The sequence below is a fragment of the Primulina huaijiensis genome, chromosome 1 (assembly GCF_012295235.1).
Source record: "Primulina huaijiensis isolate GDHJ02 chromosome 1, ASM1229523v2, whole genome shotgun sequence".
NCBI classification, from domain to species: domain Eukaryota; kingdom Viridiplantae; phylum Streptophyta; class Magnoliopsida; order Lamiales; family Gesneriaceae; genus Primulina; species Primulina huaijiensis.
In genome coordinates, this window is record NC_133306.1 from 20,519,869 (window position 1) to 20,591,957 (window position 72,089).

At 32.9% G+C, this 72,089-nt stretch overlaps 6 protein-coding genes and 2 pseudogenes across 7 annotated transcripts; 6 read left to right on the forward strand and 2 right to left on the reverse strand.

Moving 5' to 3' along the window:
* Positions 1-10,500: 10,500 nt before the first annotated feature.
* LOC140983488 (transcription factor bHLH130-like) lies at positions 10,501-13,021 on the forward strand. The gene is made up of 6 exons (XM_073450566.1): positions 10,501-11,388; positions 11,668-11,975; positions 12,098-12,259; positions 12,369-12,434; positions 12,521-12,589; positions 12,711-13,021. Exons 1-6 carry the CDS (start codon positions 10,836-10,838, stop codon positions 12,792-12,794), a joined length of 1,242 nt encoding a protein of 413 aa, XP_073306667.1. The 5' UTR covers positions 10,501-10,835; the 3' UTR covers positions 12,795-13,021.
* A 4,854-nt stretch (positions 13,022-17,875) lies between these two features.
* Positions 17,876-19,321, forward strand: LOC140972372 (3,9-dihydroxypterocarpan 6A-monooxygenase-like; annotated as a pseudogene).
* A 1,785-nt stretch (positions 19,322-21,106) lies between these two features.
* Positions 21,107-24,455, forward strand: LOC140983499 (uncharacterized). Its single transcript, XM_073450579.1, has 5 exons — positions 21,107-22,006; positions 22,596-22,680; positions 22,772-22,941; positions 23,144-23,418; positions 23,988-24,455. The coding sequence occupies exons 1-5, from the start codon at positions 21,631-21,633 to the stop codon at positions 24,162-24,164; spliced, it is 1,083 nt and encodes a 360-aa protein (XP_073306680.1). The 5' UTR covers positions 21,107-21,630; the 3' UTR covers positions 24,165-24,455.
* A 3,639-nt stretch (positions 24,456-28,094) lies between these two features.
* Positions 28,095-29,474, forward strand: LOC140972383 (uncharacterized). The gene has a single exon (XM_073434829.1). The coding sequence runs from the start codon at positions 28,095-28,097 to the stop codon at positions 29,472-29,474; it is 1,380 nt and encodes a 459-aa protein (XP_073290930.1).
* Positions 29,475-31,479: 2,005 nt separating this feature from the next.
* On the forward strand, positions 31,480-32,166 carry LOC140972404 (uncharacterized). The gene has a single exon (XM_073434845.1). The coding sequence runs from the start codon at positions 31,480-31,482 to the stop codon at positions 32,164-32,166; it is 687 nt and encodes a 228-aa protein (XP_073290946.1).
* Positions 32,167-35,973: 3,807 nt separating this feature from the next.
* On the forward strand, positions 35,974-37,164 carry LOC140959255 (polygalacturonase inhibitor-like). Its single transcript, XM_073417149.1, has one exon. The coding sequence runs from the start codon at positions 36,034-36,036 to the stop codon at positions 37,036-37,038; it is 1,005 nt and encodes a 334-aa protein (XP_073273250.1). The 5' UTR covers positions 35,974-36,033; the 3' UTR covers positions 37,039-37,164.
* A 16,935-nt stretch (positions 37,165-54,099) lies between these two features.
* LOC140983506 (bZIP transcription factor TGA10-like) lies at positions 54,100-61,087 on the reverse strand. 2 transcript variants are annotated; one of them, XM_073450599.1, is made up of 11 exons: positions 60,421-61,087; positions 60,104-60,198; positions 59,336-59,421; positions 59,079-59,210; positions 58,791-58,859; positions 58,590-58,649; positions 58,418-58,495; positions 58,215-58,284; positions 57,733-57,995; positions 56,853-57,092; positions 54,100-54,596 (listed from the first exon to the last, which is right to left on the reverse strand). In XM_073450599.1, the coding sequence occupies exons 1-11, from the start codon at positions 60,612-60,614 to the stop codon at positions 54,447-54,449; spliced, it is 1,437 nt and encodes a 478-aa protein (XP_073306700.1). In that variant the 5' UTR covers positions 60,615-61,087; the 3' UTR covers positions 54,100-54,446. The 2 variants fall into 2 exon arrangements, with proteins under 2 accessions (XP_073306700.1, XP_073306691.1); XM_073450590.1 differs by having other exon boundaries at positions 57,733-58,004; positions 60,421-61,086.
* A 6,211-nt stretch (positions 61,088-67,298) lies between these two features.
* Positions 67,299-69,508, reverse strand: LOC140983521 (outer envelope pore protein 16-3, chloroplastic/mitochondrial-like; annotated as a pseudogene).
* Between the last annotated feature and the right edge of the window lie 2,581 nt (positions 69,509-72,089).

Genomic DNA, 72,089 nt, shown 5'->3' on the forward strand with positions numbered 1-72,089 from the left:
GCTATATACTTGATTCGATCAATTTTCAATCGTTAGCACATGTTAGCCGCACTGCAAATATGTCGGATAACTCATGTTTCCCTTTCTAATAGTTCACCATCTTCTTGGATCGAAGGTGTTTTCCCTTGGTGGATTATAGATGTATCATCTGGTGACTTTTAAATATAATATTATATATTTCTTGATTTAAAAAAAATACACAGAGGGGACCATGCATGATTATAAAGGAATTTGGCGGGAGAATTGGACATAAGATAAGTTTGTGACACAAATATATATTTTTGATTGATTAAAATTCAATCGATTAAGATTTGCGATCATCTATATATCTGCATCTGATTCTTGTATAGAGATAAGAATTCTTTCTAATACGCGCTATCAATTATCCGATTCGTGTCGTGTAGAATTATTTTTGATACGTTATATTCTATCAATTATTTTTTAAAAGTAAAATTTCAATGGGTATTAGGTCAATATCGTCTAATCGTTTTTGTCGAGAATAAATGTTCGAGTGTCTAAAAATCCAATGTATATACCCTTAAAATGATTTCGTGTGCATCAGCATGTGAATCGTATTCCTAAAGTCCATCGAACCCTAATCTCTAGCAAGCTTCAACTGCAAGGATAGTGTTAGCCCCATCATCTGGGCATCTTTCAATAATATACTGTTTTCCCCCCCTTATTCCCCTCATATATATACGTGTGTGTGCGTGAGTGTGAATAAACATGAGTAAGTTTCTTATGAGATAGTCTCACTGATTTATTTCTGTGAGACAAGGCACCTCGATTTATGTTTGGAGTGAGTAATACTTTTGATATAAAAATTAATATTTTTTATGGGTAAAGTCGGATAGGAGATCTATAACACAAAATTGATTTGTGAAATAATGTCATGTTAGTTTTTGTGTTTAAACAAGTAATATATCTATGTAATTGATAGATGTAGGTTGAGCCTAATTTTTTTTTCTGGAGCTTATTTTTATGAGTAAGTCTCTTGTGAGATCTCAAGAATATTTATCTGTGAGACGGGTCAACCTTACCAATATTCTCAATAAAAAGTAATACTCTTAGCATAAAAAGTAATATTTTTTCATGAATAATCCAAATAAGATATCTGTCTCACAAAATACGACCCGTGAGACCATCTCACACAAGTTTTTGTCTATATTTATATAGACAAAGTATTGATCAGTAGAGACATCTATCAAATGAAGAAAATACGTGAAAAATCAAACACACACAACCTTTGATACAGACAAATATTCGGATGAGACAAATATCTTTATCACAATTAATTTTCATATAATTATTTTTAGGCGTTTTCAATTACGTTACTAAGATTAATTGTTTCATCTCTCTTTCATAAAAAAGAAACTATGACCTTGTAAATTAGTCACTTTGAGCTTGAATATATATTTGAAGAAACATAGTTTTTGCTGTGTAATGACATAAACCGATCTCAAATTTGAGGAAAGACATGGGTTTAAAGTTGAAGCTCACATACAAACAAAAAAATCGCTTTTGCCCACCATACCCCAATGTTGTAATAAAAACAAACTCCAAATATGTCTCATATTCATCTAAGATTATATTTTCGGTAGAGATGATAGGTCGTACTGTACCGAAAAATGTATGTAATATATCATATCGAAAATTACGGTATTAAAAATATTTATACCGATACAATATATATTCGATATACCGAAATTTTCGATATGTATAATTAACATACCGATTATACTGAAATACTGCAGTATACCAATATTTCGATACTTTATTAGTATATATCGTTTTATACCTAAAAATAAATTATATTTTTTTAAAAAATTAACTTTATTATTTAAAAATATTATATATATAATTTTGATATTTCGTTATATACAGTACCGAATATTTCGGTATCGATTTCATGTCGTACCGAATATTTCAATAAATCCGGTATTTTTACAATAACCTCGGTATACCAAAAATTCGATATTTTTCCACACCCTTAATTTTCACATTATCACTGCAATTAATTTGTAATCAAGATTATCCAATATGCATAAGAAAAAATTTGTATTTAATTCAATTAACTTGGAATCAAGATTATTCATATATGTCAGGTCATAATGGGTCATTAAATAGTAACGTGGATGTTGCATTTATCAGGAGATCCGACCATTTTGGAGTAGGAATAGTTGTTTGTCACATTTATGGTACTGTTTTGGTTAGGAGCGAGCAACCGGATAATTCGATTATCGACCAAACCAAATTAATTGAAATCGTTTTAATCGTTTTTTACCAAATTAATTGAAATCGTTTTAATCGTTTTTTTCAGGCTAATCGAACCATATTTCTAGCTTAAACCAAACCAAACAGAATCAAAATTAGTTATTTCTGTCCATAACCGAATTAATCTTTTTCAAAATAAAAAAATTATATAATTTTTGTCATAATAAAACACATTATGCTAAAAAAATTAAAAATAACAAATTTTTGTTACAATATTAAATACATAAACATTAAAAAATAGTATAAGTTATATGTAAAACATGATAAAAAAAATTTTCAAAATTTAATTATTTAATAATTCGGTTAGCCGGTTTTTTTATTTACAAAAACCGAAAACCAAACCATTTTGACCAATATTTTCAGAAATTAAAACCGATTTTCCAAATTAATCAAACTGAATTTTTGAATTGGTCAGATCGATTAATTCAGTTTAACCGATATAATACTCATCTTAGTTCTCGTGGCTCGGGAAACTAATTTACAAGGTGTTTTATCAGTCCATATGGCGGAATTATTGGCAATTCAAGAAGGCCTCAAGCTTGCATCTCATCATGGCCGTGTTCTAATTTAATCCTGGAATCGGATGCCATCAATGCTTTAAAGTCACATAACAAAAAAACCGGTAATGTAGCGACGATTTTTTCAGTTGGGGTGATTTTAGACTTTTCTATTTTGTTTTTAAATCTTGACAGACTTGAGTGTTAATGAAGGGTAGGTCTCTTGTGAGACGATTTCACGAATCTTTATCTGTGATACGGATCAACCCTAACGATATTCACAATAAAAAGTAATACTCTTAGCATAAAAAATAATATTTTTTCATGGATGACCCAAATAAAATATCCGTATCACAAAATACGACCCGTGAAACCGTATCACACAAGTTTTTTCCGTTAATGAAATCGTTTATTATTATTAAAAAAAATCGATAATGAAACGAATAATATTAGAATAAATTAAGCCATCTTATCCTATGCTGAATCTATATTTAGAATGTATTAAATTGAATCAGAGAATATAAAATCTTTGTTCCTCGATATGATGACGTCTCCTGATATTATTCGAATTTTATCCTTATCAAACTTGAATCTTAAAAATTCTTAACTTGACCATCCACCTTGTGCATTATGCTTCATGTTCTTTAATTTATAATCTTCCTTCTCTTCGTTTCATTTTTCTCCTACGATTTGTTTGGACTAATTTATGATAGGAGAATATTCTTATTCGTGATTTTGATCTTATATTATTTTGTTAAATTTCACCCTTAATCTACTATATTAATAATTTTGGTCGTTTTCCCGACATTACATTGATGTGGTGTCAACATGGCGTTGACGTGTGCAGTCACATCAACTAAATGCTTCCAATGAAAAAAGAGTAAAATTGTCCATCTTTAAATGATATATCTATATGATTGAAATCTGATAACATGTAAAACTAAAATAGATAAAATGTCAATTTTAGTCAGGTATGTATTGTGTTGTGATATTTTTAGTCTTATATTTTTTGTTAAATCAATTATAGTCTTGTAATTATATCTTGATGATAAATTTCGGAGCTTCTCCTCAAAATCATGTAATTAAATTACCAATATATTGTTAAAATTTTACAATTATATGATTAAAAAAATGCTTTGTGACATGCACACAAGTTTAAAAAGGTGGGAAACAATAGTAGGTAGTATTTGGAAATAAAATTCTAAAACTAATACAAGCTAAAGTTTGAGTGTGTGGAGAAAAATTATTTCCAAACTTTTTTTTTGAAAAATTATAACAATATAATTAACCTACATAACATTTGTTTTTTTAATTATCTAAATTTTGATACCAACACAATCAACAGTGTATGTATCTAATTATTATTAAATTTTGAATATTTTGTATCAAAATTAATTTATATTTTTATAAAATAAATCCTTAAAATTTACATAAGATTTAATAAAAACGGTAAAAATTGTATAAATAAAAAAAATATATGTAAAAACAATAAATCTGGAAATGTAAATTATAAAAAAAATTATTTTTAAAATATAAATACTTGTAATAAAATGTGATTTTGATTTTATGAATTTCATTCTAAAATCTTAAAAACTCATATATAAATAAAATTTATTTTTAAAAATCTTCAAAAATATTTTTAAAAATTGAGAATAATTGTGGAATATGATAAAAAAAAATTTTACGAATTCAAATGTCAAATTGTAATTTTAAACTATTAACAAAAAAAACAGAAACATAAAAAAAATATCAATCTTGTTTCTAACCTTTGGTTAAAATTTATAGAAGTTGAAACAGAAGTTGGTTTTCAAAAACATCTCAAAATACTTCCACCCAGCTAAAATATTGGAAGTGCTTCTTGGAAGTTCTCCCAAACATTTTTTTAGACATTTATATATTTTGCTTTGATTTGAAAAGTTATGAGCTTGTTGAGACACAACACACTCACAGAACGGGCAATATGCGAAGTAGTATGGCGGCTCACTTAACAATTGCATTGTACAATCAGCCTAAAGACTGTATATATTAAAAAGTATTTGCTTATTATTTTGATTATTTGAATGATTTAATATGCTAAATAAATAGGGATTAATAAATAATATTATATTTGGTTTGATTGAGTTTTTTTATAATTAATGTAAAAATAAAAAAATTTCAAAAATAATTTTTTAATTTTTTTTTTTGCAAAACTATTTTAATCCGCGCTTACAAAATGCGGACCTCCACGTAGACGAGTACTGTATATTATTATTATTTATTTATTATTATTTTGTGATGGACACTGGTCGTAAGCTTATTACTATTATTATATAATATAATTTTTAATTATTAATTTAATTCGAATGAAAAATATAAAATATAAATATTTATAATATATGTTAATTATTAAATATTTTGTATTATTTAGTTGGGTGATTGAAAAATTAGAGATATGAGATGATTGAAGGGAGAAAATTAAGGAGAATAAAAATAGTAGTCTTTCATCAATACATCAATAAGATGTTTAACTTTAGCATATATTATCTATAAAACTTACACTAAATTACAATATTTTCATTCTATTCGTAAATGTACATTGTTTATTTTCTATTTAAGCTATTATTATTAATTGAATTTCAATCACAACATTAAAATAAAATATTAATCACAACATAAAAATAAAATATTAATATATTATACAAGTAATTATTAATGTTTGCTTGCTTCCTTCACTGTTGGCCTTCTCATTTTTATAGATTTATTTATTTAATAAATCTATTAATAATAATAAACCCATTATATATAATTATATGTTTTACAATTAATTTTTTTTATGAAATATGTGTTTATATAATTTTGAGAGAATTCCAAATGAGTCTTCCTAAATATCCTTTTGACCAATAATTGATTTTATGTACGTTTTCTTGGAATAATAATTTAAAAATAAAAAATATTTTTCAATTCTCTCATATCTCTCATATTTTTAATCATCTCATATTTTTAAAATGGAACAACAAATATTTTTTCAATCCTCTCATATTTTTAAAATGTTGATTTTATGTACGTTTTCTTTCAATCCTCTCATATCTCTATTTTTTCAATCACGCAACTAAATAATACAAAATATTTAATATTAACATATATTATAAATATTTATATTTTATATTTTTCAATCAAATTAAATTAATAATTAAAAATTATAATAAATAATAATAATAATAATAATATATTCGAATTAAATTAATTATTTATTATAATAATAATAATAAATAATCATAATAATAAGCTTACGTGAACGAGTGCCCATCACAAAATAATAAGAGTGTCCATCACAAAATAATAATAAAATAATAAATAATAATAATAATAATAATAATATAACACAGTGCTCGTCCACTCGTCCACGCTTTGTAAGCGCGGACGCTCGTCCACGTAGAGCGTCCGGACTTTGTAAGCGCAGATTAAAGTAGTTTTACAAAAAGTTTTTTTAAAAAATTATTTTTGAATTTTTTTATTTTTACATTAATTATAAAAAAACCCGGTTTGATTGTAAAATTAAAACAATCATTAAAATCCAAATACAATTTTACCATTCCACAGTATAAATAATATTATTTTTATTTTTAGTCTCTCTTCTCTTTTTTTTTCTTTTTCTATTTTATTTCTTTCCTTTTTTCACTTTTGTTTTACTATTTTATTTTTCTTTCTTTCTTTCCTTTATTTTGTTTCACCCCTTCTTCACAGCACTGCGGAGTTTGACTGACGTTTTGGAAGGAAAAAGGAAATTTTTTAGGTGAAAATGAAATGAGTATTTTCATTTTTTTTTCTTATTCCTTATACACATGTTCATCTATTTTTTATGACTAATCTAAAATGTAAATAACACGTGTTTGTTTCCGGATGTTAGAAAGACTTTAGTTACTCTTACATCACAATTTCTTCCTTAAGAATAATTTCAATAAAAGAATTTAACAATTACAACACTTGTAATTGCTAACTTTAGTAGCATTTACAACACAATCTAACAGAAACTCTTAGTAACTCGCTCAACAAAAGTAATAAGTACACTTACTGTCAGATTACATGTATTTCATAAATAGAATACTAAGCACGTAAGATCTTTAATTATCTGATTAAAATCATTTGTGTGTGCTGAAAAATATTGATCAGTTTGGCTCTTGAATACTTGAAAATATTTAAGCTTTTTCAAATATGTGAAAGCAATATTGACTGATGTCTTTCTCTATTTATAGACTTTGATCCAATGATCGATAAAATCAAATCTGATATCCGTTCCAAATAGAGTAGCCATTGGTCACGTCTATTTCCACGTCACTGTACTATCAGAAAATACTACAATGGGAGTAATGCTAATGCTCGTGAAATTTATGTCATTTTATGATAAATACAGAAAACTTTATCCGATAATTCAGCTGATCTCTTAGTAAACTGAAGAATTTCAGGAAGTGTTTGTATAAGAAGTATTCAGTAGGCTTCTGGAATCAGTTATACTCTTAATTTCAGTCAATCTATTAATTTAGTTCGGTAAATTTTGAGAGAGAGTTAATTTTCCTTTGTTAAACTACCAAAACTAAATTGATCTATTATTAATATTATTATAAACAATATTTTCGAGTAGCTATTTTACTTTATTTTTAGTCAAAAAATATTGATTAAAATAATTTTATTTTATTTTTCATTTATTATGTTAGCTATAATTGGAAATAAAATAAACCTATCATTTTATTCTCATTCTTATTACATTCCAAAGTTGACTAGGTTCCTAATTCATCGGAACAAACACAACGTTATAGGGAAAATTGTAATTTTAGTGTTGTAAATTGTCTTGTTTTCAATTTTATTCTTGTAGTTTGTCTAAATTATTCTGTATTCATCCACTGACTTTGATATTTTTTGTTTGAGTATTTTTTTGCTTGAAAACACTAAATTTATCAAATATTTCTTATTTGTTTCAGTGCGCTCCAACGTGGCTCATGTGAGGAAAATAAAACTTATATTACATACAATAAAATCCATATAAGCAAAAATAAAATATTTCAAAATAAGGGAAAAACTTGTCATTGATTTCATTTATTTTTGCTTACGTGGATTTTAATGTATGCAACATATGTTTCATTACATCATATAAGTCATATAAGAGAACATCAATGCCACATGATCCACGTTTTAGGCACAAAGTACGCTCGTCGCTTTACCAAAAACTATAATTGATAGTAACAATGCATTTAAATAATTTAAATCGTACAACATTTCTCCTTTCAATAATTGCACTACTTGCAATAAATGAGAATCGAACATGTGACCTTTACTAGGATAACAATTGTAGGATCAATCATTTGTCTTCTTATCAAAAATTATAGTTTGTGGTAATAATATAATACAATTCAAATCTTTTAAATTGTACAATAACACACTGTAAAAACGTCACGTTTCAATTGTCTTATCCAACACAAACAATTATTACACCCCAACATACGTAAAAAAATATAAATACAAAATAAAACATATTCAATGGATTTAATGTTTGTCCGTCAAAAAATGATTAAAATGACAACAAAAATCCAAGTTAGTAGATGCAAATCAAATTTTGACAAGTTACATGATTAAAATAGAAACAAACTAACTTATAAAATTAAAATTACACTTTTTTCGAACCATATAATAATTATAATTATTGTCCTTAATTAGGGTTTTAGCAAAATTTATTGTGTTGCATTCTCCTATCAGAATTAAATAGAAGATGATGTAGCAAAGCGGGGGTAGCTTCTGATAGGCGCTGTGGGGGACTGACTCCATTTATTCGTGAATCTGATACGCATTTGTGTCGACTACATCAATGCTTTTTCCTCTTTCCACAATTTTATTATTATAATTTTTTTTTTGGCGGTGAATATATACTACAAATTATTTTACCAATTTTTTAGAACACAAATTTGTTGATTTTTTTTAACTTTTCAATTTGCTATATTGTAAATGTTATAATTTATTAACATAAAATTATATAATTTTCTGTTTTTAAATGTTAGATTTTCTCATTCATAATCAATAATTATGCGACACTTGTGATTGCAAAACATATAATATTATTTTGTCTACAGTCCGACCCATTGGTTGTACTTACATTTGATTCCAAACAAATCCATTTCATGCTTGAATGTAATTTTGACTTTTAGGAACGACGTTTCTTCGTAATCATAATTATAAACGCACTTTCTTTCGAAAAAAAATAAAAATATAATATAAACGCACTAGCCAACAAAATTTTATTTACATTTATTAAAAATCAAGCTATCGAATATAAATTAACGAAAAATATTTAAATATATATACACACTAGAAGTATTTAAATATACACACTAGCAGTTGGTTTACTGAAATAAACTTATATATTTGAGTATGTCTTTTGTGATATGGTCTCACGAATCTTTATCTGTGAGATGGGCCAACCCTACCGATATTCACAATAAAAAATAATACTTTTAGTATAAAAAGTAATACTTTTTCATGGATGACCCAAACATGATATCTGTCTCACAAAATACGACTCGTGAGACCATCTCACACAAGTTTTTGTCTATATATTTTTATGAGCTTTCAGGTCTTTTAATATTATTATAAATTCTTATTTTTTTTTTCAAAATTTAAATTTTGAAGGATGAAGAGAAAAATAGAGGGGAAAAAAGTATATATCTAAGATAATTAGGTTATAAGGATAAGTTTGAGGCTGTTTTGAACATATTTATATAATTCTAAAAATAATTCGATATTGTCTTATCAAAAGATCTTATCTGTAATATCTTAATAGTAGCTTATTTATAAATGCTAAAAGATCTTTTCATTTATTTTCTTTGTCGAGCATTTTTAAATTTTTATATGAATAAAGATATATATTAAATAAATTATAAAATAATTAAAAATATAAGTGTTTTTTTTAAATTAAGATGTCATCATGTCAAAACTACCCAACTGTACTAGTCACACTGTTAATAAGATCGAGCTATTGGGTGAATAGGGTTGGGATAAAAACTTGTGTGAGACGGTTTCACGAGTCGTATTTTGTGAGACGGATCTCTTATTTGGGTCATCCATAAAAAAATATTACTTTTTATGCTAAGAGTATTATTTTTTATTGTGAATATCGACGGGGTTGAGCCGTCTCACATATTAGGATCCGTGAGACGGTCTCACATGGGATCCACTCATAGGTTAGACATGTCTTTTTGGGACACTGATTCTACTAAGCCAAGAGGCATGCACTATCTCATAACTAAGTATTCAAATTTTATTTTTGATGTAGTAATTTTGATTTCTTTTCCTGGATTTTAGTTTTTGTTGTTGAATTGGTGAGCGACGTGTTAGCAATTAGATCAAAATAGTCGAAAATAAAAATGGACCACAACCAAAATTTGACGAGTTGTTATAAACTAAAACTCAAAATAAGACAATTTAGTAAACCGACAATTATTTAACCCGAAAGATGTGACAACAGTCTAATTTTTATTAGAACAAGTGCATTTCCTGGAAAATTTATCCGAAAAGATGGACACAATGTGCAATTCATTGGAACAATCCTTGAAATAGTAAACTTTCCTAACATCGTTTGCTGGGCAGTAAAGTAATGTCTGCAACCAACTTTTCTTTCATATTTTTTCCCATATTCGTCATATGTCCCTCTCACTCCTCTACACCACTAAAAAAGTTTGAACCCCCAATCCAACCTTTTTTTGCACCCCCAATCCAACCTTTTTTTTGCAAAGGTTAGCCAAAAATGGAAATTTAAAGTAGATTTGTAGATAAATAAAGCAACCCTGCATCGCCGTTATCTTTTGCTTCACCCCATTTCAATATCTTCACAGCCCAGGAGGGGGAAAAAGAAAAAGAAAAAGAAAAAGAAAAAGAAATTGTTCAGAATCCAAGCTCAAGTACTTCTTGAAAAACCAGATCTCTCTGTTGCTTCTGTTACAAGATTTCATTTACCAGGACTGCTTAAAAAATAAGCAGCTGCTTAATTCTGATAAAGACTACTCCAAGAATTTTGTATGGGGATAAAGTTGTTCTGCGGGAATGTATGGCGATTCCCATGCATTATTCTCTGATTCGAGCCCTATATTATCTCCTAAATCCAAGACTGAAGAACACCTAGCGTTGTCTCCGAAGAACCCCGAGCATTGGTTTCTGTTCATGGAATCTGATACGAATTCAAACTACAGCGAGTATATGCAGCAGTTTGGTAGCTCTAACAGCAGCCAAATAAGTTCTGGGCTGCTGAAGTATAGGTCGGCTCCCAGTTTTTTGCTGGAAAGTTTTACAAATAGTGGAGTTCATGAAAAGGGTACTGGAAGATTGAGTTCTAGATTTTGTTTCGATGATGAAAATAGTAGAATGAATGATATTGGTAATAATAATCGTAGCAGTGGGATTGGTGCGCAGTTGCCACCACAATACCCAAGTCAAAATGTTGGCCAATTGGGGTCTTTGGCTATGGATGGTGCGGTCTTTAGTGCAGCTGTGAGTTCGATGGGGATGGATAATCGAGTGCAGAGAAAAATAGGTTCAAATCTTTCGAGGCAAAACAGTACTCCTGCTGGACTTTTTTCAAATCTCACCCCTCAACACGGTACTCTTTTTTGTATTATTATTGTTATGATAAGTATCCCTTAAATCTAAATTTCTTGGGTTAAATTGAATCTATGATAGTGGATGTGAGCAAGATGAGCTTGAACAAAAAGGGATTGGTATAATTTTGATAGATTTTCCTCTATGTTAGTTATTTGGTGCTTTTGAACTAATCAAGAATACTGGGAGAGTTGTTTTTAGTTTCTATTTTTATTCGTGATTATGTTTGAATGGGTAAAGTGCATCTATTGCTCACAACTTATCAGAACGTAATTTTCAGGGCATGGAAGTATAAGATCAGGGACTGGAAGCTATAAGATATCTGATTGTGGTGATAACAATGGAGACTTAAGTCCATGTTCAAGTAGGTTAAAAAATCGCAACATTTTCTTTTCTGGAACTGTGCCTCGGATCTCGGAGGTCGAAAATGGACCGGGTGGTGCAAACGGGAATGGCAATGACCATGACAGTCTATTTGGATTCCCATTTGGTTCTTGGAGCGATTCTTCGAATTTTGCGGAAAATTTCTGTACTGGAATCAAAAGGGAACTTGATGATGATCCTCACAAGTTATTTGGTAACACTCTGGTAATAAATATATATCGAATGTGTTTTAATTGCTAACATAAATACTTCATAAACTCGGTGATATGTTTCCAATCCAACATGTGCTTTATGTATATGTTTATGTTTGAACTATGTTTGAACAGACTGGGGAGTCTGAAAATAGATCAAATATTTTGTCACGCCACATAAGTTTACAAAAGACTTCATCTGAAATGGAGAAGCTTTTGCAGCTTCAAGATATGGTTCCTTGTAAGATCCGCGCCAAGCGCGGTTGTGCCACTCATCCACGGAGCATAGCCGAGAGGGTATGCATATATACATATGTATATACACATATATCTTTGTACCTATAAAATTTGGAAAAAATAATTGTGTACAACTTGAGATTAAATGAAAGATGATTATTTGGTGCAGTTAAGAAGGACTAGGATCAGCGAAAGAATGAGGAAACTACAGGAGCTGGTTCCAAACATGGATAAGGTACATCTTCTAATGAATAATTTTAATCCATTTTGGAAATCAATTTGCTTTGATGAACATTTCCAATCTTTTTTGGGGACATGCAGCAAACCAACACAGCAGATATGTTGGATTTGGCTGTGGATTACATCAAAAACCTTCAGAAACAATACAAGGTACTATATATGTATCATTGTCTAACAATATTAACTAATTTACTATACAACTTTTAAAGTCATATTCATGTAAGTATTGTCATTTCGAACATTTTTAAATTTTCGCGTATTCATCATGCAGACGCTCTGCGAAAATCGAGCCAATTGTAAATGCTCAGCCTCTCAGAAGATTGTTCTGAATCATAGGCCCTGGAGGAAGGAATAGTAGAACAAAATACCCTCTTTCCAGATCTTTTTGGGTTATATAATAATTATTATTGATTACAAGGTTGTAGTTAGCTTACTTACACTAGCTAAGTGTCCAAAATAATTATATAATAGTTAAACTTTAAACGGTATGTATGTGCACAAGTACATTTCTTGTTGTTAGGATTAATTTTCCTTTTTAAGCAATAAATAAATAAATAAATAAATGTCGAATTATCCTGATTATAGTGATGGACAAACGAAAGTTTGGGTTCATAATTTCATTCGATCAAGATATTTTTTTTGCCTTTTCAGGCCTACCAAAATCATATTCATTTCTCGATGATGATATGTATTATTACTTTTTTTGTCCGATAACTTTATTATTTTTTGTTTCAGTCTGATAATTTTTCAATTTTCGATATTGATACATTATCTTTTTATATTCGACTATTTTGGTGTATTTTTTTCTCAGAGTGGTCAATTTTCTCCGAAAAACCTGATGCAGCTAAAAATTGGAGATTTCTTGATTTATTTTATATATATTTTCACTATGATGCCACTTAATCCAAGTCTAAGTCGGCTTTTTTCGATGAAAACGGACCATTCCGAGAAAAAACGGACCGAAGTGCCAAATATAAAAAATATTGTACCGAGACTAAAAATGAAAAGTTAACATACCGAAAATCAAAAATGATAAAATTAGTGAAAAAAAAAGTATCAATCCCATGTTGATATTGTAATAGCCCTATCCATGTTCGGAATTAATAAAAACGTGTTATGGACAAGTATCTGGACATTGTACATGTGCTTATACAATTAAATTAATTATCTAAACATGATATATTTTATTATTTTCAAATAAATATTTTTTTTTACTAAAATACGCTTTTATAAATATTTTTTAATTAAATAAAATATGAACCTTTTTATAATTTGATAGAGTATTTTTGGTACTTAATAAATGCTAAACCAAGACGAAAAAATAATTAGTCTAAAAAACTAATCCTTTGTAATATAATAATTATAGATATCAATTGAAAAGTACAAAATTTCTCACATTACAAGAATTTTGAGCCAAAGAAAGTAAAATTTAAATTGCCGTATTTCAATTGATAGTCTCGTGCTATTCGAAAAAAGAAATAAACCGAAAACGACACTTGATCAGTCCTATTTTAATTTCATAAGTAAAATTTTAAAATTTAAAATTGGTAAGTCATATTTCAAAATTTGAAATTCTTTTAACACGGAGTATTTCATTATAATCCAAGAGTAAATATTTTGTTATACGATCTCACGAATTGATATGATGTATTTCTAGAGTGAAAAATAAAAAAATATTTTTTATAGATAAAATCGGATAAGAGTTTGATTTTTTTTTTTGAGATTTAAAACTTATGTATATATTTTAAAATATGCATTCAATGTAAAGTAAGAGTAAGTGACAAAAATAGGGGGCACATCAATATCATATCAATAAATAAATATCGTTGTTTGGTACACATTTCACAAGACTTCACGTGCTTCAAACTTCAATCAAACAAACCAAATATATTTTTATATGATTAAAACATGATAAAATTTATTTTGATATAAATTTTATATTAAAATAGTGTAATTTTTACATCAAATACAACATATATCTCAACNAAATTGGCGCAAGGATACCTCTTGCGCCAAATTTAGTGCAAAGGTGGAGGTTGTGCTATTTTGGCTTATTGAAGCCAATCTTTGTACAAAAATGATGTTTAACACCATTTTGATGCAAAGGTTGGAGATGCCCTGTTAACATACAACAACAGAAAAAAATAATAAAGAAAATTATTATTAATTTTCCCAACTCGCCAATTTTTCATTTCCCCAAAATAAATATGTCACACCTCTATGTAGGTTGAGCATTCATCTTAACTAATCATATCCATCCATCCATCATTTTTAAAAATAAAATAATATTATATATTCCGTTTCTTTTCTCAGTTTTCCGAGATATATAGTTCAATTTCTTAATTTTTTTATTAACATATCCATGTTATTTAAGTTTTGGAAAGACGTGTAACCATTATTTCGAATGATATCCTTAATATGCACGAAAAATCAAGCAAACAAACTTCATTTTTTGAAATTAAGCTTTTAAAACAAAACCAGACATGCCTATATTTCTCGACCATTTTAGGACAAAGAAATTAAAGCCCAACAAACGTGAATAGTAATAATTGGACTTGTTTTGTTATGTGTTTACTAGCTAATCCAAGTATCCATATTTGGCTGTGTTTGCCCCACCCGATTAGCTAGCATGAAGTTCGTTATATAAACGCAATCCGTGAGGGTACCAGATGACGATTGTTAACGGATCGGATTGATCGGAGTCGATTAAATTAAATATGGGTTTGAAGTAACTATTATGAATTTAGTTCGATTCGGAAATGGTTAAATTAATTCTGGATAGAAAAAATCCGACATTCTAATTGAATTGGATTAGTTTTAGAAACTTGATATCAAATTGAATCCATTCCAGCTCAAAACCGGTTTCGATCCACTCCGGACCAATTTTTATTACCAAGTTGTTATTACATTACAAATATGATGAGAAAACTAGTATATCATATGCATTTTTTTTTTATTTAGTTGAATGATTAATGAAGTTTCAGTTTTTAATTTAGTTTCAGACCGGTTTATATAATTAATATTTAATTTTTTTTGATATTTTAAATGACTAATATTATTTTATATAGAAAAATTATGGTGAGTCAATATTTAATGATTTAAACATAAATAAAATCAAGAAAGTAATTTCGAAGAAGAAGCATAAATCACTATGCCAAATTTTATTAATTATGATCAATTTAATTTTTAAAAGAGATTTGAGTACTTTGTTGTTTATTAATTGTCAATTGTATTTCTAAATTTAATAAATGATATTTTTAATTTCTGATTATGTTTTTTGATGAATAACTTGTTGTTTTACCCAATTTTTTCTTATATTTTTAAAAATTAGTTTCTATATGATGTTCCCTTTTTATCCTTAAAAGCGACGATACAACATTGCAACATGGTGAAAATACTAATTAGGGTTCAACCTATTAGCATTTTATTGAGTTTGAAGTAACGAGTCTACCAAGCAGTGACTTATAAAATTAAAAATACTCATATACATACAACTGATGTATGGGACTGGGAACCAGAAATTGTCTTTGCTGGAGTAGTGATCGAAATATGACGTTTGACTCGTATGATTTGAGATATTTGAGTTAAGTTGTTATATCATCCATATTTTTCGGTAAAGTAACAATCATTTGTTCCTATAATTAGAATTTGGACCACTATCACATGTTTGATACTCGTGCATGAATAACAAGAAGTGCAATTATTAAGAAAATGATTGTTGAGGGAATAATAATTACACTTGATTGAAGAGCAATCGAAACATAACGCTTTGATCATACATTTTAAAAGATTCGAGTTATATCACTACAATCATCTATATCTTTTCTAGTTCTATTCCGTTATAACATTGACGTGACACTGAAAAAACTGTTGTGACATCAGAAAATGCTGACATATGGCAACGGAAATTGCTGTTGTGACATCGAAAAATACTAAGTGTTCGGAACCACGCCAAGAATTGGACCAAAATTATAAAAAATAAAAATGTAATTTACCAAGACCAAAATTTGATAAGTTAATGAAATAAATCCAAAAATTAGACAAGATAATGGACCCGAAAAAATATTTTCCATGTTTATATCTTCGGTTCCACCAATTATCAATTTTAATTGCTTCATATAATCATATTACTAATTGTTCGTTTATATTATTAATATATCTCCATCTTAAAAGTTAAAACTAATACGTGAAGAGAGTTTGTAAAACAACTGAATAGGAGAAAAAATAGGAAAAATTGAATTTATAGAAAAAATAGATTAGAAATAAGAACAATTTGAAAATAACAAAAACTTGAGTGTCTCGGTCTCACGGGTCGTATTTTGTAAGACAGATCTCTTATTTGGGTCATCCATGAAAAAATATTATTTTTTATTTTAAGAGTATTACTTTTTATTGTGAATATCGATAAGATTGACATGTCTCACATATAAAGATTCGTGAGACCGTCTCACGAGAGACATCCTCTTTGAAAAAAGGCCAAAGGTTTCATCCAATGCGTTGCAAAAGAAATAGTGTGTCAAATTATCGTTCTTGTTCTGTTAGAAGTTGCACGGTTGCACCGAATATAATTATTTATTCATCTTTCAATAATATGGATAAACATGATTAATAAATTAATGATTTTATTAAGTCTAATTAATGCAACATGAGAAATAATACACACATGTATATTTCCGATTCATTAGTTGATATCCAAGAACGTTGTGCAAATATCATAATTTTTAAACGGTGCTGATGGTGTTTGCTTATTGTATGTTAATTGGGAATTTTTTCCTTCCCAGTATTTGGTTATTTGCGATTTTGGTCTACAACGTTTTCAAAATCGAGTTATAATCTTGTATTTTTTTATTTTGCTATTTTGGTCATTTGTTTAACAAATTTAGTCTTTTTTACATTGATGTGCTTGTGTGATACTGGACAAATCAACGCCACGTAGAAAAATGACTAAAATTGAAAACAAAAAGAGATAACGAACTAAAACTGAATTTTGATAAAATAGAAGAGTAAAATCGCAAAGAACAAACTTGGATGACCAAAATTACAATTTCCTTTCTTAATTTTGATAGTTGTAAATTGCATTAATATTGACACAATTTTTAATAAGGAAAATGATTTTGTTTCCATTAACTTGTCAAATTTTGGGTTTCGTCTATTTATAAGTTTTCAGATTTTGAATTTGGTTTACTAAGTTTTAATTTTTAGTTGTTTTGGTCAAAATGTTGATGTCACATCAAATAATTCGACCTTTTTTTGTGCCAATTAAGTTAATATTTTTCGGTGCCATGCTAACACGAAAAAAAATCAAAGTTTTAGTACCAAAACTAAAATTTGAAAACTCGGTAAGCCAAAACCAAAGTAGGCAAAGTTAAATGAATTAAAAAAGAGTTTTAGGAAATAGAATATTTATTTAACAGAAATATGTGAAATATTTACGACATGACGTTCCTCTTAGTTCCTCCTTATGATCATTATGTAAACAATGCATTTGTCTTTAGTCCATAGAATCTGCCAAAAACATTAACTTCTTGTGACTATGGAATCCTATATGAAAGCTAGACAACCAAGCCACGGTTAAACAAGTATTCAAAGTTCATGATATCAAGTTCGCAGCAAGGCCGGAATTCGGTTTCTCGGAGTAGCCAATATAGATATCAGGACACCTTGTTTTCGACTCTCGACTGCAGCAAGCAGTGGATTTTCTTGAAAAAGGTATGCATGATGGAGATTCTCTCATCTCGACATATAGGCAAATTCGGCGATGTTAGGACAGAAGAGCTGATGAAGTTATTGGAATTCTTTATGAAAAGGTCGGAAGATGAGAAGGCGTCTGTGACGTAGGCGTGGAGTTTATGGCGATGACGAATGATTTGTTTGTTGCAGGAAGAAAAGTCAAATATTTGTTGATTAGATTTGATGCATTAATGGATGGAATCATATTGAAACACGGGGGAAGAAACTAAGTGGGAATAGAGTGATAAAAAAGATAAGTTGGACATTCTTTTAAATATTTCAGAAGATCCAACAGCTGAGGTGAAGCTAACTTAATGGGAATCAAGGTTCTTTTTTTGTAAGATTTCTGATCACGTCTCTCTATTTTATTGTAGTAAAATCGAATGAAATTGAAATGAAGGAGCAGGACCTGTTCTTGGGGGGCACTGATACAACAAGCTAGCGTGGCACTTCCATGGGCACTGGCAGAACTACTTGATCATCCATCTGCATTATAGAAACTGCAACTCGAAATCGATCGATAGTGGGGTTAAACAGGTTAGCACAAGGATCCAACGTCTCAAATCTACCTTACTTGCATGTTGTCGTGTAAGAAACTCTAAGACTGCACCACCATTCACCATCTCTAGTATTCAGAAAATGCAGAGAAGATTGCAGATCAATGGCTATTCCATAGCTAAAAACTCGAGGTCCGTGGTGAACTTGTACATCATAAATCTCGATCCAGATGCATGGGGATTAAGACACAACACATTTTATTCCGCGTACAGTTTTTGGCGAACCCTATCGATCCAGAAGACATGGAAGGACAAAACTTCAGCTATCCTTTTGGGGGTGGGTGAAGGGGTTGCCCTGGGGTAGGTTTCCCACTTGTCTATTGTGGCATTAGTCCAGTGCTTCGACTGGAGGACTAATGGTGGTGAACAGGTGAACATGGAGGAGGGAGCAGGGAGCAGGGTTTTCAGCAGCAATTGCTCACCCTTTGATCTGTCTTCCGACTTTGAGCGTCAATCCTTCAGTCCTCCGGTTAATTGGATCATCAAGCAGTACATGTTGTGATAGCTTAGCTAGCTAGCAATTTGGGCTGTGTATTTTATGGTTTTATGTTATAGTATATTGTACACATGTATGTGAAGTTGATATGCAGAAATATGAATGCGCACATCCTTAGATTTTAATCAATTAAAAAGCAGTCTTTTTCAAGAGTTTTCATGATATCTAGCATCCAAATTGTAGTGGATGAAGAGACACCTTTTTGATGAAACAACATGTTCATAATGATTGAGATATATAAATACATGATCAAAGACTACTAGAAAACATTTTTGATAACCAGATTTTGTGTGTACATTGCATTCATTTTGCTTTTTTCTCTACTTCTTTCTTTTGAAAGTGAGTATATACTCCATTTTCTGGTTGTTGTTCTTACATTTACAGCATTGTTATTGTAAGGAGGAGTTGTATCTTGAGAAAGAATGGACATAAACCGAAGCATTAAGGCACGAAAAATTTCTTCTTAAGTAAAGAGTGTCCAATACTTGTCTCAACTCAATCTGTTGCTACAATATTATGTCAATTATCGAGATTTCAGATAAACTACCAAAAAGAACAATCTTAAGAAGAATTTTTTGTATAATGAAATCTCACAATGGTCACGCCATCCACAACGACATCAACAACTCCAATCGCATGAGGGGAAAAACTAGATCATATAGTGGTGCATACTTCAGAAGGTAGCAACAAAAATGTTCTACCTTACAACATTGAGTTTGGCCACATTGTTAAAAGTAGATCCTCCCACAGTCGCAAAGGACAAAGTTGATCCCAAAAAGAGGAATGCATTAGATGCATGGAACTAAAATGATTTTCTCTGCAAGAAATATATTATGAATGAACTAGACAATACCCTTTACAACGTGTATTGTCAAGTAAAAAATGAAAAATAACTTTGGAAAGTGCTCAAGAAGTACATGACAGAAGATGTTGGTCTCAAAAAGTTCATTGTGAGATGTTTACTGGACATCAAAATGATAGACTCGAAATCTATTGTGAGTCAAATGCAAGAACTTCAAATACTTGCTCGAGATTCATGCATAGGAAATGAGTCTAAATGAATCTTTCCAAGTTGGTACCTTGATCAAGAAACTATCTCCTTTTGGAAGGATTTCAAGTACAATTATAAATGACCACTTAACAATATAATCTTTTTGTTAATCAGTAAGTCTCTTGTTAGACGGTCTCACGAATTTTTATCTATGAGACGGGTCAACCCTACTGATATTCAAAATAAAAAATAATACTCTTAGCATAAAAAATATTACTTTTTCATGGATGACCCAAATAAGATATTCGACTCATGAAATTTATCCATGAGATCGTCACATAAGAATTTTTGTGTTTGTTAATTAATAGTTGGCTTGATATTAGAGGCAGTATTTAGGCTTTGCTCGACAGAAAGAACAATGCATCGAGTTTTTAAACTCACTCGTAAGCTACTGACGATATGTATTGAGTCATTATCCATTTATGAATATATATAAATTTATATATATTTAATTAATCACAAAATTCTCATGAGATTAAGACGAATCAATTTTGTGAGATCGAATTCGATCATACTCATGAAAATTATTATTTTTAATCTTAAAAATATTACTTTTGATTCAAGCTATGGATCATATCGATTCGTCTTATCCGTTAGATTGTCTTACAAAGACTCACTCTTAATTAATTTTATTTTATCTATTTATATTATTAAAATATCAATTGTTAACATTTTATCATAGGGTAATGATTTTAATTCGTGAAACAAATTGACCGATCTATAATTATTAGAAAAAAAAATAATTTTAATATTAAATAATATATATTTTAATGAGTTTGATCGAATCCTATGTTCGTCTTAAAAAATTTGACGTAACCATATTAGTTTTTGTTAATACACGTCAAAATCTTATCTTCCACCACAATGTTTAATGGTTGACCATATGGCCCCACTGAAAATCCGCCCCGTTCACCCCCACCTCGTCCTCCTCCTCTGGCCGGCCAGTTACCTTCCACGAGACCCATCCAATCTCCCCCAAATTTCATTTTGTCTGATTTTTGGTTGTCTAATCGTCCCAGCATTTCCGAATTTTGACTAATTTGTCTGTTTAACTATAATTCTGCGATTTTCTATGTAATTGATGACACAATGGATTTAGTATTCGTTTACATTCATTTTCTGTGTTTATGATTTTGTAAATCTTTGGTTTTTCCTTTGTGGTAAAATAATTGGAAATCATGATTGTTTATTTTGAAAATATTGGTTCCTTGATGGCTTGTCTTGGTTCTGCACAGAATTAGATCACTTTGATCTATTGCTATTCTTTTATGATCTGGGTTCTCTGGAAGAAAAATCCTGTCTCGCTTTGATTAATGAGTACATTGTTATCAATCATCAGTTTTTTGATCTAAAACAAATGGTGACGGTAAATCTTGGAACACTTTACTATTTATTGGACCATGTATATGGTGCGTTGTTGCACAGAACAAAGATAAGTCCCCAATTCTTTTCTGGGGGATGGGGTGGTACAAAGCTTGAGCTTTTGGAGAGAATGATAAAACAATTGTTTCCTGAAATAGAAGGGCAAAATTGGCCTCCTGCTTTGGTTCAACCAATTTGGAAAACAGTTTGGGAATCAAAGACAGCTTGCCTTAGAGAAGGGTTCTTTACAACTCCTTGTAATGAACAGCTTCTCAGTGCATTGCCCCCTGAATGTCATAATGCAAGGGTTGCTTTCCTCTCCCCGAAATTTGTGCCACCGCGGAAGTTGTCCTGTGTTGTTCATCTTGCAGGTATAATGGTATTAATATGGTTGCATTATCTTCTTATAATTAATATTTATCTGCATTGTCTTTGTTTGCTTGATACAAAGTAGATGAAGCTGATGTGTACCGTTGAGCTTATTTTTGCTTTTCTAGTATGGTGCTATGAGTGATGGATTTTCATTATGTGAAGGCATAATTTGTCTTTCTCATCCACGTTATTCGTGGCTTTATAATTTGAAATTTTTCTAGGGATTTTTGCATTCAACTCCTATGTATATATTATATTTGACACTTATCTTCGTTATCAAGCGCAATAACTGTAATGCCAAATTCATTAAATACAGGGAACTTGAACGCAAAAAACACCATTTTCTTATGTGTTCTGGGGCATTGTTTTTAAAAAAATTTCACTGTTTGATGAATGATCAATTTTACTTATACTGATATACTACTCCCTCCCTTTACATTTTTATGGTTTATCATGGGCATGCATATTTGTACACTTTCGCACACTAACTTATAAATGGAATATATGTTTAGACAATCCTGATTCCTAATGAGTGTGGAAAATAGGAAAATGAAAGCTTTGTTTTGATTCTCTTTCTCCCATGTTCAGGCACTGGAGACCATTCTTTTGGCAGGAGGTTGCGTCTTGGTGGACCATTGTTGAAAGAAAACATAGCAACTATGGTGCTTGAGAGGTTGGAATCGAAATCTTTTAAACTAGTGGATTTCATGAATGATTATGTTCTCATCACAATATGGAATCTAATTCAAGCTGTTGGTTTTTAGCCCTTTTTACGGAAAAAGACGTCCTATGCTTCAGCGTGGAGCAAAACTCCTTTGTGTAAGTGATCTGCTCTTATTAGGAAGAGCGACTATTGAAGAGGCTCGTAGTCTTTTGCATTGGTTAGATTCTGAAGCAGGGTTTGGGAAAATGGGTGTTTGTGGTCTTAGCATGGGTAAGACTCAAAACCTTATTTTCCTTAGTATGCCATAAATCACTTAAAAGGATTTCCTTGGAGAGATTCATGTAAATTCTAAAAAGTGCTGTGAATGATTTATAATTTATCATCATCATGTGGCGCTTAGAATCATAGATTTCTTTGTATGCTTATATTAATTAGTTATGAGAAGTTTCTTATAAATTGTATGTTAATGTAGGAGGAGTACATGCTGCCATGGTTGGATCCCTGTATCCCACACCTATTGCTACACTGCCCTTTCTTTCTCCACATTCCGCTGCTGTGGCGTTCTGTGAAGGGGTACTAAAGCATGCTACTGCTTGGGAGGCACTTCGAGAAGATCTTGCCTTGCAGAAGGCTGTCATGACTATCGAGGAAGTTAAACAGCGCATGCGAAATGTGTTGTCTTTGACGGATGTCACTCGATTTCCTATCCCCAGAAACCCTAATGCTGTTATATTTGTTGCTGCTAGTGTAAGTATTATATCGTCACAATTTGCGTAAACTTGGTGAAAAGAAGATTTATGTGACCCCAAGATTTTCTTAGTTAGTAATCTGAAAATTTTAGACCATGATCAATGTAGCTTGAGTGTGTAAACCTCATGTGTGATAAGGTTTTTTTGGTCCTTACGATTTTAAACTGACAATTTACCGAACTAATTTTCTGACCTTGGGCTTTGTTTGATCGTATGGCTTTAAAGAGTCATCCCCTGTTTTAAGTTGAAGTTTATGAACTTTCCCTCTGTTTATCAAGAGTATAAATGTGAAATTAACAATCGAGCATTTTTTATTAGTTTAATGTTTAACGGCTGAGGTAATTTTCAAATATTTTCCAAGGCTGTTGATGAAATTTGATACTAGTCCTGGATAATTCTTCGTCTCTGCTCTATGCTGCAATGTTAAATGCATTTAGTAATTGCTAGTGATTATATTACCAATGATTCTCGGAGCCAAAAATGTATAGCCATTTGGCATTACTTCGCTTTCAGTAGAATCTTCATCGCTAATTAATCTGATATTTTTTTTCTTTTTCCCTTTTTTAGAACGATGGCTATATTCCAAAACACTCTGTATTGGAGCTTCAAAAGGCTTGGCCTGGGTCTGAAGTGAGATGGGTTAACGGCGGTCATGTATCGTCTTTCCTTCTTCACAACGGGCAGTTTCGCAAGGCCATTGTGGATGGACTTGATAGATTACAATGGAAAGAATCTCCTTCATGACATCCTGTGCGAACCCCATACCAATGAATCTTGCGTGGTCGCTTAACCTTTAACACACATTTGTACGTTGTAGTGTAAAAGAATGAATAGAAGGGTGCTTTGCACATTAAAATTTTAATTTAATTATTAATAAGAGAATAATGTTCTTCCCGAGAAACTGTGATTATGTGAACAAAGTATCTTATCCTCCCTCACTGTCGGTTTGTACTGTGATTATCAGAACTAAATGTGAAAATTCCGGTTTCTGTTGTGCTCCTTCTTGAAAAGTTTATTCCAAATTATCTGGTAAAACGTGTTTTGGCAACGGGTTTGACGCATGGAAACTGCTTTCTGTTCATTTTCAGAATCCGAAAATGATAACACCAGGGAAGTATATAGTATAGTTTATGACACTTTCAATCGTGTCTTCGCATAAACTTTGTGTAAAACCCGGGATTTCGTAATATCGTGATCATATCAGTTTAATATCAGGTTAATAATTTGATGGTGTAATCTTGGATATTAATATTTAAATCATTCAGAATATAAGATTTGTTTTAAGGTTATCTAAGTTGTGTAGATAATTTTATCGTGTGCAGAATTATGAAGCTCGAAATTTAGATAGTATTATTTTTTAAACTTGAAAATTTGGTAGGAATAAATTTATCTCAATCTAAGGAATCAAAGAAAGAATTTTGAAAATAAGCAGATAAATATCTAAGATTTAAGTTGATACTGAGATACCGGGATAAAAGATCAAGCAAGAGATAATAAAATCCCTAGAATTCGAAATCTAACAATATATACTAGGAATTTTCGAAAATTAGGTGGGGAAAGAAGAAGGAGATTTCGAATATCTACCTAGATCACGGATATATCAAGATTTTAGATTTGATTCACAGTTCAAACGCACGATAACTCTCGATCACGATAGCAGCCAACCCCTATAAATAGGAGGGCCCTAATTTCGAAATTCACACCATATTTCACACAAAATTTTTTGAAAATTCTTCCCCTAGTCTCCTTAGGATTTTCGAGCAAAGCGAAGCGCTGCCGCCGTCCAGCCGTTGAAGAGGAATTTTCGAAATTCCTGTGCAAGCAACCCTAATTATTCATGTAATTTTTGCATCAAGAATTTAAGGTAAGTGGGCAAATTTTAAATTTTTAAATTTTTGGGTTATGTTTTTTTCTTTTAAAGAAAAAAAATGCGGTCGAACACCGTCTACGTTTTTTTTAAATCTTGTTACGTTTTGTGAGACACTGTGAGGATTCCCTGAAAATGGGTGGAATTCCAACATATGGCCCTTAACAGTGGGATAGAACTATTTTACGGCCTCGCCCCCTTAGAAGATTAAAACTTAGGGACTGACGTCAGTAAACCATGAAAGGTGAAAAATTGCAGTGTTAAAAAATTATGAAAAGCTTGCTGTAAATATATGTTATTTTCGAAAATATGAAATTTCTATGTGGTGTTCGATAATTCCCCCATTTACTGAGTATTCCCAAAATACTCACCCCTTACAACCTTTCCCAGATAAATCCGAAGAACAGGTAGAAGAAGAAGAATCGGAACAGTTTTGGGGATGGTGATTAGTAGACAGGATTATTTTTTTAATTTTAGAAATTTAAAATTTTAGATTAGACGTTTCCGCAAATTTATTTTATTTCAGTTGTAAAGACAGTTGTTTTTTTTGAGAAATTATGAATAATAAACTGGCTTTCGGTTTATACTATGCTACGAGGCTGGTTGTTTCAATTGTGTGATTGTTAAACAACGCCGGTGTCAAATCCCGAGTTTCGGGGCGTGACATTTTAGTGGTATCAGAGCCGCCAGGTTCATAATCCGAGTAGGAAAAATCGAATTTTCAAAAAAAAAAAAAAAATATTCGGAAAAAAAAAATCGGCCAAACAAGGCCTTAACGCGCGCGCCGCGTTTCCTCCGATTCCGACCGCCTCCGGTAACCTTTCTTCGATCGGAGACCAGTTTCCGAACCGCCTCGATGAGACGAACAAAAGCCCTCAAACAATTTTATATTTCGTGTTCGTGTGAAACCAGAATTTCAGATCTACGAAATTGGAATATGAACCCTAACCCGAAAAGTATTTCGTCCAATTACCCTACCAATCCTACTCCGATATTCAATTAATTTTACCCAAACGATATACGATCCATGGGTAACTTTTCCCAATAATCAATTTTGGGATCTAATTAACCAATCGGAAACGCCCAAATTCAAGTGAGTCCACCAATTTTGAGCGAGTTCAGGCCAAATTAGGTAGTGTTCCGACCGATTTTGGCCGTGCCACCACCGGTTCCGTGACCCTCACCCCTTCGCCGTCCTACTCCTTTGCTCCGACCACACTCCGGCGAGTCAACCCGGTGAGTCAACTCGGCCGAGTCAGCGAATCAACCCGCCAGCATACGTCCTTCGATTTTTTCGTAGGAAACTCCGAATTCGGTTCCGTCAACTGATCTGAAACCCTCTCGATATACTCTTCGAATCCATATGTCTATCTTAAAACCTTCCATTTTGGGAATTTTCGAAGAAACTTTTAATTTTCAGTACTTTACTCTATCATTTTTTTTTATCATTTTTATTATATTTTGAGCTTTTTTTTTTCTTTTTTTTTTTTTCAGGAAATGTCTCCCCAATTCCGCACTCGTGCCCAAGCTGCAATCCACATGAAGCAGCTAGCCATTGATAATCAGTCGCGCCGGATAAAGCGCCTTAGAGCCAGACTAGGTGAGAGAAGACGGGAGAATGCGATCTTAGCCACAGAGAAGGAGGTAATACGAACCCAACTTAACAACACTATCTACCAGGGAGAGTTGGTAAGAGGAGATAACATGGATTTGAGGGATGGCATAGAACACAGCTTGCATCGAGAGAGAAAGCTGCACGAAGACATCGACCGATACCGAAAAGCATTGGAAGAAGAAAAACAGCAAAATGCCAGGAGCAAGAATAGACTGGAGAATTTAAGTGAGGCTATAAACAGCATTACAAAGGTGAACCATCATCTGGCTCAACAGGGTGAGGTACTGAAGAACAAGATCAAGCAGAATAAGAGGGATTACGAACTGCGCCACCAGCTTACCATTGATATGTTGGACGAGGCAGAGGCAGACGTTCAGGGATTGAAGACACAAGTGGCCCAGCTTAATGCAGAGAATGCCCAGCTCACTCATATGATAGAGCTAATTCAGGAAGGAGAGCCGGAGGAAGAACCGGAAGAGGAAGAGCCGATAGAGATTGAGGAGTCTATAGCAGCCATTGGGGATGGAGAGATAGATGATTAGTCTAGGATATCTTAGTGATTTTGTTCTAGGAGTTTATTTTACTTTTCCGTTATTGCTATTTCATTCAGTACGACTTTTAATTCTTTTAGATTTGTCATGTTCATTTTAGTTCTTTTGAGAAATCAATAAAAATTTGCTTTATTTGCTTCATTGATTTCAATTTATTTCCGCACAATCTATTGCATGAACTCTACTCGTTCAATAAATTCTTAGAACTCGTAATTGTAGGAAATGGCCGGCAGACCCCCGAGACAGAATCGCAAGTCGCGTTATGCTAATACTGACCGTGAAGGCGGACAGGAGAACGAGCAAGGAAATGAACCCCCGCCTGCAATCAACTTAAGCCGAGCTGATCTTATGGCCATAGCCACCATTGTAGCGACAACACTGCAAGGATTGGGAAATCAGAACGCTAATCAGCCACCACCACCCCACCACCAAATGGAATCAAGTTCCACTATGAATCACTCCGCAAGAATTGGTGTCCAACCTTCAGTGGAGCTGCAGACCCTGAGGTCAGCCAGAGCTGGCTGAAAAGTGTAGAGACTCAACACCGCCTATTGGAAGTTCCCGAGGCACTGAAAGTGGACGTGACTGTGTCGTTCCTAGAAGATAAAGAAGGAAAATGGTGGGAAGCAATTTCGCCAGCCATGACCGCTGCAGGACCAATGACTTGGCAGCGATTTCGAGAAGCATTTCTGAAACAGTATTATCCAACCGAGGTCAGACTGCAGAAACTGAGTGAGTTTGAAAACTTCACTCAAACTCCGGATATGTCAGTTGTGGAATACACCTCCCAGTTCAACGCCCTTGGATCTTATGCTCCGGCAATCAAGGCGGACGAAGTTTTGAAACTGCACCGTTTTAAGAAGGGATTGAACAGCAGGTTCCAATCAGCTCTAGCAGTCTACCAACCCGCGAATTTTTCAGACCTAATGGGCGCAGCCATCCGAGCTGAAACTGACATCCAGCGCAGGGAGAAGGAATTTAAGAACAAAAGGCCCATGACTAGTCAGTCCTCACGCAGTAATCAGACTTTTAAGAAGCCTAACCAGTCCGGTAGACCATCAAAAGGACCTTCGCCTACATCAAGCTACCAGGATATTAAGCCTTGCCCAACTTGTCACTTACGACACCTGGGAGAATGTCGAAGAAACAGTGGAGTATGCTTCGGATGTGAGAAAGCGGGACACCGAATTGCCGAATGTCCTACTGCCGCCAACCAAGCAGGCGGGCCCAACAAGGGAACAGGGACAAATACAGGAGCTAACCCCAACAAGCCAAAAGAAAGCAAGCCTAATGCCAGGGTCTTTGCTATGACTCAAGAAGAGGCCGACGACGTCACTGAAGTCGTGTCAGGTACCATTCTTATTCAAAAAGTGTCTGCTTATGCGATATTTGATTGTGGTGTCACGCATTCATTTGTATCTAAGAGACTCGCTAAGAAACTAGGATTTAAGCCCGAATTATTAGCCGAACCTTTTCGAATAGCCACACCTACAAATAAGGCCATCGAAACTCACGAGATTCACAGAGACTGTTTAATCAGTATCGGTAATCAGAAATTCAGCGCAGACCTAATACAAATAGTCATGTCCGACTTTGACATCATTCTAAGAATGGATTGGTTAGCAAAAAACAATGCAATAGTGGACTGTAAAGGGAAAAGAGTTAAACGCCGAACCCCGAATCAGGAAGAGATCGTGTATCATGGTAAATCCAAGGAACGAAAATCACTCTTTTCCGCTTCCCAAGCATGGAAGGCAATGAAATCCGGAGAAGATATCTACCTAGCAATGGCTAACGAAGTGCAAGGAGAAGCCGAACTAAAGATAGAAGACATCCCAATAGTATGTGAGTTCCCGGATGTTTTTCCAGAAGAACTCCCAGGGATAGTCCCGGACCGCGAAGTTGAATTCGAAATTAATCTGGTTCCTGGTGCAGCTCCAATTTCTAAAGCACCTTACAGGATGGCGCCAGCTGAACTCAAGGAGCTAAAAGAGCAACTCCAAGAATTGCTGGACAAATAGCAAATTCGACCTAGTGTTTCCCCATGGAGAGCACCAGTACTCTTTGTAAAAAAGAAAGATGGGAGTATGAGATTGTGCATCGACTACAGAGAACTGAACAAGATCACTATCAAGAACAAGTACCCCCTCCCAAGGATTGACGACCTATTTGATCAACTTAAGGGAGCCGCAGTCTTTTCTAAACTAGATCTGAGGACGAGATACCACCAACTGAAGGTCAGGGCGGAAGATATCCCCAAAACAGCTTTTCGGACAAGATATAGACATTATGAGTTCACAGTGATGCCTTTCGGGCTGACTAACGCGCCTGCAGCCTTCATGGACCTAATGAACAGAGTTTTCAAGCCATTCCTGGATCAGTTCATAGTAGTATTTATTGACGACATCCTTGTCTATTCTTCCAACGAGCGAGATCAAAAAAGAGCATCTGCGCATTGCACTTCAGACTTTGAGAGAAAAAGAGCTCTATGCTAAGTTTAAGAAATGTGAGGTCTGGCTAAAGAGTGTATCCTTTTTAGGACACGTAACCTCGGAAGCAGGAGTAGCAGTGGATCACAGGAAAGGCGAGGCAATTACAGAGTGGCCGAAACCTTAGAACGCCACAGACAACAGGAGCTTTCTTGGACTAGCAGGTTATTACAGGAAGTTCGTCGAAGGTTTTTCTTCGATCGCCATACCACTGACGAAACTCACTCAGAAGAATTCCAAGTTCGTCTGGGACGAAGGTTGCGAGAAAAGTTTTCAGACATTAAAAGAAAAGCTCGCATCCACGCCAGTCCTAATCTTATCCACGGAAGATAAAGAATTCACCATCTACAGTGACGTATCTAAGGAAGGTCTGGGATGTGTGCTCATGCAAGAGGGAAGAGTGATCGCCTACGCATCGAGGCAGTTGAAACAGAACGAGCAAAACTACCCTACGCATGATCTGGAGCTAGCAGCAGTTGTGTTTGCCTTAAAAATCTGGAGACACTATCTCTATGGCGCCAAGTGCGACATTTTCACAGATCACCAGAGCCTCAAATACCTGTTCACCCAAAAGGAACTTAACATGAGGCAAAGACGGTGGATCGAACTTCTGAAGGATTACGATCTGACTATTAGTTACCACCCGGGTAAAGCAAACAATGTGGCCGATGCTCTGAGTCGGAAAAATGAGAGCAAGATCACCCTGGCCTCACTCTCCGCGAGGCCATGTCTGCAAGAGACTGTAAAGTTAAACCAGGACCGAGACCCTGAGCTAACGAAACTCAAGGGACAAGTTGAAAGTGGGAAGTCTCAAGATCTACAAATCGATGACAGAGGAGTCTTATGGATGAAAGGACGACTGTGTGTACCAGACAGCGATAACCTTCGTCAAGAAATACTGTCAGAAGCACACAAGTCCAAATTTTCAGCCCATCCAGGGAGTACAAAAATGTACAGAGATCTTAAGAGCAATTTTTGGTAGAATGGAATGAAAAGGGACGTGGCAGAATTTGTCGCTAAATGCCAAGTGTGTCCACAGGTCAAAGCAGAGCACCAACGACCTGGAGGATTATTGCAACCCCTGGAAATACCTGAATGGAAATGGGAACATAGCTCCATGGACTTTGTGGTAGGGTTACCAAAGTCAAGGCAAGCTCAGGACGGAATATGGGTAATCGTAGATAGACTTACAAAATCCGCACACTTCCTACCCGTCCGTATGAACTACAATCTGGACAAGTTGGCCACCCTGTATATGGATAATATTGTACGACTTCATGGAGTACCAGTGAGCATCCTGTCGGACAGAGACCCAAGATTCGTCTCACGATTTTGGAAGAGCTTTCAAGGAGCCATGGGAACAAAAGTGACACTTAGTACGGCCTATCATCCACAAACCGATGGCCAAACCGAGAGGACAATTCAAACCTCGGAAGATATGCTGCGAGTCTGCGCTCTAGAATTTAGTAGCGATTGGAGCAATCATCTACCATTGATCGAGTTTGCTTATAATAACAGCTATCACAGCAGTATTGAGATGGCTCCATACGAGGCTCTGTATGGGAGGAAATGCCGATTACCATTATATTGGGATGAAGTGGGAGAAAAAGCAATAGTAGGACCCGAACTCATACAGACAACAATAGACAAGGTTACAATAGTCCGAGAGAATCTCAAGGCAGCTCAAGATCGACAAAAGAGTTGGGCAGACCTGAAAAGAAGGCCAGTGGAATTCAATATTAGCGAAAAGGCCTACGTAAAAGTCTCGTCTATGAAAGGAGTGGTCCGATGCAGTAAAGCTGGGAAGCTGAACCCTCGTTATGTGAGACCTTTTGAAATTTTGGAAAAAGTGGGCACGCTAGCATACAGATTGGCACTGCCACCAAACATGTCTAGAATACACAACGTGTTCCACGTGTCTCAACTACGGAAATACATCTCGGACCCAAGTCACGTGTTGGAAGCAGAACCACTCATGATCGAAAGTAACTTGGGAGAAGAGTTGAAATACGAAGAAGTTCCCATTAGAATTGTGGACACCAAGGATCAAGTACTAAGACGACGAATCATTACTTACGTCAAGGTGCAATGGTCTAACCACACGGAAAGAGAAGCCACATGGGAGCTAGAAGAAAGGATGAGGGACCAATACCCGTACCTCTTCATAGACCAAGCCAACCCAAGTTTCGAGGACGAAACTTCCCATAAGGAGGGAGCGATGTAAAACCCGGGATTTCGTAATATCGTGATCATATCAGTTTAATATCAGGTTAATAATTTGATGGTGTAATCTTGGATATTAATATTTAAATCATTCAGAATATAAGATTTGTTTTAAGGTTACCTAAGTTGTGTAGATAATTTTATCGTGTGCAGAATTATGAAGCTCGAAATTTAGATAGTATTATTTTTTAAACTTGAAAATTTGGTAGGAATAAATTTATCTCAATCTAAGGAATTAAAGAAGGAATTTTGAAAATAAGCAGATAAATATCTAAGATTTAAGTTGATACTGAGATACCGGGATAAAAGATCAAGCAAGAGATAATAAAATCCCTAGAATTCGAAATCTAACAATATATACNCAGCGAAGCGCTGCCGCCGTCCAGCCGTTGAAGAGGAATTTTCGAAATTCCTGTGCAAGCAACCCTAATTATTCACGTAATTTTTGCATCAAGAATTTAAGGTAAGTGGGCAAATTTTAAATTTTTAAATTTTTGGGTTATGTTTTTTTCTTTTAAAGAAAAAAAAAATGCGGTCGAACACCGTCTACGTTTTTTTTTAAATCTTGTTACGTTTTGTGAGACACTGTGAGGATTCCCTGAAAATGGGTGGAATTCCAACATATGGCCCTTAACAGTGGGATAGAACTGTTTTACGGTCTCGCCCCCTTAGAGGATTAAAACTTAGGGACTGACGTCAGTAAACCATGAAAGGTGAAAAATTGCAGTGTTAAAAAATTATGAAAAGCATGCTGTAAATATATGTTATTTTCGAAAATATGAAATTTCTATGTGGTGTTCGATAATTCCCCCATTTACTGAGTATTCCCAAAATACTCACCCCTTACAACCTTTCCCAGATAAATCCGAAGAACAGGTAGAAGAAGAAGAATCGGAACAGTTTTGGGGATGATGATTAGTAGACAGGATTATTTTTTTAATTTTAGAAATTTAAAATTTTAGATTAGACGTTTCCGCAAATTTATTTTATTTCAGTTGTAAAGACAGTTGTTTTTTTGAGAAATTATGAATAATAAACTGGCTTTCGGTTTATATTATGCTACGAGGCTGGTTGTTTCAATTGTGTGATTGTTAAACAACGCCGGTGTCAAATCCCGAGTTTCGGGGCGTGACACTTTGGATGCGTAATGTTCTCTTCCATTTTGTGTTCAGACATTTGGTTATACATTTTCTTGTTATGAATCTAGCCTATGAGTTGGGGGCTTCATTCCAGAGTGCAGACTCTACATCATGTATTCTGGTAAAATTTACTTGGTAAAATGTTCATTAGATATTAATGAGATGGAAGTAAATTATCTACTGTCATTGGACTTCTGTTGATTTGAGTCGTGTCAAGTTAATGAATGTGTGGAAAAAGAACAGTAAACATGAGATGAGATTGCATCCATACGAAACACTTCATTCCCTTTTTTTAAAAAAAGATATCTTGGTTGGGGTTTTAATAATTAGGTATCGAAATCGATATCTCGTATCAAACATCTCTTTCATTGTTTTTGGGAGTTCGATGATGAGTTTGTTACAATGAATTTTAAATCTCATCCAAAATTTAGTAATTTAGTGTCAAATGTGTTGCACGTTATCATAACACCTCTTCGGTTTTCTTTAGTTAAGATTTGTGCTTTTTTGGTTTGCATGCATGCAACATACATATTGTACCCTCAAAGCTGTGATTTGTATAAAAAATTTTTTATTATGTTTAACAATTATCAAATTTAGACCCGGTCTAGCGGGGTTACAAGTGGGTCCAGGGCTTGGGTTCGGTCAATCAGTCCCAGATCCGCTCCGCCAAAATATGTCTATATATTTAAAATAAAATATATATATATATATATAATTAATATCTTATCTATAATTTTAGTTTATAAAATTTTTGGATTGAAATTATTTTATTTATTATTATGTGTTTAATATGAAAATATATCAGTGCAATTTTTTTTTTGTTATCAATTGAATACCAGTTAATATATTTTAATTTGTTATAATATTTTTTTCTAGAATATTATTAATATAAATTCGGACATAAAAATTTAATGATTTGTTAATTTTTAAATTTTTTATTGAATAAATATAAAATTATATATTTTAGACGGACCCAATCCCTAGTTCGCGGAGCGGGACGACTCTAAAAGAAGGCATGATAAGTCTCGGGTTTAGCCAAACCCACTCCAACCGGAACCCGTTGCCATCCTTGTGTGCACTCGTGATGAACTTTTTGTCAACCTTGTCTTAATCTAATTTAATCTAAAACTATTGTACAAAAGATATCTACATTATTATTTAAACTATTGAGCAAGAATGAGGTTCTTACAAAAATAGCCTCATAAATAGTCCTGCAAAACAACAAAAACAATTATTAGAAGCAGAAAAAAAAATAAATCAACTTTATCAAAAAATAAAAACACAAAACTGTTCATTCAAATTAAATAAAAATATAATTTCAAACAATTAAAATAAAGAGTAGGTCTCTTGTGAGACAGTCTCACGAATCTTTATCCGTGAGACGGGTCAACCCTACCGATATTCACAATAAAAAGTAATACTCTTAGCATAAAAAGTAATACTTTTTCATGGATGACACAAATAAGATATCTGTCTAACAAAATACGACTCGTGAGATTGTTTCGCACAAGTTTTTGTCTTAAATAAAAGCATAAAACTATTTACAAATATATATATTTTAAATTTATTATGTTTATCACAATTATTGACGCACCAATAAATTATAGTTGGAAAATGTGAAATATATATACGCACGTCACAATCAATCGGGAGTCAAATTCAAATTCAAATTCAAATTCAAATTCAAATTCAAATTCAAAATCAAAATCAAAATCTTTGGAGTATACCATGCATGTCATTTGGTATTAATTCCTGCTGCGATATAAAATCGTCGACATCAAATGGCAACATCGTATATTGAATTTTATCCAAATCCGTAATTTTATTTTCACAAATATATATGTATATATATATATATATATATCATGGAATGAGTCAATAATAAATAAATTAACGATATAAAGATCAGCTTTTACGGTGAACGCCTGAAATTGTTGACTGAGTATGTTTGCATGATTTTAATTTAAATAGTTTTAAGCATTTTCAACGATTGTTCTTGAAAAATATTTAATAAAAACCATCCTAAAAAATCCTATACATTGTTTTCTGTAGAAATAGTCATTCTGCTATTAACTTTCTGAAATTACTCCTGTCAAAAAAAAAAAAAAAAAAACTTTCGGAAATTACGGTAATTTTTTTTAAAGTTTTTATTTTATTTAAAATCAAATTTCGAATATATTAAATAAATTTAGCAACATTTTTAATGTAAATATATCGTCTATACACAAATGGACATGGTCAATTGGTCATTGCTTGCAATAACACAAAATAAAAAATAAAAAAATCAAAGCTACATATTTGACTATTGATATATTATCAACGAAGATAAAGTCGGAAACCATTTAATTTACAAGATAAAATGGAACATTCTTCACTTGGTCAAATGTTAAGCTTGTCAGAAAGCAGCAAATCCACAGATTTAGGATTCATTTTCTCAAGTCACATAACAGCAACTATAAAATTAGATTTGGTTAACCGTATTATCTAGTGAAGCCTGTAAATAATAAGTGGTTTGAAGAATTAGTAGTGATCCAATCTTTGAAAATTAAATCTTGTCAAACTAATTAATGGCATGTTTCATACCAGCAAATAATCGATCAAATGATCCAGTTGAGTTTAAGCTAATCCGGGAGTAATTCACTAGAAAAAAAAACATCTATAAATGCTTGATTGCTCTAGCAAAATCCCACAACTTGGAATTGGAAAACTTTCTATTTTCTAATAAAATAATGAGTCCCTCGAAATCTTGTTTCATTCTCTTGTTTTTGTTCATATTATATGCGTCTCAACCATTTGCTGCTCTTTCAGCCACGGATAAGTGCAACCCAAATGACAAGAAAGTACTTCTACAGATCAAACAAGCCTGGAACAATCCCTACCAATTGGCCTCATGGGATCCCAACACGGATTGCTGCACTTGGTATGTCGTCAAATGTGACTCCAAAACCTCCCGGATAGTCGAATTCAACCTCTTCGACGCCGAAATTTCAGGCCAAATACCGGAAGCCATAGGAGACCTCCCGTTTCTACAGTTCTTGAATATGCGAGACCTCACCGACCTCACCGGGCCGATCCCACAATCTATAGCCAAACTCACTGATCTTAACTTTCTCAGGCTAAGCTACACCAATCTATCGGGCCCTGTGCCGACATTTCTTAGCAAACTCAACAAACTCACTTTTCTTGACTTGTCCTTCAACGATCTCACCGGTTCGATCCCTCCTTCACTATCCCAACTCCAAAACCTCGATGCCCTACGGTTAGATGGGAACAGACTCACCGGGGTTATCCCCGATTCCTTCGGGACATTCACTGGAAAGGTCCCGGATCTTTTCCTCTCGGATAATCAGCTGACAGGACTAGTTCCAACATCCTTGGGTGCCTTGAGCTTCTCCCAGCTGGATTTTTCAGGGAACAAGCTCTCAGGTGACGTTTCATTCTTGTTCGGAGCCAACAAGGCCTTGGAAATAGCCGATTTTTCGAGCAACAAGTTCGCATTTGATCTCACAAACGTGAAGTTTCCACAGAGCTTGACATCATTGGACTTGAGCCACAATACGATCACTGGAAGTCTGCCGCAGGGATTGACTCAGTTGAATCTGCAATACTTGAACGTGAGCTATAACATTCTGTGTGGGCAGATTCCGATGGGCGGAAAGCTGCAGAGCTTTGATAGCACTTCATATTTACCAAACAAATGCTTGTGCGGTGCTCCATTGCCTTCGTGCACTTGATTTGCCCACCATCGACAAGAAGTCTTCTGCAGGGGTTGGGCAGTAAAATTAAGTATATATATCTTTGCCATTTATAGTGTATTTAATAAATAAAGCAATAAAGAATAAGCGAGCTTATTATCTTGATGTATTAATTAACAGTGATGCCCCACAAGTTCTTTGATATTGGTTTAATAATATTGTGGGCAAATAATTTCGCCAATATTCAATTTTATTATTATATTTTTTATTTTGAAATCGATAGAAGCTTGGATTCATGTTGACTCGAGGCATATCAAGTTAACAGATGCAAAACATTAGTGTTTATTGTTTTACAAAAAACTATATAACTAGTAGTCGTAATGATGTAACTCAGATATTTTAAATCGTACAACAACTTAAACACCATGTTTCGATTGTTCGACTCAATAAAGACAATTATTGCACCTAATAATGAGAATTATTGATTTTTCCTCCAGGTTCCCGCAGAGAAAACCCGTAACAGGACTGGTTTGGGGACTAATTTTCAGGTTTGAAAATTTTTTTGGATCCCCAAAATAATTTGGGACGGGTATCATGAGGATATTATCTTCGTCTCCGAACCCTCCTCGGTAATAATAATTAGTATTATCATTAATAGTAATAGTAATAATAAATTCGGGTTCGAGTCTTTGAACCCACCATATTATTTACTTTTGAAACTGGGTTAAGGATGAAGATGAGGATTTGATCCCCGTAGATTCAGGGATTCCTCGAACCCGAAATAATTGGAGATGAAGGTGAGCATGAGAGCGAAAATATAATACGAGACAGAAATGAAGATGACAGACCCATCTCCTCTTGGCCTTTGACATCCTAATGAGAATGCATCCCCACATGGTATACCTCATTTTATGATAAATTATAATTTTTGTCATATTATTTACAAATTATATATATGATTAAAAAACATGACCAAAATAAAACAAAATGTAAATTATAAAACCAAAAACATAAATTTCCTTATTGTTTTATACCATAATAGAGCCACATGCAACATGCATGCGACGAATCGATGCATTATTCTTCTTGTTATTATCATTTTTTGACATTTATAATATCTATGATTACTCTGGCTATAACTTCTTTTCAACGATAAATATTTAGTCTATACAATCAATAATTAAAATCTATCATCGTTTGAAACAAAGGTTTTGAATTAACAAATTCACATACATTATCATCAATATGACCCATTTTTATGTAAAAAAAATAATATTTTTGAAATATATATGTATTTTGAAATAGTAGCAAATTTATTTTTTTTATATATTATTTTAATTAAAGAGACACACATGAAACAGAATTTTATAAGTCATAGTTTGTGACATTGTAGTTTAATTTTCAATAATTTTAATTAAAATAGAAACTTAATGAAATAGTACTTTTTTTAAAAACAAAAGTATGCTTTATTAAAAAGAAATTGGCATGCAATGACATTTGGTCATCAATATTGCTAGTTCTTGAAACTTCTGCGCGAATATTCATATATACTGAGGCACGCTACTTTTGCAACTTATGTTTTTCATATTCTCGTGATATCATCTCGTGAGTTAATTTTATAAGATATTTTTTTGACCTGATTCGATAATAATTTTTTTTTTGGTATTGAAATATTAATTTTTACTTAACTATGGATCGGAATGACCCTCTAATAAAAATAAATCCGTGAGATTATGTCACAAAAAAACCACTTTTTTTTAAGATTACAAGAATTTTACCACCTCAAACTTTGTTTAGAAACGAAATCATGATATTTTGAAAATCAATATTTTCCCTTCCGAAGTTCTATTAAATAATATTTTTCTATACTGCCATCTATTTCATATATTTTTTGAGTGGTTACATTGATCATGGTTCCATATATTACAAAAAACCAATTAATGTATACAAATTGTAGGCGGCCGTGGGATGGTCAATATGGGACCACCGCACAATGCCCCAGTTGGATAAGGTCCCAATTAAAATAAGTTTAGGGGTATATTAAGTTGGATATTTGGGCTTTGGATTGAGAGTGAATTTCTGGAAAAACTTGATTATGAAATATTGATTGATGACTTTGCTGATAAAAAAAAGATCGGTTTTTCACCGTTAATCGTAATAAAATATATTTTCTTTTTATATGATGTAACGATAGTGATTATTAGCAATGTAAAATGTAATTTTTTTTATTATAGATATTAGTTTATGTGATCAAATAATGAAATTGTGTTTATATAATTGATTTTAGTATTAGTTTTATATAAATACAACGGCTTTTTTTTTTTTTGCAACGGACCCTTCAAAGTCTAAGACCGATCCTGTATACAATACAACACAAACTATTCTATAACACCATCAAATAATGAAACACATTCAACTACATATAACCCATGTAGGTGGGTCTTTTAACCTCGAAACACTTATTTCAGATTTGTATGTATGTGTGTATGTATATATATAGTAAATATTAGAATAACTTGAGGACTGTTTTACAACCAAAAATCGGGTGGTTGATATAATTAAATTTTTATAGTTGGAGTGGGTAAATGTAAGTTCCTAAAAAATATGCACAAAATTAAAGCAACTCTGAGACGGTTTTATGAGTCAATTTTATGAGTCATGTCTCCTATTTAGGTTACCCATTAAAAGTGTTACTTTCTATGTGAGAAATATTATTTATTATTATAAATATGAGTAAGGTTGACCCATATCATAGATAAAGATATGCGAGACCATTTCATAAAAAAACGTACTAAAAAAATGAAGTGCATCGATGCGAGAGAGCGAAGCTTAAAATTTTTTATGTTTAAGAGAAATTAAGACGAGCGTATGCGTATTTTTTTTTTAAATTTAAACTATAATTTTAATTATCTTAAACAGACAATTGAATTATATCAAATAAATATTGGAGTAAATAAAGCTTAAATATAAGTGTAATATATTAATTTTTTGTCACAAGATAGACTGAATGAGCTAACTATATTGTCGATTGAGAAAGATATGGTCTGACAATTGGATTACACAGATTTGATAAATATTTTTGTCTCTAAAAAACTAGACGAGTAGTATTTATGTAGTTATTTTAAATATTTATTGAGTTGTTATTGATGTAATATATAGGTTTTGATATATTTATGTATATATTATTATATTTGTTATTTGGAAATTGAATTTTATATTTATTACTACAACAAGAGAACCTATTTTTCATTTTTCGTTTCAGGTCTCATTCAACACAGATACGGCTCTGCCGTGAAACAATAAAATTAATATCTTTTGTAGGGTGTAAAATGTCAATATCTACCATATATTCATCATCGCTACACTTAACAATCCAAAATTGTAAATAATTAGAAATATTTTTAAATTAATGTTTATATTCTATTCTTGTTCATCAATCATTCTTTAACAAGTCATACTTAAACATTATTAAGTACAATTGTATATTGTTAGCATCACTTACTAATAAAAGCGTTAATTTGTGTTTCGTTTTTTTTAAAGTCATACTTAAACGTATTTAATGGCGCTTAATATGATCAACCAATATTTGAGCTATTTTTTTTTGTTTTTTCCGCTTTTGGCCAAAGTGAAAGCGACACATTTTAGGGAATCTTCAAGCTTAAAACGAATATAAGCGAGATTTAATTAAGTTTTTTAGAATTGGGTAAAAGTATTGTGTTTGACTTGAGTCAATATTTAATTTTACAAACTTTAATACTCCTCTTTGGGTTGGGTTTAATATTAGTAACATATTTCAGTTAATTATTTAAATTATTTTTTTTTACAATAATCGTAATTTTAACCTCGAGTTTTAATCTAGAGTTGAATTTCAATATGACTGACCAACCATCTCTCAGATGATCTGACATAAGGCGTGGATTCTATTCTCACGTTAATAAAAAAAAAATTGTATCCATCCCGAATTCAAAAAATTGAATTAAAAAATAAAAATTTCAATATGGCTGGCAAATTCATTTTAATTTCTACAAGGCCCACTTTGCTGTTGTCCCGTCCGGTCTATGCACCACAATTCATTTAATTGAGTTTGAGTAGGTGTTTTGTGAGACGGTCTCATGAATCTTTATCTGTGAGATCGGTCAACCTTACCGATATTCACAATAAAAAGTAATATTTTTAACATAAAAAGTAATACTTTTTCATGGATGACCCAAATAAGAGATCCGTATCACAAAATACGACCCCTAAAACCGTCTCACATAAGTTTTTGTCATTGAGTTTTGTACACTTTGAATTTACTCGACTCCCATATTTATTTTTATAAGTCAACCCAATAAAAATTATATTCTGAGTGAAAATAAATAAATAAATAATTTGATTGGGCTAGCTCTGATCCATTGATTGATTGATTCATTTTACTTATCTTTATTGTCATTTTTATCCAAAAGGTAGTATTGGTTTTGTTTTATGAAATATTCTTTTAAACCCATACATGATAATATCACAAGAAATATTTTCCTATATATGCAAAAATTAATTTTTTATAAACATACGGGAAAAATTTCATTTACCATCCCTATAAAATATTGAAAATACTGTGTAGTGTAAAATTAAAGGTCTTCCCAAATCAGTTTTTATATATAAAAAAATGTACATTTTATATTTGTGTGAGGTTTTACGTCTGATTTTCAAAAAACATGGTTTTACATGAGTGTATTATAGTATCTCATAAATAAATTTATATATCTTTGACAACGAGAGAGGGGATAGAGACATTTAAAATTTTTAGGAGACTTTTTAAAGCATATGAAGTGATAATATAGATAGAAAGAAGTATATTTTTATTGCAAAAGAAGAAACTAACAAAAATAAATGGGACAAATTAAGTGTACCTACTATCACCCAACATATCGGACAATTGACTGTACATTTCCTTTTATTTTGGTCAAGCTTTCCTATAGTTTCATCACATATTTAACTTTGAGCTGGTAAGAATATCACGAAGTCATTTATTGTGTGAACAAATATTTATAAACGTTTTTTAAAAAATTTTTATAAAATGTTGTTAGGATCGTTAATACGTTTAGAAGGGACGAATAATCACTTTAAAAAAATTTTACGAGTAGTTTTGATAGTGTTAGCTATGCAATATCTGTTTTTCTCAACTCTGAGGAAACTGTCGGACTAAAAATAGTGCGGAAGAACGATCCAATGGTTCATTTGATTATTATATACTCAAATATATAATGTCAACAAGATAAATAAATAAAGTAGAGTAAATGTCACATAATATATGGAATTTCGAAGGCAAAATCCTTTTACGTATTCTTTTCTTCCACTAAGGAAAGAATTCACTGGAAGACTTTGGTTTTACAAATCATTGGTAACAACCCGCTTCAATTCTTATATCTTATCCACTGCCTAAGTTGAAACTCTTAGTATCTTTTACAGCGATTGAGGCCCTTAGTCAAACAATCAAAACACCACAAATATAACAAAGAATGAATCCTAAGATTCAAAATGTTTGCAACTCTCCTCAAACTGTTTCTGACAGAAAACGACCAAGTAGTTGTTTTTCATGCTCTGAATGATATTAGTAAATCTGATAATATATTGAAGAAAGAGCTGTAAAGTCCACTATGTACAAAAAACTGTTAGATAAAAACTGATGAAAATAGTTTATTATTCCAGATTAGAGTTGGTAGGATATATGCGATCTTTCTATTTTTAAGTTGTCGACTTATCAATGGTTCTTTATTTTTATTCTTGTTTCGAGTCTCCTCACGCACAACACTAAAATTATCTGTTAGTAAGATATATTTGAAATGAATATAATTTATTTCTTAATTGTGTTTTTTCTCTTGATAATATTATGTTTATCAAATTATAGAATTACTTTTTTTACCATAGATATTTATGATAAAAACTTTAAATATGATATTCTTGTTTAAAAGAGTTTATTTTTAATAAAACTCTTGTTTTTATATTTTATAAGATTCTTTTATGGAATAAACTCTAGGGCTTATAAAGCATATAAATAATCAAATATAACTGTTGTGGAACGTGTGCGAGAGAGAGGAGAGATGCCGCAAGAGTAAGCACGAGAATTGAATATTTATATCGAAGAAATCAAGTGCTCAAGCCAAGAAGTATTGATGTGTTGGTGGATTGTTGAAGAAACGTATTCACAATACCTAATCACAATTCTGATTAGTGTGTTGTTTATCAAAAATATTTTCGGCTTCACAAAGCTGCTGAATCCATAGTTTTGGTTTTTTGGTTTGATAAGTGTTTTCGATACACTTTTCTCACCCACTTTGTTAAAGAAGCTATCTTTTTTTATTCACTAGTGTTGGTTTTGTAAACCAAAAATTTTTTCAAGTGAATTTTTTGTCCTGAGGCACTGCACAAATGTATCCACTTGTGCATAATTCTTTGTGTCTTGTTTTATTTACATAAAATTTTGTATGTTGAAATATTACGCTGTATGTTATGTTAGGTGATACAACACTTAACTCTGAAACAAACAACCACTTTGTTGCACAATACTTTTACGACATACAACCACCCTTCAAGTGGTATCAGAGAGGAAACTAGATGTTACTAAGTAGGATTCTTATTATTTTTGTTTGAACAGGAAAAAATACCATGGACATATCGCTTGTCAACACGACACTACAACCACCAGTTTTAGATGGATCTAACTATGCTCTTTGAAAAGTCAAAACAAGGATTTACATCAAATCAACTGAAGAAAGAGCATGACAACGTGTTATAGATGGTTGGACTCCATCAAAGACCGTTGATGAAGATGGTGACAACTTGGTTAAATGAGAAAGTACATGGACGACTGATGAAGTCTAGATTTTGAACTTCAATTTTAAAGACACTCAATGTCATCTTTACTTCTTTGGACATAAACATGTTCGTCTAATCACCAGTTGTCTCTAACAAGAATGCATGAGATATCCTTCAAAGACACTGTGAAGGATCCGAAAGTGTGCGAAGAACCAAACTAAGTATGTTAACCTCAATATTTGAAAATATGAGAATGGAAGAAAAGAGTCACTGCTTATGATCGCCGACTTCGATACATTACCAACGACACTTTTAGTCTTGGTGACCCGATCTCTAATGTGAGATTGGTCAGCAAGGTGTTAAGATCGGTTTCAGAATGGTTTAATATCAAGATATATGCAATCGACGTAGCCAAAAACACAACTCAACTTGGTTTGGATGATCTGATAAGTTCTCTTAGAACATTTGAGATGAATCTAGATTTATAGAAGAAAGAAAAAAGGAATACCATTGCTTATCAAATATCATATGACTCATACAATGATTTGTTCAACAATATGAGGAAGTTTGATTTCCTCTCTTGATCAGTGAGTTAACAGATTTGAACTTGTGACATTTTCATGAAACTTCGATCTTCTTAATTTTGAATTTTTTTGATTTCCTGTGGATTAGAGCGTTGAGTAGAAGAGGCGTGAAATATGGACGATTTTCTTGAAATATGATCGCACCGGTTCATTTTTTTACCATTGGACAATAGAGTACATCTTGGTTAATTTTGGGCAGATTTTTCGATAGAAGAATCATTGTTACCATTGGAAGTTCTACTATTTAAATGCTTTCCCATTTTTTTTTGTTAATTAACCTTTTACTCTACTCAAACTCTTCTTGCCCGCATTTTTCTTGCTCTCATTATTCGTGTTCTCTGAAAGAATTCTTTTTGATATTATCTCGATTTTCATCTATGATCGTCATTCACATTTTATAAAAGGCTGGAACTGGACACGATCCTCTTGATATTTGAAGCAAAATGGGTGCAAGCGTCAGTGGTCCACCCCATGTCACAACTGTGGTACCCTTGTCCCACATCTTAAAAATCAAAGATTTAAAATGAGTTTATAATGGCTTACAATGGACTTCTATAGCAACTTGAGTTAATCATTTTCATAAAAGCGAGGACGAATACGAAGTAGTTGCTATAGGGGCCCATTGTGTAGTCACGCAGGCGCGGCCCGGGCTCGGGGCGTGACAGAAATGGTATCAGAGCCGGTCACCGGCATGAAATATCGAGAAATAAGTGCTACGCGGGGCAAAGTGCTACGTGCATGGGAGCCACCTCTTGAACATACGGGGCAAAGTGCTACATGACGAGAGCCACCTCTTGAACCTGTAGGAGCCACCTCTAGATTCTCGGCACTGGTGGATGGAGGGGGTCAGGCCGCGACGAGGACTTCGCGTTCTGAAGAAAGGGTGATTGTGATACTCTTGTCCCACATATTAAAAATTAAAGATTTAAAATGAGTTTATAATGGCTTACAATGGACTTTATAGCAACTTGAGTTAATCATTTTCGTAAAAACGAGGACGAATACGAAGTAGTTGCTATAAGGGCCCATTGTGCAGTCACGCAGGTGCGGCCAGGGCTCGGGGCGTGACAACAACACTGCTTACAGAACCCCCTACTGTTATCTCTCTTCACATGGTTGCGGTCGCTGAGGACCCATTTCCAATTGAAGTCATTGTCCCTCGAGAGCTGAGTAATGTAATTGATGTGGACAATCCACCGTATTTTGAAGAGCTGAATCGTGTCTTCCCTGTTCCTTCGCAACCAAGATGATCAAAGCATCGGGCAGGGTATATGACCCTGATTTCTTTCCATCAAAGAAGTTTTGAGCATCCTCATCCACTGCGAATTTTCTGAATTCTGATTTTTCATCTGGAGATGACTGATGATGAAAATTTTGAGTTGGTCACAAGACCAAAACCTATTGCGACTGAAAAGAAAACGACCCTTACTATGAAAGAAGTTGTGGTTTCTGAAGAACCAACTACCCCTTCTGAGGATGAAAGTCATTGGCTGAGTTTATTGCACGTTTAAAAAAAGAAAAATCCCTGAAGAAAGACAGATTAGAGATTGAAGAGCCTAATGAAGAAATGTTGCAAGAATTCGAAGAAAATCGCCTAGGCCATTATGATGGTTCTTCTTATGATTTAACTTATGGCTCTGTTTCTGACGAATATTTTGCCAAAGATGATAAAAATAATGATAATGATAGTGATGATGAAGAGGGTAGTGTTGCTGATACTGGTCCTGATGTTGAGAACGTTGTTGACGACACCATGGAGAGCATCAACACTGCATAGTATGACTTGAGTAAGTCATTTTCAACTAAGTTTTATTCTGAAGCTGCTTTTGCTCTATGGCCCCTTTACATCAATCGAGGATTGATTGATAAGAAAAATGTCGATGCCTACGGAAGGCAAAATTTTTTTGACTTTTTCAAAATTAGAGGACTTCTGTGAACTTTGAGGGTTTTGGCTCCTTACTCAAGAAAGCATGTCATGTAATTCTAATTAAATCTCTCATCCAGTGTGGACGATGAGAAATCATCAAAATACAAACATGAGTTTGTCCGCGATTGGGTCTATTATTTCAATCTTTCTATTATCAATGCATTTTACAATACTCCCGCTGGTGACGAAGAAGGAATGCCTTCTGACGTAAACGAAGTTACTGCTGCCCTCACGGGAAGTTTGATCACAAAATTTCCAGACCATTCTAAGCACCTAGGTGCTTTAAATCTGACTTCATTTTACTTAGTTCTCCATAAGACTACGATCAGGAACTGGACTCCTTCCACAAATACTACAGTGGTTACCATACCACATGCCATTGTTCTTTTGTCAATTGGTACTGGGAGTACCATGTTTAATTTTGGCACGTCGCTTTTAAAATTGTGCTGTAGTTCGCAGATGGTGGATTAAAATCAACGAAGATGCATTTTCCCTATTTGATCTATGGGATTTTAGAATCACAGTGTTTTGTTCGTGATTTGTGAGAAGAACTTTATGACGTCAGTGACGTGCTGAAGATTCCACCGGCATACTTTAAGTGAAATCGAAAGCTTGTGAAACGTCTACTTGTTTTAAAAGTGCGGAATATTTTTTTTTAAAAAAAAAGCTCGCAATTACAAAATAACATTTAAAATAATCGTATTTATTTGCCAATAAAAGTAGGGCAGTTTAAAAATAACTAACGTCATCCAAAATCAACGTAAACGTTAACGTGTAAAAATCGTAAAATCATCAACATATAAAAATGCGTAACTCATCTCAAAACACATGAATCAATATGCGGAAAAATAATGGTCCTCGGGTCGTATCACCGCACATGCCGCCTGCCTACTCAGTCTTCGGCACCTCTGGTTCCCTGATCAAAATGCTCACCTGCATCACACACGCCTAGTGAGTCTAAAGACTCAACACACCTGTACCAGTAATAGAAAGTACATATACGTAGCACACAACAGTGAAAAATAGCATAATAAACATACATTTCATGAGCTTAAAAACATGAACATGAACGTGTCGTGTAAAATCGTAACGTGTCAAAACATGTCTCATCATGTTATCATATCGTATGCGTAACCGTGACCTGTCAAAACATGGTAATAGCATGTATCATCGTATCAGCATATACGTGTTAAAATCTTAATTTGAATTCCGTTCATTAGCTGTGACTTTCGTATCATCATGTCATCATGTCAGTCGATGGATCCATCTACGTGTAACCGCGGTACCCGGCGGCGAGGATCATCAGCGACGGCATTACCCGCCCACTGAGTCCGGGCCTTACATGTCATCGTGTCATCGTGTTAGTGACAACTAAATCACTTCCTTCAAAACGTGTCAACATATTCATCACTTAAATAAAAGTATGCATATACGTAATCTTTCCTTTAAACCAAGCATGCATCATAATTATCATAATAGCGTAAAAATCGTAAACATGATGCATAATCATTTAAAATATCATAATTTGTGCTCAGGGCGCTGCCAAGACCAAAATCTCACCCCGGGTGCAAAATGACCATTTTGCCCTTGGAAACCCAAAAATTATCGTTTCACCTCTAGACCTCTAAAATTTACCCGAAGCTTACCAAACTTCTTAAAATGTCCCAAAACATATTTAAAAATATTCCTAGACGTAAACTCGAGCCAAATTCATAACTTAAACAATTCGTTTTAAAACTTGGACCAGGGTCCAGGTTTTAACCGGAATGGAGCGGAAATTAAACCAAAACTTTCTCAACTTTTTACCACACCTACTAGACACTTAAGAGTCCTAAACCTCAACAATTCCAGCCCCTAAACTCACGAGGCAAACCTCTAACAGTTGCTGGAAATTTGCTGGAAAATCGCAACTTCCCTACTCCAAACCCGAAATGACCGCTTCGCATCTTAGCGCTTCCCTGCTCGCACAAACTCGCATCAGCCACAACCCAACCTACTAGGGACCAAGACAAGACCCTAATGAACCTACCAGACCCACGCCCCAGGCCCCATGCAAGCCGCTAACCTCTAAGAACCGTGAATCACCAAGGATCTCCTACCGCGGCTAACCCATCTCACCTTTGCTCGGTTGTTCGTTCCCTCCGTTCCAGCGTGGCTCGAGCCATTCCAGACCCTGACTCAGACCCACCAGGGTCTGGTCCAGGGCTGGAGAAGGCCCCCGCTCAGCTGGCGTGGCAGAAAGAAGGACCGAACGCCTGCACTAACCTCCCGATCTGCACAGCCCTTCACGCTTCCAACCAAACCCGATCACTTCCCATTCCAGCGCCTACGCCTCACACTCCCGCTCTGTATAGAATCTTGACAGCCTTATACAACAGCCCCTTGCACCACATATCAGAAATCGTGAGTAGCAATTAAGAGAAATGCATGGCAAAGATGAAAAACCAAAAAGAATTCTTCCTGCTCAAGGACCGATCAAATAGTTTCACACATCATGTATATATATATATATACGTGAATGATGCAGCAAAAGGGATACAAAGCATGCCTTAAATGATGCACACACGTAAGGGACCCGAGATGAAGGCCAAAGGAACTTCTTTGCAAGACCAAGTGGAAAACCGATGGGGCCTCTAGCTATAATTGATGAAAACGAGAGGGAGATGGTGCTCTGAATGGGGTGTCGGCTGGTACAAAGTTTTGGTTTAGGGTAAATGGTGTTTAAGGGTTAATTATATAGATAAAATATTAGTTAATAGGCCTAAATTGTTTAACTAAAGATTAAAAAGATAATTAAGCCCTATAAACTCAAAAGTAGGCCCATTAAGTCCAAACCCATTCCCGAAAAATATTTCGTGTTGAAAAGGTTTTGAAAATAATAGCCGAAACCTCAAAAAGTCCCCCGATTCGATAAAATTTACGTACCGTTAAAAATAAAATCATGCGGATAAAAATACCCAATAAAATCCCTTTTTTAAAAAATACCCTTAAAAACACCTTATATTAATTAATAAAAATTAATCATGTAATAAAATAATTTTCCTGAAAATTCTCCGGTCTCCGTTCCTCGTTCGATCGCGAAATACAACTTAAAAATCATTAATGCATGAACCTTTAAAATTTCGTGAAATAAATTCTATCATACATGAATTATGCATAAAATGCATAAAAATAATTAAACACATAATTTATGAAATAAACATGCATTAAATGCTTTAAAACAAATTAATAAAATACCAAAGAAATTTAATAATTTACATGCACGTGGTTCACGTGGACTTTCAGATTTTCGGGACGTTATAGCTTGACCTGCCATGGTTTGAGCCTAGTGTTTCCCCAGAGGTTGACAACACTTATTTTCCTCTGGTGTGAAACCCTTGGAGTATGTCATGCCATTTGCCTCTCTTATCCAAAACCAGGTCGACTTTAAACTTCAATAGATTCAGCATGCCAAAGAGCTTATTGTGCATTATGAGACTCAGGTGGCGAACTTTCAGTTACTTCTTGATGTAGCTGTCCATTCTAGACAAAAATAAGGAGATGGAGATGAAGATGTTGACGCTGTTGCAAAATGTCTGAGGGTGAAGCAGGAGATACCGATAAAGTAACTGAAGGAGATGCTTCGTAGTTGGTCTAGTTGGTTTTTATTATATTTTGTTGCTCTTTCTGTTTAATGTTGTTAGTGTTCCTATTATTGAATAGATGGTTGTTCTAGTCCCGTGTTGGCAAAACTACTAACACCACCAAATCTAACATGATAAAATTGAGTGGGATCTAAGTTGAGTTGCGTGCTAACTAGATCTGCTTATTAACATTTTTGTGTGTTTTGTCTAGAAAGGCAAAAAAGAAGAGAATTAAAGGAATACAATTTATTCATTAATTATGATTTTCTTCTTGATAATTTTGTGTTTACCAAATTAATTATAGAATTTTGTCTTTCTAGTCCATAGATATTTATGATAAAAACTCTAGATATTGTATTATTATTTAAATGAGTTTATTTTTTAATAAAACTTTCACTACAAAAAAATATGAATTCAACAACACTCAAAAGACAACGATTTTTATTAAAACCGTTGTGCTTTTACTTTTAACAACGGTTTTAACAAAAATCGTATATTTCTCTTACGTATTTTATCCATAGTCTTGGTGACCCGATCTCTAATGTGAGATTGGTCAGCAAGGTGTAAAGATCAGTTTCAGAATGGTTTAATATTAAGATATATGCAATCGACGAAGCCAAAGACACCACTCAACTTGGTTTGGATGATCTGATAAGTTCTCTTAGAACATTTGAGATTAACCTAGATTTACAGAAGAAAGAAAAAAAGAAATATCATTGCTTATCAAATATCTGATGACTCATACAATGAATTGTTCAAAAATCTGAGGAAGTTTGATTTCCTCTCTTGATCAGTGAGTTAACAGATTTGAACTTGTGATATTTGCATGAAAATCCGATCTTCTTAATTTTGAATATTTTTTATTTCCTGTGGATTAGAGAGTTGAGTAGAAGAGGCGTGAAATATGGATGATTTTCTTGAAATATGATCGCACTGGTTCATTTTTTTACCATTGGGCAATAGAGTAGATCTTGGTTAATTTTGGGCAGATTTTTCGATAGAAAAATCATTGTTACAATTGGAAGTTCTACTATTTAAATGCTTTCCCATTTTTATTGCTAATTAACCTTTTACTCTACTCAAACTCTCCTTGCCCGTATTTTTCTTGCTCTCATTATTCGTGTTTTCTGGAAGAATTATTTTTGATATTATCTCGATTTTCATCTATGATCGTCATTCACATTTTATAAAAGGATGGAACTGGACACGATCCTCTTGATATTTGAAGCAAAAAGGGTGCAAGCACCAGTGGTCCACCCCATGTGGCAACACTGCCTACAGAACCCCCTACTGTTATCTCTCTTCACATGGTTGCGGTCGCTGAGGACCCAATTCCGATTAAATTCTTTGCCCCTGGAGAGCCGGTTAATGTAATTGATGTGGACAATCCGCCGTATTTTTAAGAGCTGAATCGTGTCTTCCCTGTTCCTTCGCAACCAAGATGATCAAAGCATTAGGCAGGTATGACCCTGATTTCTTTCCATCAAAGAAGTTTTGAGCATTCTCATCCACTGCAAATTTTTTGAATCCTGATTTTTCATCTGGATATGACTCTGATGATGAAAATTTTGAGTTGATCACAAGATTAAAACCTACTGCGACTGAAAAGAAAACGACCCTTACTGTGAAAGAAGTTGTGGTTTCTGAAGAACCAACTGCCCCTTCTGAGGACGAAGAGTCATTGGCTGAGTTTCTTGCACGATTAAAAAAAGAAAAATCCCTGAAGAAAGACACATCAGAGATTGAATAGCCTAGTGAAGAAATGTTGCAAGAATTCGAAGAAAATCGCCCAGGCAATTCTGATGGTTCTTCTTATGATTTAACTTATGGCTCTGATTCTGACGAATATTTTGGAAACGATGATAAAAATGATGATAATGATAGTGATGATGAAGAGGGTAGTGTTGCTGATACTGGTCCTAATGTTGAGAACGTTGTTGAAAACACCATGGAGAGCATCGACACTGCATAGTATGACTTGAATAAGTCATTTTCAACTAAGTTTTATTTTGAAGCTGCTTTTGCTTTATGGCCCCTTTACATCAATCGAGGATTGATTGATGAGAAAACTATTGATGCCTATGGAAGGCAAAATTTGTTTGAAATTTCAAAAGTAGAGGACTTCTGGCAACTGTGAGGGTTGTGGCTCCTTACTCAAGAAGGCATGTCTTGTAATTCTAATTAAATCTTTCATCCAGTGTGAACGATGAGAAATCTTCAAAATACAGAGATGAGTTTGTCCACAATTGGGTCTACTATTTCAATCCTTCTATTATCAATGCATTCTACAATACTCCCGCTGGTGATGAAGAAGGAATGCCTTCTGACGTAAATGAAGTTATTGCTGCCCTCACTGGAGGTTTGATCACAAAATTTCCGAACCATCCTAAGAACCTAGGTGCTTTAAATCTGACTTCATTTTACTTGGTTCTCCATAAGACTGCGATCCGAAACTGGACTCCTTCCACAAATACTACACTGGTTACCAGACAACATGCCATTGTTCTTTTGTCAATTGGTACTGGGAGTACCATGTTTAATTTTGGCATGTTGCTCTTAAAATTGTGTTGCAGTTCGCATATGATGGATTAAAATCAACAAAGATGCATTTTCCCTATTTGATCTATGGGATTTTAGAATCACAATGTTTTGTTCGTGATTTGTGAGAAGAACTTTATGACGTCAATGACGTGCTGAAGATTCCACTTGCATACTTTAAAAGAAATCGAAAGCTTGATCTGCCATGGTTTGAGCCTGGTGTTTCCCCAGAGGTTGACAACACTTCTTTTCCTCTGGTGTGAAACCCTTGGAGTATGTCATGCCATCTGCCTCTCTTCTCCAAAACCAGATCGACTTTGAACTTCAATAGATTCAGCATGCCAAAGAGCTTATTGTGCATTATGAGACTCAGGTGGTGAACTTTTAGTTACTTCTTGATGTAGTTGTCCATTCTAGACAAAAATAGGGAGATGAGATGGAGATGGAGATGGAGATGTTGACGTTGTTGCAAAAATGTCTGAGGGTGAAGCAGGAGATACTGATTAACTAACTGAAGGATATGCTTTGTAGTTGGTCTAGTTGGTTTTTATTATTTTTTGTTGCTCTTTCTAGTTAATGTTGTTAGTGTTCCTTTTATTGAATAAATTGTTGTTCTAGTCCCGTGCTGGCAACACTACTAACGACACCAAATCTAACATGTTAAAATTGAGTGGGAGCTAAACTGGGTTGCTTGCTAACTAGTTCTACTGATTAACATTTTTGTGTGTTTTGTCAAGAAAGGCAAAAAAGAGGAGAATTAAAGAATATAATTTATTCCTTAAATATGATTTTTCTCTCGATAATTTTGTGTTTATCAAATTATAGAGTTTTGTCTTTCTAGTCCATAGATATTTATGATAAAAACTCTGGATATTGAATTATTATTTACATGACTTTATTTTTTAATAAAACTTTCACTACAAGAAAATATGAATTCAACAACACTCAAAAGACAACGATTTTTATTAAAATCGTTGTGTTTTTTCTTTTAACAACGATTTTAAAAAAACCGTTATCGTAGTCTTAAAAAACCCGCTCATAGACAACAATTTTTTAAAAACCATTGTCTTTGATGTGCTTTTGTTGTAGTGTTTTGTTTCCATATCTTGTAGGATTCTTTTTATGGAATAAACTCTAGAGCAAATGAAGCATATAAATAATCAAAGATAGCTGTTTTGTGGAACGTGTGCGAGAGAGAGGTGAGACGCTGCAGGAGCAAGCACGGGAATTGAAGATTTACATCGAAGATATCAAGTGCTCAGGCTAAGGCTTATTGTTGTGTTGTCGTGGAGTGTTGAAAACATGTACACACCTGAACACAATACTGATTAGTATGTTGTTTATCAAAAATATTTCCAACTTTACAAACGTTGCATCCATAATTTTGGTTATTTGGTTTGAAAAGTATTTTTAATGCACTATACTCCCTCACTTTGTTGAGGGAGTTAACTTTTCTTTATTCACCAGTTTTTATCTTGTAAACTGACAAGTTTTTCTAGCGAATCTTTTCTCCTGAGGCACCGCACAACACTTGTACATAATCTTTTGTTTCTTGTTTTATTTACATAAAATTTTATGTGTTGAAATATTATACTGCATGTTATGTTAGGAGTTACAACACCGCACACAACACTTAACTCTGAAACATACAATCACTTTTTTACACGGTACTTTTATGCCATACAACCACCCTTCAATATTGTTTGCAAAACCTTTTCCTTCTGAAATTATATTTCAAGGGATGCATAGAGACGAAAGAAAAGGTTTAAATTACCATTATCTTAATCATCGTACTGCTTGATTAAGACTCTAATATACGTCTATCTATACATCTCTTCGATTTAAAGAGTCTAGAAACGATATCTAAACTACTAACTAAAGTTTTTTATAAGATATAATGAAAATACCTAGCTATCTTGCTACCATTTTTCTAGTCCTCTCTTTCTGTTTTTTTTTTTTTTTTCATTTTTTCCTTTCTGTCTACTCTTGGCGGGGGCGGGCCAACCAGAGAGAGCTGAGGGCACGGAGGCGATGGAAGTATTCGGCGATAGCCAGAAAACATCGTGCAGCCTGGCGGGTGGTCAAGATATGGTGTAGCCGATGAAGGGTTTGATGCCTCAAGTTATCAGCCTGTAAAAGATCAATTAATAGTTTAAAAGTAACTAAAGAAATTAAAACTAAAGCAATAATGAAAGAAAAACTAAAAAAAACCCATCGTGCATGAAAGTTGACTTTTCATGTATCAAAAAGGATCAACATCAGAAATTTAGACGTATACGTTGACATTATATTAAAAATGAGATGAAAATTGGAAACAAAATAGCATATTCTTATACATATTTATTAGTTTGATTGCCTAATAATGGAAAGGAATTTGAATTATTTGCCTGTGTTTCTAAAACAATGAGAAGTATGAAGTCCCTTTTCCTTTGAAATTTACTACAAACAATAGTAAACAACGATAATATTTAAAAGGGAAAACTATGTTCATATATATTTACTTCTTTATAATTTTGGTCTTCCATATTGTCAAATTTCAGCTTATTTATGTATCTTTTATTTTTTTGACAATTTTAGCTATTTTTATAATCGTCAGTGTTAATGTAACATTTCACACGATAGCACCATATTGACACATCACCGTCACGTTGAAAAAATCTAAAATTGAAAAAAACAAAGATAACATACTAAGAAGGAAATTTAATAATATTAAATACCAAAATCACAAAAAGATAAATTTGTAAGATCAAAATACAATTTTTCCTATTTAAAACGAGTTGACTAATGCGGCTATCAACATTAATTTCATGTATTTGTCTACCGATTAAAATACTACCAAGTTTAAGTTCCACATTTGATTAAAATTAACACAATAAATGAAACAATTCGATTCAAAACATTATTTAACACTTAAGCACAAAACAAGCAAATCAAAGGTTATAGATCGAGTAGTAAATTCACCCATAAAAAGCTGCTAGAACCATATTTCCCTTACGAATTTTATCCATAGCATGTATGCGTCTCTTATGCAAATTAAAGTTCACCTAATGAGTAATAAATTCAACCACTATAGGACTGAATACTCGTATCACATCTTCTGTGAATAATTTACTTTTGATATACGTCTATCATGCAAAACGGGTAATGTTAAATTTTAATTATGTCCTGTAATGTCTTACCTTTCGTATCAAACAATAAATGGAAAAAAAAAAAAAAAAGAAGTACGTACCGCAATGGTGGGTTTAGTACCCTTCTAATAATCTTCCATCATTAATTTACAATATCTAATTAATGAAATTTAGATTGAATTATGATGATTCTAATGATTAAGAAGTTTGGAATATGTTTCTATAACTAATATAAATTATCAGATTAATTAGTTTTCAACTACCATAAAATTCCAGCTAATAATTAATTAGAATAATTTGGAACACATAATTAAATATACATGTGTTGGGTGGTCTATTTGATATGGTTTAGGTCAAACAGTTATGAAAATGACATCATGCAAATATATATATGGGCATAAAATCTTCATGATAAAGACACTTTAGCCCCCCAACGTCCAATTAAGTGGTAATTATTAATAATTCCACCTTAAATAGTTAGGTATGCATAACGGTCTTTTATACGTGAGGCTGGTTAACTATGTCTATATTTGTAATAAAAAGTAATATATTTTTTTCATGAATAACTCAAATAGAATCTTCGTCTCAAAAAATTGAACCATGAGAGCGTCTAACAAGATTTTTTGTTTAAATTAGTTTTTCCTAAAATTTTATCTTAAAATTCTTTTAGTTGCACTGTGGGATTCCTCATATAAATTACATTAAATAATTCACGAGCCCTTTTTATTCTTATATTGGAGTAACGTCATATATACCTTCCATCTAGAGAAATTTATGCAACTATTTTAGGATATTGGCTAAATGATATGGACGATATCTTTCACTTATTTGAGTAGGTTTTTTTGTGAGATCTTACCTATTTATATTCATGACACGAGTCGATCATGAAAACTAATACTTTTGAGATTAAAAGTAATATTTTTCCATGAGTCGGATCGTATATGAGATCGGTCTCACAAAAATAACCCGTTAGACGATCTCATATGAGTTTTGTGCACATAATATTACTTTCCCTAAAAAAAATGATCACTATATATTTCCGTTTCAAATTATCAAATTAAATGTAGATGAAATATTTAATTTTTCTACGATTAAATCTCACTTATCAAGTCCTCCATATATATATTATGATAATATGGAACACATAGTGTCATAAAGAACTATCAATATTCTTAGCATGGATAAAGTAATTAAACATGGCGCAATATTATATAATAGGTAAGCCATAAAAATCAAATTAAAAAGCAAATAAAGTTACCTGTCTAACAAAACCTTCAAGAGTGGAGAGTTTGTTCATGGCAGAAGCCATTTGTCCCATGTAAGTGTTCATATTTGGTGGGATGCTGAGTGAATCGGAAGCGATCGTTTCGGATATCGACTGATTTAGAGCCTCTAATCCTTGCGAAAGGGCTTCTTCTGCCTCCTGTGTCGATTGCTGCAACCCGCATATCCCCAGAAGTTGTTGCTCTGTCAATGGCTCTATTTGATTCAAGATTATCTGCAAATGATTAATGAACTAATATTTTTAACCTATTATCCTAATGTTAAAAATAACAGCACATATGGGTACTGTACAAAATAATTGGGAAAACACAGCCAGAGAGACACCAACAGACATGGACTTTATGGTTTGGTTGGGGAATAAAACCTAACACTGACCTATAAAGGAAAAGAATCATTATATCATTTCGTCATTGTACTTTTTTATATATATTATATGTCGAAACCTTTTTTCACAAATGCACAGACAAGTTGCTGTCCATTTATCCATGCAATTAACGTCTAGCACCCATACGTACATATTTCTCCATTTCGTGAGCACGTTATTTACTTTCGATTTGGAAGAATATATAGCATAAGTTTCAGGTAAAAATTATTCTTTTCATTTCTTGAACTTCAATTATATATATATATATGTGTGTGTGTGTGGTGCGTGTGTGTGTGTATCTTAAACTAGGGTTTGCATGATGGGCTCTTACGCTTTAGTTGTCCATTTTCTTGATTATTGAAAAAACCAACGTCAGTCTAAATTATTCCGACATTTCTAAAAGATCGATTAAATATATTTGTGAATTCGATTCTTTGGCGGGTTTGATCTGATGGGTTTTTCTTAGGGTTTAAGTCGTATCTAGACAAACCTTGATCACCTCGGACGGCCGGAAACCTCCCATCCACATGAAGCAACGCTCGGCAGGGGTCTTCCACATGCCTGAGACGAGGTGGAACACGTCGGATTTCGCAATCATGCTCTTGAGATTCATCACCTGATCATAGTGTGCCAAGCAGTTGTCTACGAAAATCCGGAGCTCATTTTCTGGCAAGTGTTCATGCACAGCATTCCGAAGCTCCACCATTAGACGGTGGTGCTCCTCCTGCCACCGCGCGTACTCCAAGTCGAAAACTGCTGCATCTAGAATATATTCAATTTAAAGAATAAAAGAATAAGATAAATTGTTATAGAGTTAAGAAAGTACACACACACTCACACAGATATATATATATATATATATCTATGTGTGTGTGTGTGTGTGTATTTTTATATATATATATATATATTAAAATTGCAAGTTGCATAAAAAAATAAATGAAATGAAAATGATTAATGGTTGACTTTACATACCTGAATTTATGTTGCTCATACCAACAGGAAGGCCTTGGTCTCCTAGAGCATTTCCTCCTACATAAAATCCCTAACAGAAGAAATAATCATAAGTTAATCAATTAATTAAATTTTTTGACCGAATATGTCATATTATTAGTATTATTCTTCTACAATTTGGATTAAATGAATTAATGGCGGCAAATACTAAATCAAAGGCTTACTTGGGATCTTGCCCTTTGTATTTCCTGTTCAATCTGAGTTAACCTAATCCTACTTGACTCTAGCTGCTGAACATAAGCCTGTAATTTAAATAAAAAGCACAAAATTAACACAAAAATTAAGCTTAATCGGCTATAAATTTATCTATCTTAATTTATGTTCTTAATTAATCACCTTTTTCCTAAGCCTGCTCTTCCTAGCTGCCTCTCTATTTTGAGCAAGCCTCCTAAGAGTCTGCATTTGTGTTGAAATTTAGCAAAAGGAGGTTAGGATAAAACACACACCCGCACGTGTCTGTGTGTGAAAAACTACATACAGTAAATAAAGTTACTTTATTTTTCCTAAAATGGGACTCAAAAAAATTAAACAAAAAACCTTAGGATCTGGAGTCTTGGGTGTTTCATGCTCTGTACTTGAAGTAGGACCTCTACGGTTTCCTTCACGCTGCCATAAAAGAGAAAGCAACAACATCACAGAAATAAAAATTTTAAGTATCAAAAAAAGAAAACATTAATTCACACACACACACACACACACACACACACACACACACACATATATGAATATGTATATACAAGTACAAAACCTCGGTTTACAAGACTCGTATTTTCCTATAACAAATCCATAATACGTGTATTATATTGTAATATTTTATGTCCTAACCTTAACTGCTTTGGCCGGTTCGGGAGCAGTAGAAACATCATTTCTAGCGTTAACTAACTCCATGGACGGCTCAGTTGATCTCTTGGAACCGGACCCGGTAGCTGCAGAAACTAATCCAGCAGTACTATTTGCCTACCAAACACAATTTTAAACAAACTCCATTTGTTATGAACCAAATCAAAGTAAAAGATATCAAAATCAGATTAATTTTTTCTGAAGTCAATAATTGGAAAATTTTTAACCGACATATGTTACACCTTTGATGTTGCTGCTGCAGATGGCTCCACGTGCATGGGTTGAGAAGGGAAGATGTTTAAAGTGTGTGGCCTAATCCCAGAATTTTCTGCTCACGAAATAATATGTCAAAAATGAAGAAAGAACGTCTTTAATCTGTTATATGATAAGATGATAATATATATGATTGTGAAAAGAAAATTTTAGAGAGGTATTAGGGTATGATTGTATGAAAGAAAGTCATGCAAGCTCTGTGCAAAAGAAAGAAAGAAAAACAGAAACAAGAGAGGAGGAATTAAAAAAGGCTCAAACAGAAACCAATAATCTTGATTGGTCTCTCTTTTTCAGTACAATCAGAGTTTGCAGGAAATTCATGTATCACAAGTTGTTACATGTCGCGGTCCAAGATTTCAGAATTCAAGAATACATTAAAATCAAAAAGATATAAGATCCTTTGATTCTTTTCTCTTTTTAATTTCACGAGGGAGTAAATAATATTTCTCCTGCTGAGAGAGGATCTGGTCAAAAAAAGTACAATGACTGATTTTTATCTGTCCCTTCAAGAAACATACTTTCCCCATGACCCCAAATTACAACAAATCCCCCCCGGAGAATTTCACCAGTGTTTTTATGAAATTTAAGAAAAATATACATATTTGGATTTAATATGCCCTCTTGTAGCTGAAAATAGAAGAGACAGATCAGAAAATATATTAGTTTTGACAAAAACCCTTTTTTAAAATAAATGAAATAATCTTTATATTCTAAAAGGGTATAAAAAAAAAGTTTACGTCTTTGATCCTGAGCGGACTGATCTTGGCTATCGAGATACAGAAAAAGAGCTTGATCCAGTTCACCCAAGTCATAAGTTCCAGTGTCCTTGCTTCTGCGCATACAAGTCCATCCAAAGAGAGGATGAAAGAGAAAAAAGAAGAAGAAGAAGAAGAAGAAGAAGAATTAGAATCGAGAGAAAGATGAACTACTAACCCAAGAAATTGAGCAAACCCTTTGAATTTCCAAGAAGTGTTTTTTGGAGAAAGAGAAATCGGATTCGCTATATGTATATATAATTAATGGAAAACCAAAAGAAGTTAAAAAAAAGACCTACATATTGAAAGTTCCCGGAATAGCTGACGATGATGAAGAAGATTGCATCATCCCAAATGAAATCTGATTAGTCTGCTGCTGATGCTGATGAATAAGCTGATGCTGATGCTGATGCTGATGCTGTTCTTGTTCCAATAAAAAATGATCCGCCAAGTGATGATGACTTGTACCCTCGCTGCCTTTGTTGGAAGCCATGGATGGAAGAACAAAAAGCTTACAGCTTTAAATTCTTTGCCCTGAGGAGATGGTACTAATTTCAGTAGCGAAAATTAAGACATGTACACTGTTTGTTTTATCATTAATTGCCTCGAAACTGTTTTGTGCCCATTTTTCCTCGCTTTATATGAAAATCCCACATCACCATAATCAATACACATGCATACAAACAGAAGAGATGGGGAGAGAGAAAAGAGTTTCAGTCGGTTATGGTGGCAATATTTGAAATCAAGGAGAGAGGATAGAAATGAGGGGAATTTAATGCAAAAGAAGCAAAAGACAAAGGCTATTTTAAGGTTCCCATCTTTCTCTGCTAAACAAGACGACTTTTTGTGAAAAATTCAAAAATGAAAACTCCCCACCCTTTTCTTTTTTCTTTTCTTTTTTTTAAATTGTTTTCTTGGTCTTATGAAATCCATGCCGAACAGGTTCGATGCTTTCGTTTCTCCCTCTAAAGCATTCTCGCTTCTCTCTGTAAATGGCAATAGTTGAATCAAACAACCACTCTTTAATTATTATCATTTTTATTTATTAATATTTAAGTGTAAAATTATATTTAAATTAATACTTGAGTTGGACAACTATTTAATTTTTTTTTGAAGGATATATTAAAAAAAATGAATGGAGAAGGGTGTCATTTCATTTCATCAAGAAAAAATTAAATTATTTTCAATTCAATTTATGTTATCATAAATATTCATACGCGTAGCTTTAACAAATGCAAAAGTATATATTTATGCCTCGATGGCCATTCTGCGGAATTGATTGAGCAATGTTATTGGAAGTGCATGACTAAAATTATTTGTATATTTTTTTGTATAACAAAGATAATATGCATTATATTCCAAAATGAAAAATTGGGTATATTAGGATATATCCATTACTTTCTTTGTTAATAAATATCGGTGTCATGCAAATCAGTTATTGGATAATTTTCAATGTTTGTATAAACAATGTTTATATCCAAGATAAAAATCAAGACATATAAGCCTGAAGGCAAAAACTTGTGTGAGACGGTCTCACGGGTCGTATTTTGTGAGACAGATCTCTTATTTGGGTCATCAATGAAAAGTATTACTTTTTATGCCAAGAGTATTACTTTTTATTGTGAATATCGGTATGGTTGACTCGTCTCACAGATAAATATTAGTGAGACCATATCATAACAGACCTACTCTAAGCTGAAAGAAACATATCACGTGCTAAATATAAACAAAAGCATGTATGTACGTTATTAGTTTGTATATAAGGTTGCATTTGAGGATATGAATTTGAAATCAATGGATATCGATTATTGTTTTATTGTTCACAATGAAACAGTAGATCAAATCTTAAATTCATACCATATTTATTTACACATTAGTTATAGAAAATAGAGAGCATTTCAAAATATATAAATCCAATTGCAACTGAGAGTTATGACTCGATATTTTTAGTAAGTTCTAATCACGATTCAAAAAGTTATTGACATCAAAATCCATTTTGGTTGTCGACAAAAATATTGGTTACATCTACCTGTTCAAACTGGTAAATATTGAAAGTTTTTAAAATATTTTAAAATTTAATACAATTAAGTGCCTACATTTGATTATTACCTACTTTTGTAATGGCATGAAAATTTAGTGTAGTTTCATTTTTTGTTTTTGCAAAGTTTTTTCTTTTTTAAAAGCCTCGAATTTGAATTTTTTATAAAATAAAAATTTTCTTATGAGTATCTGTACAATTCTATATACTATTATAAAGAGGGAGCACCTAATTAGAATAATATCTTGGTATGGCCACTTCAAAATTACAATTATCATCCTTATTTTTAATCAATTTGCTAATTATTTATTTAATAACTTATCCAACAAAAATGAAAATCGCTCACAAAAGTAGACAACATATTTTTCTAATTAATTAAATAAATATTTTAGATAATTGTCCCGAATAAATTGAAAAAATTTAAAATAAAAGAATTTGAAAGCCCACATAAAATAAAGAACATCAAAACTAAAATACAAAAGAAATAAAAAAAAAAAAAGAAATGTCAAATTCCACCAATAAAAAATCTTAAACATAAAAAACGATTATATAAACACACAAAGCGTGCATATGATAGCCAGTAGTAATAATGTGCTCGTCTCTACCTCATTAAAATTAATTTGATTGCTTTTTTTGTGGATAACGATTTGAAAGATTCGATTTGTTATGTGTTTTGTAAAGTGAGTATATAATTTCTTATGATGGAAAAACATATTAAAGATCTATTAAAAAAAAGATATTAAAGTTTTATTTAACGTTTATAGATTAGTTAATACTGATTAGATTTCCTATCGACTATTAACTTGAAAAAAATCTTAACATTTATTAAGTTTTTTTTAAAACAAATTAAGCATCTAACACAAAAATATATCCTATTATTTTAAATATTAAAAATAATCTGGAGAACTCAGTTGATGTCAAATATTAATTTTTGAAACACGAGATAATTAATAAATTCCTACTTAAAAAGAAATTTCTCAACTCTGCATACGCATAATATTTGTATCACAAAAACTCCTGTGAGATAGTTTCATGGGTCAATTTTGTGAAACAAATATTCTATATGGGTCATCCACGAAAAAATATTACTTTTTATGCCAAATATATTAATTTTTATTGTAAATATGAACATGATTGATCCGTCTCACGAATAAAGATCTGTGAGACCGTCTTATGAAAGACCTATTCTATTTATATTTTGTACACTTTATTTTTCTGCTAATGCGTTCCGATATGTATATTGACCAAATTAATTTAAAATATTCTATTTTTATATATAATCGTTATTTATTTGTAAAATATTTAATATTAACTAATACATATAAAATTATTTTGAACTGTCTTTGTCAAAGAAATTAATCAAATTATATAAAATAATGATGTGAATAGAGAACAAACTCTTTGTTCTAAATTGATGTAGCCCCACTTCAACCTCCATATATATAGACTTTTGTGTTTGAATTAATATTAAAATTAAAATGTAACAAAATGGATTAGGTAAATCGGTACGCATGTTCAAATGCACATATTATTATATTATATCTTTTATGGAATTGCTATAAAATAAGGCAAATCGATCGAGTTGCTAACATTTCCAACCACTCCTCCCCAATTTTGGATATTTCCGAAAGAAAAACGATAATTAAAGGCAACATGAAATACTAACGAAAAGATATATTTTTCATTTTTCAATTGAAAGAATTAAACGGATTGCATTCTTATATAGTGTTAGAAAAAATACGTCCACAACTAAACTTTAATAAGTTACGAAATTAAAATCTAAAACATGTCGATTTACAGAACTAAAATTTTAATTTTCTTAAATATCATATAAAATATAGTGTTGGAAAAATTAAAATTGGCATAAAATGTCTACAAAATAATGATTTTCATTTCTTATTTATAAAAGTTAATTAATCAATCTTTACATGATTCAATGCGATTAACATTTAAACTTATTATCTTTCAAAAAAAATATATTTAAAATTTAAATTATTTAATCTATCATACTTCTTTGTATAATAACACACTAACTAAGGCAAAAACTAATGTGAGACGATCTCACGTTTGTGAAACATATCTCTTATTTGGGTCATTCATGAAAAAATATGACTTTTTATGCTAAAAGTATTACTTTTTATTGTGAATATCGGTAGGGTTGACCAGTCTCACAGATAAAGATTCGTGATACCATCTCACAAGAGACCTAATCAATGACTAATTATTGGCTACGATATTAATTAATCTCCTACAAAAATGTAGCTGTCCATTGGGGACATAATTTTGCATTATTGAAAATTTAAAAACATTTAATTCTTTAAGCAGTATCATTTCATATATTTAGGTCACCCAATCTTGTTCGTTTTTATATTTTAATGATCCTTTTTAACAACTTACCATCCAAGTCACACTATACGAATATATTTTTTTCCTTTAAAATAATTAATCTCACAAATCAATAAAATTTAAAGTACTTTGAAAAACGATATCATACCATTACTTGATGAAGTTGACTCAAAGAACAAAGCTTTCTTTAAATTAAAATACGTTTTCATGAAAAAAAAATTATACATATATTCTTGGAGTCAAATCACTTGTTTAAGAAAAAATACAAACAGATACAATGAATCGACCTAATTCTTTTCTAATAAATACAAGAACACACACACACACACACAAAGATACATACATATATGTATAGAGACACACAAAAAATATATGTTGGTTTGTGCTACCCTTTCAATGTGACCAACCTTCTAATTACAATTTTTTTGCCATCTAGATTATCAATGTATGCCGACACGTGGATCCGACGTTACTCGAATATATAGTAATTAAACTCCCAAAAAAATAAAAATCCAACTTCGGGATGAGAAACTTGGTGGCAAAAACTTGTGTGAGACAGTCTCACGTGTCGTATTTTGTGAGATAGATCTATTATTTGGATAATCCGTGAAAAAATATTACTTTTTATGCTAAGAGTATTATTTTTTANGTTTTTTATGGTAAGAGTATTACTTTTTATTGTGAATATCGGTAGGGTTGACCCGTCTCACAGATAAAGATTCATGAGACCATCTCACAAGAGACCTACTCAAACTTGACAACAACTTGGTTTAATCGTGACATATATAATCAATTGTGATTCAAATGTTTGAAGTAAGAGGCAGCCAAGATTTATAGGACAATATTCTTCATGATGGATCAGATCAACCTAGCTAATTGCATATATCTCAAAAGTCTTGACATTTTCTACTCAATTTCGTTCGAATTTACATTGCTTGTAACAAAAGTAGAATGCTTTCTCTTCAGTTTTTATTTTTAAATTTTGACTATTTGTTTAGTAAACTCAGCATGAGACCGTTAATTAATTACCTTATTTTGTTTAAATTTATATATATTTTTTTAAAAAATAAGTGACATTTACAAATAAAATATATGACGTTTTTTAAAAATAGTTGACACTTGCGTGTGACATCGTAGAGATAAGGTTCCGTTTGGATAAATAATTATAAAATATTTTTATAAAAGCGTTTTTTACAAAATTTTGATAAAAGATTTTTAAAGTTGTTTTAAGAATAAATATGCGTTTGGACAACTATTCGATAAAAAAAAGGTTTTTATAGTTAAAAAAACAGTATGTTTTGATTTTCATCATTGATTTCATTTATAAAAACATCAAAAAATATATCTCAATTGTTGTTTAAAAACTACACTTGGAGAACACTTTTTTTAAAAATATTTTAAAAATCGTTTTATAAAAATCTTATCCGAATTTATACTTTAAGTGTTTTAACTTATAAAACTTTAAAAACATTTTTAAAGTATTTATCCAAACATATACATGATGTTGCCTTGTAATTAATAGATGTTTTGGGATAAAACTGCGGCAGCCATGTGGCAAAAAGTAGAGAGAAATTGAAATTCCACTAGTTCCCATGTTAAGCTTTCGAGTTTTCCATTTAAAGATGAATTTTGTTGTGGTGAATTTGTCGGTCTCCCAAAGAAACATAGTTAAGAGAGGAAAACAGTGAGATGACCTTAATTACTCACCTTTTCAAGGGATGGGTGTTTAATGTTTGTTTACAGGTGTATATCATAATTAGGGTGGACACTCCTGATTAATTATACACCACTTGTCAAAACTTGTGGAGGAAACAAATATTTCATAACAAATTCTTGTATGTATATATTAAAAAAATTATATCTTATAGGATAATAATGTATTTCAGATTATGAATTATTATTTTGTCTATCAATCATGTTTATCTTTGTGTCTATCATTGAGATTATAATCACTTAATAGATGCACAATTTTGATATGTTTCATCACATCTAATAGTGGAGTATCATATCAACAGTGGTCATAGAGATGGACACGGATGTGAATATCATATCAAACGTACACACACCCAAAAGCTAGGAACTTTGAATAGTTCAAGGGATGATGGGTGGCATGAAGATGGGCCTTCATAATCAGGTTCAAGATGTGGATGTGGGGCCCAACAGTCCACAAATTTGGTGTGAAAATGCTGATTTTGTTGGAATACCGAATACCCATATATTGCCTACGGATCTTAGAGCAAAACGGAGCCCCGTTGGTTTAAACTTTAATGTGTGTCAAATAATAAATTTAACATTTGAGGCTTCATTATGTATGCTTTCAGAGGATGATTATTTGAACAAACACTTTGCATTAATAGTCATTTCCAAAGGTGATTAATCCTAAATCATTGATCTGACAGATAAATAAATAGTAATATATTTTTCATTCAAGTGCAAAACAGATATTATCTTTCCTCCTTAACAAGCATGGAACGAAAAAGAGAATGAACTGAAAGCAACTTCCACTTTGTTGCAGGAACGTGACACAAATTCAATTCGCCTTGGAGAAAAGATGAGAATGACTGATTAAAGAAAAAATAATTAAACTTCAGTAATATAGCTGAGTTACACACAGGGAATTGAACAAAATATCATGTGGAATTAGTGAACTAGTGAAGCCACAAAATCCAACAGAAATAAATATATCAGCACATTAACATAATATTTTGCAATAGGCACTTCAAACCATCTCATAGCAGCTAACTGAATCAATAAAGAAGTAGAGTAGAACAACTCTTGGGAAAGGATGGCAAGTTTTTGACAATGAAGAAATTAGGATCCAGTTTTGAGTACTCAAAACAGAGATTGGCATCTCATGATACAAAACTTAGCAAGTAAAACGGTACAATATATGCGAGCAAGCAACCAGCAAACACAACTCGGATGTACATTACGTTTCTGAGAAGAGCATGTAGTGACAATGTTCACCGGAGAACTAATTAAAATTGGGCCTTTTACTGGCGGTATAAGGATAATATTCCTTGCCAGTGTCGACTCATGGTTTGACCTCCGATGTCAATGAAAGAAGAAGTGGCGGCTAGCGCAGCTCCTGCAGAGATAGCCGATGAAATGCTCCTCCCTGGGCAGTATAATGTCGAATCAGCCAAAATATAAACAAATTCAACATCAATTGTCAAATTAAATCTAAGGAAGAAAGTGGGAATAGATAAGTTATGCAAACTGATATTTGATTTTGTAAGAAATGGAATTCATTAATACATATAAAATCATACAGCCTGAGGACATCCTCCACGCAGGTCTTAAGATACTACAATTAACCAACCAATATGCATTCTTACCACAACACGTGCACATGACATAAATGTTGACATGGAATAATAGTGGTTGTCATCATTTACTAATGGATATATATACAAGTAAACTTAAGAGTAAATCCATGCTTGTTAAACTATAATATCCTGAATTCGCTATCAAGATGCCAAATTATTCCATCTCACACGCAGATTTTATGATGGCATGAATTATATATGATAAAGAAATGGAGGCTTGGCCAGTTATTTTAAAGCTAGCCTAGAAAGTAGAAATCTAAAAGAATAAAATGTATCAGAAACACCACAAGTAAAGTTATCTGAATGTCATGTCATCCCATCTGGTCGCTACTGACAATAACATACCACATACACAACAAACAGCCAAAGAATCTCACTGGCTTTCAGCCGGGCAGCGAGGATGCAGTGTCCAGATCTCACCGCCCATCAATTAAAATGACAAACTTAATTAATAATGACAAAACTTCACCTTTGTAACCCAAAATAGAATTACCGGCGACAAATCCACCAACTGCCCCATTAACAAAGTCTCTTTTCATCCTGTAATTCCGTACTAATTGTTCAACCCCAATATAGACTCCACCAATTCCAGCAAATGTCAACCCATGGTTTCCATCATCTTCAGCGTGCGAATCAGACCCGGAAGTGAAACTCTCCTCTCAACACGAGGCACATCTTGCTAGGTCGCTACAATGGTACCCCAAATAGTGCCAGTAACTAGACCAATAGTTGCACCTTTAATCGTTTCCATCGTAGGACTCTCTAAATCTTCCATTTGCCTGAGCTCCGCAGGATCCATAGCCGTAGTAGTACCTTTCTACTAAGCACAAAAAATCAGTCTTTTCCTCTCAATTAAACGTATTTTCCATTATTACAATAACAAGTAACATACCACCTTATCATATCTAAAATAAATTCACATTACCCATCAATTAAAACAAAAAAAAAACTACGAGTACATCCAAAATTACTGAAAATTTGAAAGCGTGATCGGATAAATCGACGATCCGCCACAATAATTCGAGCCCTAGAATTAAAATTTCGCACAACTACTCCAAATGAAAGGAGAAAATGGGAAAGAAAATAACATCTTCACATGCTTGTTCCAATTTCAAACAATAAATAAAAAATGAAGCTAACCAGAACTGCGACTGATCCGCCCCGATCGGCAGGGAGAAAGAGAAGCCGGGAGATTTGATAGAACGCAAATGAAATTTGACGAAAAATTGAGAAAAGCGTGGGCCTAAATAGAACAAGCCTGGACTACTCCATATATGGGCCTATCCAGTGAGATTGAATGATATATATGGGCCGAAACTCAAAATTGGCCTCAACTGTTTTATACACTGACTTCTTCAAGATTCCATAATACATAACAAGGTTGCTTTGGATCGATGGATTCAAGTCATATTGGATTGATTGATTTAATTCTGAGAAGATAAAATTGAAAATTGACCCTGAATTTGTTTCGAACGATTACTCTTTTCACTTATGATAATCCCCATTATTTCATTTTCTTGGATAGAAGGCAAATGTTGAATAAAGTTTACCTGTTGGCTACGGGGAATTCATGGCATTTGAGATGATATAAATTCTGCGCAATGATTTTTATACTTTGATGAGTTTCAAAATACCTTGAAGAAGAGGACTTTAGATTGGAAGAAACGATGGAGATAATGTGATATTCACTGAAAATTTAGGGTCCGGTTCCAGTAAGTGACACTAATCTAGACGCAGGTTTCGATTTTGTTCTGAGCCTGAAATCACGAAGAAGACCGTTAGAAGGGAGTCGGGAAGATGTCCCGGTGTAACCCATCCGACGCTCAAGTCAGAGACTGAGGACATAAGGGACAGCAGCTAAGGGTGCTGCTGAAAAATAATATAGTGAATGAATCGAGTTAGACACCCGAACCTGGTATTTATAGGAGAATACATGGGCCTGTCATGAGCCCTCTACCTGTGTTAGGAATGGGCCAAGAGTTTGGACCTGATCTTGATGGTCCATTCCATGGATATCATAATATATGACAAACAGTGTATGATCGATCATTTTGTCATTTCAGTGCAGAGAATTTAGTGTGAATGGTCTGTGTTTATGTAGAGTGCATATGGAAACTTGAACAAAGTTCAACTAGATTGTAAATAAGATGGAACAGGATTAATCCAACTAATGTAAATCAACACAAATTGAAGGCAAAGTTTTACGAATTAGTTTTCTATTTTTCCTTTTGAACTTCGATTTGGTTGGAGAAGTAAACCAGCTAAAAGTCTGAAAACACATTTTTTGTTAAAAAAAAATTGTTTTTCTTAAAAAAGTATATTGTTTGGTTACAAAAAATGTTTTAAAAAACATTTAGTTGGATGTTATTTTAGAAGCTAAATTTAAGGTTTTTTATTCTACTTCTATTTTAAAATAAAAACAAAAGCATAATTTAACATTTATTCAAAAGTAAAAATTGATTTTTTTTTGAATAAAAACACTTTTAGAAGGTGAACTTATTTAATTTTTTTTGTGAGTTACAACTTTAATGTCCAAATTGCTCGTAGTTGAAATGTTTAGTTTTGGGACATGAAGTTGGAAATGGCCAAAATATCTTTAGTATTGAACATACGAAGGTTGGTATAAATGAATTTCATATATATTTTGTTAGTCTCATATGTGATATCTTGAGATATAAATATGAAAATGAATAATAAAATTGGCCATCAAGATTTACATGGAAACCCCTAAAAATTATTAAGTTAAAAATTACGGGCATGATGAAAAGAATTTCACTATAATATTTTATGGTGTACAACATCTCACCATGTTTTCAAATAGAACATACTCTCCCTTAATACAAGAGAACAAACGACATCACAAATATTATAGAACAACATACTCACATAAGAATGTATTAAGACGAGAAAAGAGCTCGATAATGAGATACTAAGAATTGGGAGAGAGACCTATATTTTTAGAGCTCTTCGTTCGTGTGAAACCACGTATCGATAGTTTCCCTCCAATCTTATCATTACCTGCTGCTTATGTTTCCGTTAGATCACTTGAATATCTGCATCACTCAAACTTATAAGTGTTCACAGGCTTGGTCAGAACATCAGCTATGTTATTCTTTGTATGGATCTTCTGCATATCTACACTTCCTTCTTCTACTTAAATTGAAATCTAATGTGTTTAGTCCTGAAATGAAAAGATGGATTTCATGATATGTGCAAGGCACTTTCACTGTCATAAAATATAAGAACCTTATTTTGTTTTTGCATGATCTTCTCCAATAGCCTTTTAATCCATATTATTTCCTTGCAAGCTTGAGTATTTACCTCATATTCTGTCTTTATTGAAGATAACGCAACAACTGTTTGTAGTTTTGAAACTCATCTTATTGCTCCCCTGCAAATGTAAACACATAATCAGTAGTAAATTTTTTCTTATCAGAATCACTTACATAATCTGAATCGACATAGCTTATGAATGTAAAATTTGATCCTCCATAAATTAATGTAGCATTTGATGTACCATTAATGTATCTAAGGATCCTCTTAACAATACTCCAATGCTCTCGTCTAGAATTGTCCATGTACCGAGTAATTGATTCCACCACTTGAGCAATGTCTGGTCTTGTAGAGATTATGGCGAATATCAAACTTCCTACTGCTGATGCATATAATACTCGAGACATCTCCATCCTCTATGCTTCACTGATAGAACGCATCTTGGAGTATAACTTGAAGTTAACAGGCAGAGATGTCGAGATTGGTTGCAAAACTTTATTCAAATAATTGTTGTGGGAAGCCAAATTTTATTGTTACTTCTGTCTCGGTGAACATGCATTCCTATAATCTTGTTTGTTGGTTTCAAATCTTTCATATCAAATTTCCTAGTCAATTGTGCCTTAAATTCTTGGACCTGATCTTTGTTGGGGCTTGCTACCAACATGTCATCTACATACAACAGTAAAATGATATAATCATAACCAGACCTATTGAATATGTATAAGGATCTGCACTCAGTCTGTTGTATTCAAGGCTCATGATATATGAATCAAATTAAATCTCTTGTACCAACTCCTTAGCGTATTTTTGAGACCGTACAAAGATTTATTCTACCTGCAAACCAAGTTATGTCTTTTTCCGCAAAACCTTCTAGTTTGAGCATATAAATTTATTCTTCAAGATCTCCATGAAAAAATATTGTTTTCACATCTAGTTGTTCTAGATTTATGTCAATATCGCACACAATACCAACACTACTCTG

Coding starts and splice junctions, on each gene's coding strand:
- LOC140983488 (XM_073450566.1), top strand. CDS start 10,836: ATGTATGGCGATTCCCATGCATTATTCTCTGATTCGAGCCCTATATTA. Junction 11,976..12,097: donor AGTTATTTGGTAACACTCTG/GTAATAAATATA, acceptor ATGTTTGAACAG/ACTGGGGAGTCTGAAAATAG. Junction 12,260..12,368: donor CACGGAGCATAGCCGAGAGG/GTATGCATATAT, acceptor TATTTGGTGCAG/TTAAGAAGGACTAGGATCAG.
- LOC140983499 (XM_073450579.1), top strand. CDS start 21,631: ATGGTGACGGTAAATCTTGGAACACTTTACTATTTATTGGACCATGTA. Junction 22,007..22,595: donor CTGTGTTGTTCATCTTGCAG/GTATAATGGTAT, acceptor TCCCATGTTCAG/GCACTGGAGACCATTCTTTT. Junction 22,681..22,771: donor GCAACTATGGTGCTTGAGAG/GTTGGAATCGAA, acceptor GTTGGTTTTTAG/CCCTTTTTACGGAAAAAGAC.
- LOC140972383 (XM_073434829.1), top strand. CDS start 28,095: ATGACCGCTGCAGGACCAATGACTTGGCAGCGATTTCGAGAAGCATTT.
- LOC140972404 (XM_073434845.1), top strand. CDS start 31,480: ATGGCTCCATACGAGGCTCTGTATGGGAGGAAATGCCGATTACCATTA.
- LOC140959255 (XM_073417149.1), top strand. CDS start 36,034: ATGAGTCCCTCGAAATCTTGTTTCATTCTCTTGTTTTTGTTCATATTA.
- LOC140983506 (XM_073450590.1), bottom strand. CDS start 60,614: ATGGCTTCCAACAAAGGCAGCGAGGGTACAAGTCATCATCACTTGGCG. Junction 58,285..58,417: donor TACAAAGGGCAAGATCCCAA/GTAAGCCTTTGA, acceptor TTCTTCTGTTAG/GGATTTTATGTAGGAGGAAA. Junction 57,093..57,732: donor GGCCGTCCGAGGTGATCAAG/GTTTGTCTAGAT, acceptor AATCATTTGCAG/ATAATCTTGAATCAAATAGA.